Here is a 71,867-nt window from a genome sequence, read left to right on the forward strand (position 1 = left end):
GAGAGATGGATTTAAAAACAAGAGTATGTTCTTTTCTAGAAACAAGACTTTCTGCATTGCTGCTCTCACTCTGAGCCTGGGAGGAGCAGACACAAAGAACTTCTCTACAATAGATTATCATTTCATTTTTTGATGCAAGAGTGCACTCTGTTGGTTTGGATAAGCCTTGCCTCCTGTTTGCGTCCTATTAAAACCTTGTCAGGTAGCACTCAGTATTTTTCCAGTAGCAGCAGGAGAGTGGTGCCACCGGCAAGGAGTTAAAAATCAGCTTATGATACAAATAATAGTTCATCCTGCAGCACAAGAAGGGCAGCATCCCTATATTTCCCTCAATAAGCAAAGCAGCTGTTCTGTCCAGCTCAAGCAAGGACTAGAAATAACTTTTCTAAATGTGAGGCTTCCATCCTCACCAAAGCTTCTTTCTTCAGCACGCATTGCTTTACACAAACTATACTAGTTCCAGCAAAGGGAAACACAACTTTATGAAGTAATAGTTCAGAGGAGTGCATGTCCTGCAGACACATCTCCACGCTGCAGGAAAAAAAGCTGTCCATTACACACATACACTGGGGCCATGAAGTTCCCAGTGCAGTAAAACAGCACTTTCTATCCAAGATCACTGGTATCCAGATCCAGTGGTTTCCATAACCAGAAGCTGGCTCTTGTACCCTCGGGGATGACTTTGTGGTCAAAGCCAGGCTCCTTGAGGCTGCTGGGATGTACAACACCTTGCTTAAAACAAACTCAGTGATTTCCCCAGGCTCCACCAGCTGAGTCCAGAGGCTTTGACACATCATAGAATCATAAAATCATACCATCATTAAGGTTGGAAAAGAATTCTCTGGCTATCCCGTGATTCTATGATGAGTCACACTGGAACATCAAGGTAAGCACGCGTATGAATTTCAGAGTAATTATAGCTACTTGATCTAACTTCAAAAATTATTGGAGTGAAACTCCAGCAATGCAGCCACTGGCTTAGAGGAGTTCAACGAGCTGGAAGATAAGTCACAGGGTACTGTCACAGTTCTTCTCTTACCTATTCCCTGGTCAGCTCGCACCCTCAGCACCTCTCATTTCTCCTGTTGCCATCAGGACAACCTGCTCTAGCTGTAGGTGTCCCATTCCATTGCAGAGAAGTTGGACTCGATGACCTATAAAGGTCCCCCCTCCAACTCCAATGATCTTGTGTGGTTTAACGAAATAATAAACAAATAAAAATTGTTCTGCCATATTGTTTACCTGCTGTAGAACCAGCTGCATGTTCTGCTCTATCAGGTACTCAACTCTGCCCTACTTAAAAGCTAGCGTATGAGATGGCTTCCTGTATTTTGTAATAGAGAACACAGAATAATGGAGGTTGAAAAGGACCTCAGGAGGGCTGTAGTCCAACCTTGTGCTCAGAACAGGGTCAGCCATGAGCTCAGGTAAAGTATGTCAGGGCTTCAACCTGCCTGCTTTTGAAATCCTCCACTAGCAGAAGCTGCACAATGCCCCTGTGATACTTGTTATGCATATCCCAGAATACATACCCAAATCAAGAAGAGCTTCCAGTGCAACATTGTTTGTGTCTGGTGTCATCCTGCTGAGAGTAAAGGGAATTGCTTTAAGCTGAAAACTGTCTTTAGTCAACAAAAATGGGTAAGACAATACCTGTGACTATGATTTAGAATATCAAAACACTGCAGGCTACGGCTGAAGGTGGAAACAGCTTTCATTACTTTTTACCATAGAATCATAGAATGGCTTGTGTTGGAAGGGACCTCAAGGATCACGAAGCTCCAACCCTCCTGCCACAGGCAGGGCCACCAACCTCCACATCTAATACCAGACCAGGCTTCCCAGGGCCCCATCCAACCTGGCCTTGAACACCTCCAGGGACGGGGCATCCATACTCTCTCGGGGCAGCCTGTGCCAGAATCTCACCTCTCTCTTGGTAAAGAACTTCCCCCTGACATCCAACCTAAATTCTTCCTTCAACATAAAACCAGTTCCCTTTGTCCTGCCACTGTCTACCCTTACAAAGCGCTATAGTTACCCTTCTAAAGGTTAAATACAGCACACAGAAGAAACTACATGAAAAAAGATTTTCCCTTGATAAAACGGTGTTTCTGCAGCAGTGCAAGTATATGGGAGAGATATTTTAATAACACTGGACAGTCTTGAGCACCACAATGATATGGTGATATTTTAGTGCTGTGCACAAGACAAAAGAACTACTGCACGTGAAGGATTCTGCACATGGTTTGACCTACGGCAGTTTATTTGTAAACAATTGTTACATGTGTCAATAATTTAATTGAACACAGACTTTGTACATTTCAATGTATAACGTTAAGAATGTCACACTAGGAGAATTCAACTGTATTCAGTTACAGCCATTCTTTAAAAACCTTCGAAATACAAACCATTAGGAATACTGTACAAGCAAAAGGAGGATCTGAGAACAATGGTGAGAAAGAGGGAAAAAGAAGTAATATATCATGATCGGAAATCTGAGAACCAGTAACACACGCTTTCCACTTGGCTCTTGAAGACGGCCGGGTACACGGATCTGGAATAACCACTACTTGGAGCCAACCTCTCCTTGACGGGTTAGGAACAGATCTTGCTGAAGACAAACTTAAAACAACTGACAACGTTACAATGCGTGAGATTTTCCCCCGACTTTCAATAAGACGACCTGAAGAAAAGAAACTGATTTCATTAGACTTTATTTGCAGAACAATATAAAATAGATTCTTTTGGTATGAAGATCTTGGAGACCTTATTTTTCTTTTTTTACACCACATTTAAAACAAAAGTCACATACATTGGGTCTCTGGACCATCCCAAGCACTGGAACCGTAGTCGAGTTTCAGGTATTTCACGGACTTCTTTGGTTGCAATCTATTCCGTAAACTTCAGATATGAAGACTTGAACATTCAAGCTCTAACGTAATGTTGAAGCACCTAAATTAGAGTAGTTTGATTTCTAAGAACTGCCAACATATCTGGAATTTTCACCATTAACAGCAAAATTTGTGGGTATTAAACAACTCTGAAGAGCAGACTACTTTTATTTAGAACCTAGTAACATCCTTCACTCAGTAACACTGAAGAGTACACAGTGAGGAGAACAGAAACTTTAATCCATTCTTAGACTTTCATACAGCAGATTTAACTTGTACTATCATCAATTCTGTGCTTGTATAGACATTGTGCATGGCAAAATTTAATACAATATGCCAAACTAGCTCATCTATTACAGTTCACTGTAGCACTGAAAGTATCACCTACGGTACTGAAAGCGTAAATCATCATCTACTGCTTAGTTTCCCTACAGCGCTCGATATTGAATTAATCTTCACATAACAACTCTCACAGTAAACCCATATTCTCTGCAATTTCTAGCAGACCGACATCCATTTCCTCTTCAATTCCTTTGAGGGAAATACGGCAACTTAAAAAAAAGACTATCAAAAAATAAGCACTTCCAGTCCAAAAGTAACTGTAGTGTACATAATTTTCTGTAATCTAGCTCTGTAACTTATGCAGAATACTACATTCAGTTGCTCTTGGTAAAATACGTAACACAACAGATGTAAAAATATATATAAAAAGAAAAGAGCAGCAATGAGCAAACTGTAGTACTACAGACTTCCAGTTCTTAAAGCACACGTCCCACACTTACACATCAGGAATGTATATAATGCCAAGGAGAAAATAAAGAAACTCTCACAGCTTCAGCTGAAGTTGCTGCATTATCCTATTGTGGTACATTTTCCCTTTTCAAACTTGTTGTGTTTTTTTCTTACAGCCATAAAGAACAGGATACAAACCCAAATGTTGTCATTTTTCTACTCGTTATTTTCCAGCATCATCAATGCCACAGATTCTTGGTCCGTTACATAACGTAGGCTAGTAAAGACAGGATGGTTGTCTTATTTTTACACTATTTATATCAAGGCAGTTCCAGCAAAGAAGAGAGCTGGCAGAGTACTTAGTCACCAGGATTAAAGGTCTTGGTATTCCACATCTCTTGTTTCCTTGTCTGCTAAAAGGGATAGACTTTTTTTTAAGCTGGAAAGAAGTTGTTAATGCCTAATATAAATGAAATGAAATCATGACACATAATATCATCCCCTACAAATAGAGCCAGAACATCATTTTAGATGATAACAGTACACTGTTAATGTTTGTCAGAATGAACAGCTAATGGTTAAAAGGAAAACAGATTCAGAGAAATCTCTGCCTACACAACTTCTGCTGCTATCTTCCTTCCTTAAGGACAGTCATGAAAAAATTAAGAGATCTTTCTTTTCAAACATTAACCAACAGAACGTATCTAGTTATCTACCTTGAAGTCAACTTATAACATCAAGAGTTTTCTCACAGCAATCATCAGCAACATCAAATAACAAAGTGGAACCAACTCACGGTGCGTCCCAAATCTCCAATTCCCGGTTTCGTACACAGAGCACAAATCCATTATTATAGAGAACTCTACAGAGAGGGCCAACCACTTCGGCCTTCCCATAATTCCACATCTCCACTGAATTTTACCAGAGATGAAAGAAAGCACACCGTCCATCTTCAGAATTACCTTAATCATCAAGAGGGCTTAAAGCCTGCCCTAACAGAGACCTTGAAAGCATCAAATTTCCTACTGTGCTGATCTGTCAAGGCCACCGTATTAGGGTGAACTACATAATTCAACACTTCTTAATGCCCCGTATCACCATGATACATTTTTTAAACAGTTGGTATCACTGAGCTTTTAGAGGAAGTGCCAAATCTCCTACCTTTATACAGAAAGGCTTTCAGTATTACAGTAGAAAACTGAACAGAATTTACGTCTGAGTAACGAACATAGAAAACTACTATTGCAATTTTGTGGTGACGGCATAGAAATTTAACAATCATCAGAAAGCCTACCAACAGCATGTTTAGTTATAAAAGAAAGATTGTCTCAAGGTAAAAATAGTGCTGACAGCTAAAAAGCTCCCTGTTGCAGCAAGATGAGCAGTAATGAGTAACAAGTTCTAGACAGTTTAAGCAATTCCCCAATACTGCAACACAGCACGCTTTTGTAACACTACATTTACACGGGTTATGCTGCAGCAACAGTACACTTCTTAGTGGTTGGCACTATAAATTAACCATAATAGAAGAAAGGCATTGAGTGATCAGTGTGTGAGAATCTCTATTTGACCTGTTCCTTAGGTGTGGTTGAAATAAAAACTGAGGAAGGGGATCGTCCATTCCATTCAGATAATACACCTTCTTTGAACATGAGATTCTTGGCAGGAAGTGGAACACCCATATCTGCAGAAGTTGGCTGCAAAAGTGAACTTGAACAACCGGCATCATGGAGCTGATCCAGCGTTGAAGTACCTTCCTAAAAACAAAAATTAGAAAACTGTCTTAAAAACAAGAGAAATAATGAAAGATTTAATAGGTAGAATATAGCAAGCTATATTCTAGCTACATTCGGGGTGGTCAGCAGGGATAGGGAGGTGATTGTCCCTCTCTACTCTGCTCTTGTGAGGCCCCATCTGGAGTACTGTGTCCAGGTGTGGAGCCCTCAGTACAAAAAAGATATGGAGATTTTGGGAAGGGTCCAGAGGAGGGCCACAAAGATGATCAGGGGGCTGGAGCACCTCCTCTATGAGGACAGGCTGAGGGAGTTGGGTTTGTTCAGCCTGAAAAAGAGAAGGTTGCGGGGTGACCTCATTGCAGCCTTTCAATACCTGAAGGGAACTTACTCCCAGGAGGGGAGCAAACTCTTCGAAAGGGCTGATAATAGCAGGACTAGGGGAAATGGTTTTAAGTTAAAAGAGGGAAGATTTAGGTTGGATGTTAGGGGGAAGTTCTTTACTAGGAGAGTGGTGAGGTCCTGGAACAGGCTGCCCAGGGAGGTTGTGGATGCCCCGTCCTTGGAGGTGTTCAAGACCAGGTTGGACAGGGCTCTGGGCAACCTGATCTAGTTAAGGCGTATGTTTGGTGGCCCTGCTAGGCAGGGGGGTTGGAACTACATGATCCTTGAGGTCCCTTCCAACCCGGGTCATTCTGTGATTCTGTGATTCTATTCCAATCAGTAAATTTAGTATTTCTGAAGTGTGCTTAATCCAAATGGCTATGAAAGTAAAAATAGAACAGCATGAAATGGGCACGCAGTTGCCTTGGCTACATCTGTGTATGTGTGTATATATGTAGGTTCTGAGAAGCCTTAATGGAAGGCTGAGACTTAAAAATTAAGGGAAGATCTAGTAAAGTAAACATGCAGCTATAAAATCATTAAGACAGCTATCACATCAGTCTGAGCGCGTTAAGCACTGCCACAATCTCATATTCTGCAAGGAGGTGCATCTGTATTTAGAAGTACTGACTTGACCATAGTACGAGTAGGCATATTTCCCATGAGTTCAGTTTCTCAGCTTAAAAATCAATCAATCAATAAATCACTTCAGCATTTTTCCCCTCCCTTTACAGATAATCATCTGTATAAAAAGCGCATCTCAGAGACAGCATCTAAAAGGTTAGGAAGAAGTCACTTGAGACTAATGGATGGTTTCAAGGCTTCAAACTTCTGGAAACCTCCAACGTTCTCCTGAAGAAATGGTTTCAGGCTCACACCACCCATAACACTACCTAGGGTAAGTAACCCTCAAGTTCCTTATCCTACTGAAAGGATAGGAATTTACACAAATGTATCAGACAACAAGCAACTAAGTAGATTCCATGTTACAGTGGACACATCTTGAAAGCATATATTTCCACGCAGAACTACAGGAGGCTGTGGAGCAGGCATTTCTCCTTTCTTGCTATACAAAGTCCCCCCTTCTGCCTTTGTCCTTAAAGACTCCCCCAGCATCTGTACTTTTACATACTTATGCTCATTCATCACCAGAGAACTCGCTTTTTGTCACCAGAAGGATTTGAATGTTACAGCACTTAATACAGTTGCCACTTACAGGAGGGTAAGAAAAGAAAAAAAACGACCACCACACACACATTTCTATTCAGCAAAGAGCAACAAAGAGGAGAGCAAAGACAATCACACAGCAAACAGAATTATTTACTTGTTGGTTACTCCTCCTTACCTGGAATGAATGAACAAAATTGAGGACCTGCAAGGACAGCTTTCTACTGGAATGTAACAGTTTTTGAAGGCTGTAAGAAGTGAAAGAGAAGAATCTATGTACAAATACAGAGAATCAAAATACATGCTGTAAATTCCCAACCTTCCAAGGTGCCCCAATTTAATCTAGTGAAGAAGTATCATGGTAAACTGCTCAAAAGTTACTTCTGTAGTACCAGACGTTACATGACAAAATGAAAAGCTTTCAGATAGCATTAGCACTGATGAGGTGCTCAAATCATCTCATGTACCTGTGAGTCCAGCCAGCTAAATACTATTTTCCTATTTTACTATTTTTATTGTGTTAAAAGGGAACTACTACAGTTGCACAATATTATTTTACATAAAATATATTAAGAAATTAAACTGTAACATGTTTTCTTATCATTGTTGTGCACTTCAGAAGCAGGTAAGTGGTACACTGTTAAAAGCAAGCCAGCTACTATGCTAAAATCCCTAAGCTGTGTTTTCAAGCAGCCTTTTATTTAGTTTCCAGAACCACATCCTAGGGGAAAAAACAAACAACCAAAACAAAACACATGCTGTTGGATGAGTAATCTTTCATTTCTGACATGCTATTGTCAGAATCAGAAGTTAGCTTGATCATAAGGCAGCACTAAACTTAGGAAACAAAATGCCAAATCCGAAGAAAATTTCCACCAAAACCAAATACATTTACATTCGATCACTATTAAGAATTTTTTGGAGGGTCATGTGGTGAAGAAAAGAAGTCTGTACTAGGCCAGGAAGGGGAGATCACCAGGAAGGCATTCTAAGCTTACCTAATGTTCAGATCGCTTTCTAGAAAGAATTTATTTTCTACCTTGCAAAAACAAACAAAAAAGGAAGACTGTTTTTTTTTAGTGGGTTAAGGTTCACTAGGCATTAACATTACAGTTGGTACCTTTGAGTCAAAAAGGGACACCATCGCCTCACACACTTAAGCTAGGAACTCTTAAACTGGTTCTAGTCCAATTGTTATCAAGCTGTAAATACCCAAATCATTTTGCAGGAACTCTGGACATAACACAACTGTTAAACCTGTAGCAGATAAAATAAAGCTCACCTTTCTTTTCTACATAATCCATGAGTGGCTATTTTTCTGCAGACTTTCTGATTCAACTCAGAGCTGAAGAGAGGAATGCCAAAGCATAATTCCAGAGGAACCCATTCCAGTTCTGATGTGGGAACTAAAAGGACAAACAAATTCTAAGAAAAAAGAAAGCAAATATTGATCCCAAAACCCATTCTGTCAAGTCAGATCTATTCTCTCAGATCTACAGGATAATTCATGCTTTTTCAAGGCAGTTTGTTTACTTAACTGCTCAAAGATTTAAGGGAATCTGAGTTTTAAGAAGTAAAAACACTTATAGTCTGAGATGACAAGTACAGCAGTATCAAACAATAACATGTGTTTAGACCCTCAAAAAGAAGTCATCTTACTAGACAGAGAATATTTGTCATGGTTTTACCTTCAAGGCTTTGCTTGATTGCAGAATCCATTGATGTTTCTTCTATTACCATCTCAAATGACTCTGTACTCCCATTTACATCAGATCCTGATGCTAGATCAGCATCTCCTAGAGGTAAAATAATCCTTACATAAACATTTAGATGAGTATATGTTTAAGTACCAATTGATGTAAGGAACTTGACACAAGTTTTGCCCAAATCCCATATACAAAAGCTGCTCTGAAAATAATACCTCCTATTTTACTATGTTGGCCCACAATGTCAAAGGCAGATGTCAGTGATACAGCAGAAGAGTTGACCCTTCTCACCCAATATTCAGTTAACTTTCTAGCCATACTATAGACGGCAGCAGAGGGACAGTCTGACAAAATGATGTCTGACATGGAAGTGGATGTGAAGCAATGGTGTGGGACTGAGCCCCTCCACAAGGAAAAGATGGCACTCATTGACATTCACAGACACCTTCTGAACATTTATGGAGACCAAACAGTGGATGTGAGTGTAATGAGGTGGTGGGTGGTGCATTACAGCAGTGACAACAGGAGGTTACATCCTCTGTTGGAGATTTTTACAAGGGTATCACGCAGGCTCTAGTTCATCACTGGTAAAAATACATAGCTAATGGTGATGACAACAGTGTTTTATAGCTAAAATCTGCTCTATCACATGGTGCTATGGTGTTCTTTGTTTCCATGGAAAAATATAGGAGGTACTACTTCCAGAGCAACCTACATAACTATTAAACTGGAAGAAATGTTACAGAGAAATATAAGGTCTTACTGATTTTAGGACTCTAGAGCTACTTAGGGATCTTCAACACACGTACAAAAGATTAAGTTCTGGCATATGAAAACGACACAATTTACATTTTAATGTTTTGAAATGATTTCTTCCCCCTTCTGCTGGTTGTTCTAGTCCAGTGATTTTCAGTTTGTATTTGCTAATTTAGACTCAAAGGGAAATTAGGAAGTGAGCCTACAGATAACAGACTCATGCTCAAAATATGAGATATCCAACATAGGCTGGGAGAGCTGGGTCTCTTCAGCCTGGAGAAGGCTCTGAGAAGACCTTATAGCAGCCTTCCAGTACCTGAAGGTTCCCGCCTATAGGAAAGCTGGGGAAGAACTATTTAAAACAGCAGTCAGCAACGGGACAAGAAAAAATGGTTTTAATCTGGAAGAGGGTAGATTTAGACTAGATAGTAGAAAGGAAGTCTTCACTCTGGGGATGGTGAGACACTGGAAAAGGTTGCCCAGAGAGGCTGTGGATGCCCACTCCCTGGAAACACTGAAGGCCATGCTGAATGGGGCTGTGAGCAACCTGGTCTAGAGGGAGGTGTCCCTGCCTATAGAAATGGGATGGAACTAGGTGATCTTAATGGTCCCTTCTGACCCAAACCATTCTATGATTCCATATCATGTAGAAAACCAAATCATTTGGGTGTAATCCTTTGCTCAACTTTGCTGAAGTAACTGTTTGCAAATTAACAGAACACACACACACACAAAATTACTGCTAACTAACCTCTTCCATCAGAAGCATCACTCAGCTTCCTGTTAGCTTGCCGACTTGTAGGATTCAGCATAGTGACATAGCCACAAAAATGCTGCAAGTCTACCTTGTTTCTCAATATCTTTAAAGCTGAATGGATGCCCATGTTCACACGAGAGAAGTCTAGAAGAAAGAAAACACATATCCCAGTTTACTTTAGTGAAAACCTCCTCCATAGCCATATAGTTCACATCTCAGCCAAACTGTTTTTTATCTGTATCTGTTTTTTTTTGTCTCCTTTAATGCTACAGTTTAGCAACTTATCTGCAAATCTGCACTTTGAAGAAGACTCTCAGCTAAAAAGCCTATGGCTAATTCACAGCCTCCCGTCACCAAGGAGTACATCAGAAAGTTAATTTCTGCTTTTTAAACTCAGTTGAATTAGGAAGACTTTGAAGGAGCAGAATTTGCTAACAAAGCTCTTCCCTTAGTGGGAAATCCCACATCATAGTTCCCAGTACTACTGTTTGCTTTTGGTCTCACCTCTCATAGTTAAGAGATGCCAAACAGAAGTAAGTTTTACTAAAGAATATACACAAATTAATAATAATGTACAAATAAAGATTTAGAAATGTTTGCTGAGGTTACTTCTCAATGCCTGCGCTGAGACAGAATACAGACCAGATAGAAGATTTTGAATACAACAGAACACAGAACAGAGTGAACCTTAACTACCAGCTTAGGACTGACTTGTCAATAATTTGCCCAGGGATGTGGTGGAGTTGCCACATCACTGGCAGTGTTCAAGAAGCATCTGGATAGGGAGCTAGGAGATAGGGTTTAGGGGTTTTCTATAGGCATGATAAAGGGAGGACGATTGGACTAGGTGATCTTATAGGTCCTTTCAACCTTGTGATTCTATGATTCTATGAATAATTTAAACGCACTTTCAATTTTTCAACTAACTTGGCTCATCATTACTAGAAAATATGTTTTACAAGAATTATTGCAAACCTACCACACAGGATATCATTCAATATGGTGGCACAGAGATTATGTTAAATAAAGTTACCTCCCTGCTGCTCAGCTTCATCAAATGGAAAAGGTATATGTACAGTTTCTCCCATTCCATGCATGCCATGCCCCTGCACATCAAGAAAACCACATTAGGAACAAAAGAAATAGCACTCATCAGCTTAGCTTAGTCCTAATCATGCTCGCTTTTAAAAGCTACCAGTCACACTGATGAAACATAAAAATATTTCTGTATTAAAACTCTTGAAATAAATAGATTGAATAAGATACTGCATCCTCTTCCCTGTAAAATGCACATGAATTGAGATAATTAGTTAAGCTTCATTGAAGAGAAGCAGTTTCTTGAATAATAGCTCATATTCTCAGTTACCTTATACACTACTATCATTCAAAAAGACATGTGGATTGTTCATTTTCATTTCAGTTTACTATATCCTCAATGCTCCTATAAATCCCTCTCTCATCCTCATTTAGCAAAACTCTCATATTTGTTCATAATGTAATAATGCGTACTATAAATGCACTGAGGTCTTTACCCCCTCTAAAACACACCAGCAAGGGCTGAAGTTAAACCTTTTTCAGCTCCCAACAGAAGCACAGGTCTCCTACATTCTTAATCTACATTTTGATTCAATAGTTTTACCCAAAATTACATGTTTTCATCTTTTATATAGTGTACTCCATACCTGAATTAGAACAGCTGAATGCGTTAAAGCATCATTCAACATTGTGAGCACATTTGAAGTAGGAACTACTCCTGGGTCGTGACCCCAAGATGTTATAAGTAAGCGATCATAACCCTAGAAGACAGGAAGTTATTTACAATAGTAATGGACTATTCAAGCACAAAGTGGAATGCTGCAGTTAGACTAATAGCATGTTGCTACAATTCGGAAGTTACTGCAGATTACAACTCCGTAGCATTATACTTTCTACCAAGGATCACTCATGCTTGTATTTCTGGTAAAGACAAGTTTGCCAATCTCAAAGTTAAGATGGTAGTTTGAGTAGGAATGCATCTATCAACCATCCCTGCAGAACTAGGTGGCCCTTGCAAGAATCTCCTAACAAATATGAGATGAAAATAAATCCAAATAAATCTAAATGCTAAATAAAAGCTAAGCTAATGCTGTCAAAAGAGAGCAATCATATATCAACTTCAAAACAGCCATCCAAAGGGAAGGGACAAGAAGGCAAAAACACTGACAAACTTTCCAGTACAACATTTTTCAAATTGGAAAGGACATGAAGAGGAAGAGAAGAGATATGAAAGTGGCTGGAGGAACAGAATATAAATCTACAAATTCAAGAGCCAGAAGGGACTGCTGATGTGGGTACATCTAAGAACATACATTCCTCTCTGAATGCCTCCATGCAGTATACTCAGCTCAAGTGTCAACTCTGAATTAAGAGGCACAAACTGTAGAGATCACCCTCCAATTATAAATATGAACAAGACTACTTTGTGATCCTTGCTGTAATCAGTGAGTCACAAACACTGCTACGCATCTGCTGCATGTCAATTACAGTTAATAGATACCACAATTTTTGGTTCCACCAAGTTTAAAAGTTGCCATTATCACTCCCCCAACTAGGCTTGCCAAGGCTACGAAATACCTCAAAACACTCTTTCATGGGACACAAGTCCCCCTGAGGGCCAGAACGTGAAAAAGCAGCATCTGAAGACTTTCAGATTGAATTGGACATACCAAGAATTTGGGGATGTTCAGCCTGGAGAAAAGAAGGCTCCACAGAGACCTGATAGCAGCCTTTCGGTATCTAATATCTCAAGGGAGGTTATAAGAAAGAAGAGGACAGACTCTTTTAGCAGAGCCCGTTGTGCTAGGACAATGGGAAATGGTTTCAAACTAAAAGAGGGGAGATTTAGATTGGATATAAGGAAAAAGGTTTTTACAGTAAAGTAGCAAAGCACTGGAATAGGCTATTCAGAGAGATGGGTGGATGTTCCTGAAGACATTTGAAGTCAGGCAGGACAGGGCTCTGAGCAACCTGCTGTAGCTGTAGGTGCCCCCTATCATAGCAGGGGAGATGGACTAGTTGACCTCCAAGAGTTCCTTCCAACTCAAACGACTATGATTTAATACCACACAAAACTTGTTTCTAAGAAAGCTACAATAGCAATTTGATTATATCTCAGATTACAACTGTGTGTGAACTCTTTAGTATACAGCACATCTCTGAAACATTAAGAGAAGGGAGAGAAAAAAAATCAAGCTCCACATACACTACCTGAAAAATATCTGGAAGTTTTCGAAGTCGTGTTCCTTTAGAGAGCAATAGAGAAGGTGGTCCTTGTCCAGTTATGTGGTAAATATACAGTTTGAACCAAACTGAACTGACTTCCGGTATCGCAGGTCCAATATGCTGAAGAGATGGTTCAGAAAAAAATAGAGCCTGTTATTGCAATTCTTACATGTACGGATATAATTTAATAACTGACAGCTTTAAAGAAACATAAAGCTAGGAAGGAGTACAAGTGTGTTAATTTACTAAGGAGAGACGATACTTGCAGGGGGGTTGGAACTACATGATCTTAAAAGTACCTTCCAATCCAAATCATGCTATGATTCTTTGATATTCTAGGTACTTACTCTCTTGATAGTATTTTATATCAGCACAAGATCAAGAAGAAAACATCTGTGATTAACCCAACTTGATAGGTAAAATGTTAATAAATTAAAATGTAATAAGTATTCACATTTTACTCAGTAAATATATATTTTTTAGAGTAATTGCAATACTATCCCATATGCCAACAATTATGGCTCTTTAGAAGAGACACATAGCAGACATACATAAAAACAAAGCTACAAAAGTATTTCTATTATTATATACTGTTTTTTCCCCCTAGTATTTTTTTTTACCTGGGGTGTACAGCTACTAATAGGTCGAATTTCATTGGTGAGTGGTGCCATGGAAACCAGTAAGGTATAATTTTTGTTGAGAACTCTACTGCAGGTAGCTGGATCCAAGCCAAGCAAACTCTCACATCGTAAGAGATCCAAGGGAAGTCCTATGATGAGAATATAAGATTCTTGATTAATTCAAATGGAACATAAAACCTAAAGCATGATCTAAGATTTTCCATTCTTCCCTCTAAGCCATTAATACAGTATTTTCCAAAACAAAGTCTTAAGTTACGTACAGACTTATTCAAGTTAATCCCAGTAATTTCAGTAGTTCAAGTAATACATGATTCCCTGGCAGAGGTATAACTTTGTCCTCGCTGATTAACTGATCCCAGAAAAGAGAAGCACATAGAATTACTAAAAGAAAAGTTAGGCGATTTTATAAATATCCATCTTCATTAGGAAGAATACACTTATTTTCCTAATCTAGAAAATGTTTTTCCTTTTAGATAGAAAATGCCACTTGAATAAAAGGATTACTTCCTTTATTACAGCCTTCAGAAGCACACAACATAAAACCAAACCCTGTCTTAAGTTCAGCTCATCTTGCCACCATTACCATTAAGCTTTAATCTGTTGCTTTGGACATTAAGCCCAAGCCTGTGCACCAAATCTGTCATTCAACATGACAACTCAGTACTGTACATTCAAAGGATGAAGCAACTTTTTTTGGGCTTCAAAATACTTTTAATCAAACAGGGTACTGACTGCTGTGAGCCCATTGCAGGTAAGTAAACACGCAGAAAATATTTCCTCAGAAGAGTTCACAGTACCGTTAGTTGGTTGGTCAGGCTGTATAGCTTGTGCCCCTAAGTCTTTATTGTGCCGCAAAAACAGTATTGTGTTTCTCAGTGTAAGTGCATGGTCAAAGTATCGCTGTGCTTCCCCTTCACCTGTGCTTTGAACCTAAACAAGAAGCAAAATAAAGGCATATAAATGGCATGTTGTTTGCATAAGCATTAATAATGCAACAGGAAAAAATCAACAAGCTAGCATTTGAAAGCTTTTTCATTGCGTAAGAACCCCAAAGGTTCTACACAGCAACTATTAAATGGAAAGTCTTGGTCATGTTAGTCAAGCTGTCAAAAAATACATAAGGGCATCTATAAATCTGAACCATGCCTCAGTCTTCAAGCAAAAAGACTGAAATTTCCAGCACTCCTGACAGGTGTAAAACAATACTGCAATTAACAGCACAGCCCTCCAATGCAATTCTGAAGTTGGCCTTCTAGAATTATCTTTAAAAGGTGGATTGGTTAAACATTCTAAAGTAATCCTACAAAAATGATATGCAGATTTTCAAAAATATTAACATCTTACTAAAAAAAGGCGATTTGCATTTAGCAGACAAGCCATAATGCTGGTATATGTACACACAGACATGGGCAAACGTAGTTCTTGAATTCCATTTGCCTACCAGACATTCTACACATTCACATACATCCACAGTGTGTTCCACAAAGTCACTTGCAGCATGGATATTGTTAATAATCAACACATTATCTGAACTACTTAGGTTCGGTGTGATGAGGAGTGCTCATATCACTCTATTGTTAATCGAGGCTCTTAGAGCAGTCGTACAAAGTGAAAATACTGAAGGCTTTTTGTCCCTTTACACTAGTGCTGAAAAAACATTTGGCCACACATGTAACAGATTACCTTCTCCAGCTCCACCAAGAAACTGTCAAGAGACTCATCTGACAGTTTCCCGACTTCAAACATAGTGACCGCATGACTTTTCAAGTTCTGAAATAATAAAACAAAACTGTCTTAGTTCTTTGAAAAGAGAAGGGGCAAGCAAAAATTTTATGACCAAGTGTTTCTTAGCCACAACAATTTAAAAGGTCTTAAAATAATCATAGTTACGTTTTATGGAAGTAAAAGCATTTTCAAACTCTATGTGTTGAGTCTTAATGTAATACACTGAACAATTTGGACATACTGGTGAAAGATTTCCCATCATTAGAAAGGCAGTGAGGGTAGAATCAAACAGGAAGGCAATACGCTTTGTGTGTCCGCTGGACAGATTCAGGCTGCTCACACTGGCTGTTTCAGCTAATAAAGAACAAGAAAAAGAAATACATGATCACATTTGATTTAAACATGAAAACATCAAGTCATACAACTATTTAAAACAATCAAAAAGCCCCAGTTAATGCCACGCCGAGTACAGCAGAATTGCCTTATCACTGCTGAATAAACAGTGCTGATCATGTACTGGTATCTTGGCATCAGCTAATATTGATAATGTACATGAGCAAAATACTTTATTTTCTAACAATGAGGCTGAATAAACCTAGATTTAGACATCACCTCCCCAATGTATAATTCATACAAAAAAAAATAAAAAAAAAAACAAAACAACAACAACAACAACAAAAGACTCACAGATTTTACATTTCATTTGTTTATAAATTCCTTTACAGCCTACAGTGCTATGAAGCAATTCTTCCTAATGTATCAGATACACTGGTCATGCTAACCTGGATCATCTTGACTGTTGGTGTCTGTATCTGTGGCTGATGACCCAGCCTCCTGCACAGGACTTCTGGTTTCCCCACTGTCCCATGAAAGCAGCATCTTTTGAGGATCCAGAGTACTCCTATTAACATGAATCAAAATCCACATCTATTAATTACTGCAGCACCAGAGAACTATTTCTGCCTTCCAGTGCTGGTAATCCACACACAGGCATGCCCAACACATGCTTTTCAATGTTTGTGAGCCCTAAATCAGTCCACCTTGACAGCTCTCAGAGTCCTGCTTTAGCTTCAGCAGAAGCTGAAGAACCTTTTGCTTTCTATTACAATTATCACTTTCCCAGGATTTTACATAGATAGATGTATATTAATAGAGTCTACAACTGAACTATAAAAGAGGACCTCACAGCAAATAAGCAAGCTTTATGTACACATTCACTGGCAACAGTAACAAGATACACTGTCTCTATACTGGCATAGTAAGAGCTGTGGTTTCCTCCCCAGCACTTCAGAACAAGCACACGCTTATCTGCTTCTTCAAAAGTAAGCAATGAAGCACTTTAAAGTCAAAAAGTCACCGCTGAGAAATGGCAATAGAAGTACTATTTCAAGGATGCATTACCACCCCTTATCCTAAGAAAGAGAATCAAGTATACATGTCGCTATGTATATATATGTATATTAGAAAACCAAGTGAAATTAGAAGTTAAACAGAGCTCTACTTCATATTATTTGGGTTCTAGCTCTCTCTTCAAAGAGAAATACACTTCATAGAAGAACAGACACACTTACTTCAGTCTGTTCACTGAAGGAACATTCTTCCACGATGGATGAAGATTATCCAGATTTATTACTTGGCCTTTTTTATGAGCAAAGCCTAATCGACAATACATGGACACGGCATTCTGAAGAAACACACAAAAATTGCACAAATGTAATAAGGAATTGCAATATGAAATCCCTCCATGAAGCCAACTTGCAAGACAGTGAGATTCTCACATCAAATAACAGATGAGCAATGCACGTACCTTTACTAAAGATAAGTCAATCTCTAGGACATTTGCAAGCTAAAAAGAAAAAAAAAAAAAAGTCAACAATGCAAAACTCATCATGCAGAGTAATCCACAATTTCTGGGCGTTGGCATTATTTGTTGTTTTTTTCTCTTTATTTTTTAGACACAGACCATAATGGTAGAAGCAATTTTGATTCAACCAAAAGCAATGGGGGAAAAAATGGGATGAAGTCTCATGATCACTTCACTTTAACGCATGCACAAGAAATAGGAGATTATCTCCTCCTGTGCCATTTTTAGGTTAATCATGTATCTTGTAAGTCATACAGAGAAGATAAAATCTCCATGTTCACTAGGTATTTTTTCAGGTTCTTTTTCCCACACGTTTGAGAATCAAACCTTATGAAAGAAAGCATTACAATTATAAATATTTATGCAAAAGTTACGTTCCTACTCTAAGCCAACACCCCGCATGTTTTCACAACCAGAAATTTGTATTTTTCTGAATTCACACTAGCAAAACAGAACCAATACGGCTGGGACAGTGGGAAAACAGACTCCAATTCTAGCCAGTACAGAACAAGCTGCATAAATTATTCCCATATAAATTCAGTCCAGCTGACAGAGTTGCTTCACTGAATGTGTATCTTGCCTGCAGAACTACTGAAATTATATTCAGTACTAAGGAAACCAATTTATTTCAAACTCCACAAGTCAGACAATAATTACAAAATCCCTCGATACCGATCCATACTCTTGCTTTAAGTATTTCACCAGTGTGCTCTGGTCCTTTCATGGTTTTCCCATTACCAAGACACAAGGTGAGTTTTACTTACCTCTGCCACATTAGTGTGTTCATCTATTGAAACAAATATCTTGTACAGGAGCGTTTCAAAGTAATCACCTTGCACTCTGTTCATCACAAAACCTTCCAGTGGTGGCACTGAAAAGAAATACTTGCATGATTACAATTTGGTCATTTTCTTTTTTAAACTGAAGCCCCATAAAACAGCATACAAAATTACACAGTGGTATCTGTCATACCAATTTACAACGGTATCTGTATTTCTTACGAATAAAAGCCTAAAGAGAGCTTATATGGTACTGAAATTTCTCCTAGCCCTTAAGAAAACAATGGTTGTCAAAATGTTTTCTAGTATTAAAAAAAAAAAACAAAACTCTCTACTTTTCATCACTGTCTTTCAGACTCCTGCTCATCCACTACAGATAATTCCTAATTTTCTAATGCCAATGGAGAGTAAATTGTTAAAGAATAAAGTGAGCGGTGGTTGAGGAATGACAAGAAGAACAAAAGAAGTCACCCTTCTTCCACCCCAGGCTGAGAAGCCCAAAGACAGTATTAAGTAGCCACTCTTGTATTTAGAGGACATTTGTTTAATTGATCTCTACTACAGTAATGACACAAAGTTCTGCATGGGCAGGTTTCAAAAGTGTGCGTCTTTACAAAACTCTGAAACCCTTGAGACTTAGCACAGCATGAGTTGTTCAAATACAGCCATACGCTGCACTAGTTTAAGCTTCTACCCAGTGCCCAGACACAGCACACTGCTATAACTGAAGTGACAAAACAAAAAGGATGGAACCGATATCTATTAAATATTGTTTTTTAAAAGCTAAATCTAACAATAATCTAATAAAAAGCTGCATAGGAATAAAACAAACTCAAGTCCTTTGAGCACGTCAGTTATGTTTCTTTGCATCGTGATTCCTTTTCATTGCAGATATACAGGAAGGTACTTAAATTGTGCCATGAATCTTTAGAACAATCTCAACTTACCTAGATATTTATATTAAAAGATATGAATTCAAGTCAAAAAAGTCCTACGTACAATAAAACCAATGTCTTTATAACAACTGAAATAAATCCAAGAAAATGCAGGCTTAGACTATAAAAATATTTACTTACCTGCTATACAGCTGTCATCAGATATTGGTACATCGAGGTAAATAAATCCCTTGTTATACAAGCCTGTATAAATTAAAGCAAATCATTGGAGAAAAAGCATTTTGCAGAGTCCTAATGATACATTTAGATTTTCCCCATCAGTCAGTTCAGAATGTAAAGTATTTCCTATTAGCTTATACTGTATAGTGTTATTTTGCAATACACAATCAAGAAACTACATCCAACATTCAGCAGGTATTACCCTAAAACAGAACTCTTTACCTGAATTTTAATGCAATATACCTGGAATTTTACAGCTACTTTCAGGAAACAGAGGACAACAGGAGGACTAGAAAATGAAGCAGCTATATTTGGTAGCCCCTATAGTCAGGCTCTGTATTTGGTAGCCCCTATAGTCAGGCTCTGGTCACCACTTGGTCCAATCAGAGCAATATATGGCGTTCTCCCAAGTGCTTTGCAGTTCTTGTGCCCAGCAGTGCAATGGGTGAAATGCAACCCTTCCACTGGTGACAGGAGGAGACTTCCTTGAACAGGGCCTGCAGAGCCACCACCTCCCTCAACACTTTCTGAGTCATCATGTGGTTTTCCAGAGGTCTCATCATTCTACCAATTGCTTGTAGTAGAGAGAGCTCAGGCTCTTCAGCCTGGAGAAGAGAAGGCTCTGAAGAGACCTTAGAGCAGCCTTCTAGTACCTGGAAGGGAACCTACAGGAAAGCTGGGGAGGGACTTTTTATAATGGCAGGCAGCAACAGGATGAGGGGAAATGGTTTTAAACTGGAAGAGGGCAGATTTAGACTAGATAGGAAAAAAAGTTTACTGTGAGTGTGGTGAGACACTGGAACAGGTTGTGTTCACAGCGAGGCTGTGGATGCCCCCTCCCTGGAAGCATTCAAGGACAGGCTGGATGGGGCTTTGAGCAACCTGGTCTAGAGGGAGATGTCCCTGCCTATAGCAGGGGGATGGAACTAGGTGATCTTAGAGGTCCCATCCAACCCAAACCATTCTATAATTCTGTGATTTACAGAGTTCTCAAGGATGATTTGTCAATGAATTTGTGCTCCCTCGATTACTACCATTTGTCTATAACACTGCAATAGGGAGAAGCACACAGTTTTTCATTAACATATGCAGACATCTGAGGTAGACGACCTCTTAAGCTCCATTTTTTGATGGTTCAAATAGTAAGAAATTTCAAAACCTTTTCTTTGAAAAACAACCAGTAAAGTTTTAGTTCCCAGCGATACCAGCTTTGTCTTTTAATTGTTTTTTTGGTTTCTCTCATTCTCATATACTCTCTGTTTCCACTCTGAGCCCTTACTATCAATTTCTAAGAAAGGAATGTCTTAAATTACTTGAAGTAATATCAGAGCAACACCTCCTAATGGCTCACCATTAAATCATTTACTTAGACTGTAGTCTGTACAAGCTCTTGAGTATTTCTCTCCACATTCTCCCAAACTTTAGCTTTCTTCAATCCTTTTATACCTGAGCTTTCAGACAATGCTCTCTGAATTTACTGAGCAAGACCTACACACAGAAAAGAAATGCCAGTTAAACACTTACTGTGAACTACATTGAAGTCTAATGAACCAGCAAGTTGAGGACCTGAATCAATTATCTTGTCAATAGCAGACTTTTCCGATGTAGTGCAAATCTAAGTAAATAAAATGGTGTTAGTGGGTTCCAAAAATGAGTCTACACAACTTGAATAACACCATTCAAAGAAAAAACAAAACAAAATGACCCACCATGAACATTTCACATTCAGATCAGTCACAGGTAATATGAAAATACAGAAAGCAAACATGTTCTTCAATAAAGTGCTTCCACTGAAGAATTCACTGTGCTTCTTACTGAAGTTTTTACTCTTGTTCCTATACGAAGTTATATGTGCTCTAGAAACAGTATTTAATTGCACAGGTGTTTTACAACAGGGTATAATAGCTGTCCTCTTTAAAACTTGTCAATTAAGTGGTCAGACATGCAACTGGAGCCATTCTAGAAAGAGGTCATTTTCAATACCAAAGGACTTTCCTTCAGATTAACTACTTTGGAATGTCCAAATGTATGTAACCACTGTCTGAGATATTCCCAGTAACAGCCAAAGGAAGGAAACTTGCTTTGACTACTACTACATCACTGCATTAACTATGCTCCAATCTAAGGTAAAAGGTACACCAAAAGAGAAGAAATTAAATACAGATCAGGAGACTATAGCTGACTGTAGAAAAACTGTAAGAATGAAATAGGATACTGTGAAAATGAAAGCAGAATGATGACAAAACATTAAGCCAGCTCACAAGTTTTTCAAATGTAATCAATGAAACAGAGATACAAGACAGAGATACAAGGAGCAGAAATGAAAATAAGTAACAAAGAAGGTCCACTAGCACTGAAGGTGAAGTCAAAACCAAGATGTCAGAGCTAAAACACATTTAAGAAGACATCTGTTAAAAAACAAATTTAAGAAGACACGTTTTGCTGCTTGTTCCCCATAAAGCACAGCAGCAGCATTCGCTTCAGTTCCCATTTTGCTGACACAAAGCAACCTCAGCACCGTATGTGACCAGAAGCACAAAGGAGGAAGAAAGCAACAAATACCAACAAAGAATGATACCACTTCTACCAGTTCCAATTCCTATTTCCATGACAGAGTTGTTATAAAGCTCCAGTCTCTGACCAGTTTTTGTGTAGAATACACAAAGGGAAGTCTGTTTTCAGGGACTGTGAGTATTCAACCACAACCAGAGCTGACAGCTGCACTGTAAGTACCTTGATATCATCCTCAGTGATGTAGCCAGACTGCACAACCCACCAAGCTTCTATGGTAATTTCCACGGGTTTCACAGGTAACAGATCACGTGCAGTTTTCCTTCTGAAAAATTTCTGCAGTGGTACAGTCCATTTGAGATAGAAATAAATAGCACTTCACACATGCAGGCAACCATCTACCTTTATATAACCTGACTTCTAAGTACATTGTATTTAGACTGGGCACACAAATACTATTAGCTTTGCCTTTTAGTAAAGGCCCACACTTGATCAGAAACAGATGTGCTTCCCTCCTCTCTCAAATTATGAGATTGGGATGGAAAAAAAGTATTTACACCTGATACCGTCAGATGTAATCCCCACATATATCTGTATTCTGTGTGTCACTAACTAGAAGTCATGCTACCTAAAGACATTAACAACAAGTCCAAGAACAGTAGACAAGCATACCATTGGTCTACTTTAAATAAATTCAGCGGTCTTATAATCCATTTTAAGAACACAGTTTATTTACTTTAGAAGACCAAACTCCATATTCTCAGTAAGTATGATGCCATAAAAGTACAATGCATTTCAGTACAAGAAAAAATACTAAAGGGTACTGTTCATTTACACACTTAAATAGCTCATTCTCCATTCTCTTCTACTGTATAGTTGTTAATTTTAGGTTCACTCTGCCTACTTTATATTTTGGTGGATACCCTTGTGTTTGTTGATTGTTTTTCTGTTTTTTGGTTTTTTTTCAAGTAATGCTGAATATCCTGTTCTTTAGTCTATTTTGGTTTTAGTACTTTTTTAAAGAAGCAGAAAATAATTAGCAATATGTTATGTTGTGCTCAATTACACGTAATATTAAACAAACAAGGCCCATGGAATTTTTCCACTATTTCCTTTCAAATCACACACAATGGGTGAGGGAAGAAAGAAGAAACTGAAGACAAACTTACCTTTGAAGATCTACATTGGTTCATTAGATCTATATATTGGTTTCTTCCTATACCAAGAAGTCTTAGACCTGGAAAATAATGAAGGTTTTATTTCTCTTGGAACGGTTTAAACTGAAGACACATAAAATATTCTTAAAAGAATCAAGCCTACCTGTTTGTTTTACTTACTCCTTCCCAAAATAAAAGGATACCTGGAGGAACTAAATTCAGTCCTAAATGAATTTGGCCAAGAACCATGTGCACCTGAGAAACAAAATCTATTCCTATACATTTACTTTACATAGGTTTCTTTTTAAAAGTATCCAGTTTCTATCAAGTCACAGAGTAGCAGGGAACAATCAAACTCTTATCTCTTCTGCCTTCACTTCAGCAGGTAATTACAATGCTTCAAATCAAGAGAACTATAGCTGTACCTGTTTCGATCAACAGGGTGTTTTTCTACCCTATTGCCACACCATGCACTCAATTAGAGCTCTGTACACTAAGAATTAGAGCACAAAAAGCCATGTAAGCCTTTAAGGAAGATGAATAAGATACTCTGCTCGAGTAAATCCGAAATTAATTCCATAACTGCCAACCTTGAACCATTAACAAATTACAAAAAGATATTGAAAAACTAATCAGGAGCTTTAACCCATATTCTGTCTCAGTTGTCACGGAGTAATCATTCTGTTCTCCTTCAGGTTCAACATGAGGTTACATGTTCACGTGCCTAATTTCCCCTTCTTGTGCCCACAACAATCTAACAGAAAAATAAGACAGCTGATCTGGCACGTCCAGGGGTATCACAAAGTGACATTCTCTTTTCTTGTACATCATTTCTCTTTGTCCACTGGTGCTAATTCATATCAGAGCCAACAACCTTTCAGAGTCTTCCCAAAGCCTTCTGCCCAACACACACACCAAAACACACAGAGGGAAAGTATCAGCTGCTCAGCTGGGTGACAAAACAGCCAGTAAGACTTTCCACCCAGAAGCTCATGCAAGGACAGAAGCTGGTGTTGTATCATGTCTAGTAGTACTCAAATCAGCCCAATTCCTGTGCTTATCGTACAGACAGAACAATGCATGGGGAGCACACCTTCCTGAATATCACTGTTCAAATGCTTCTACATCTTCATTCGCACATTTGTGTTCAAGCAAATAGATGCCCCACAAATTCATTTTCAGAAGGTCCTTAACTCCAATTCATTGAAAGCAGTATTGCAGCTGGATAATACTTACAGTCAGCAGCAGTAAAGTTGGGTAATGAATCATAACTTTTTTCACTATTCATTATATCCTGAAAAAAACAAGAAAATTTAATTGCAACAAGAATGTCATTGCTTCAGAGAAGCAAATGAAGAACTCATCCTTCAAAAACAAAAAATCCCTGAAATTAAATCAGAAATCCATTAAAGTCAGTACACTAATTCTGGCTAGGATAATGTTATTTTTATTCATCATAGAAGATGTTTTGGATTTGTGATCAAAACAATGCTGATAATACATGAGTGCCTTAGCTATTGCAGAACACTGTTCTTACACAGACTCAAGGACATCTCAGCTTCTCAGTCTGCCCAGCCAGAGAAGGGGCTGGGGAGGCACAAGAAGCTGGGAGGGGACAGACAACTGACCCAACTGTCCAAAGAGATGCTCCATATAGCATGACAATATCAGATGACATGGTATTCAACAACACAAGCTGAGGAAGAGAGGAGAGAGAATGTACCAAGCTACAGCATTTCTCTTCCCAAGTAACCATGACGTGTGATGAGCCCCAGGAAATGGCTGAACATCTGCCTGCTGATGGGAAGCTGCCAACGAATTCCTTATTTAGCTTTTGCTTGTGCATAGAGCTTCTGCTTAACCTACTGAACTGTCTTCATCTCAAACCACAAGTTTTCTCACCTTTACCCTCAACAATTCTCTCCTTCATCTCTCTGACATCCAAGGAAAACAAAAAGGTTGCCAGAGAGCTGACAGAAAACAGAACCATCTTAGTACTCATAGAAAAAAGCATTTGATATGGTCAAGTGCCATTTCTGAAGAAGAAAACAACTGTAGAAATGTGTTGTTCTTCCCTTGTTTAGTTGGGTGTTGTTTTTTTTAAAGCAAAATTCCCTTTGTTTTGTTAATCAAACAGAATGGGGTATTTATTTCACAAGCAGTTGGAAATGAAGAATCACAGATCTCAAGGATCAAAAGAGAGATGGGCCTAAACATGAGTTCCACCCAACTCCACATGACAAAGTCCAGTTCTTGAAAGGTTTATGGGGGTACAAGGGTGAAAAAACAGCAGACACAAGTAGTTATCTAAAAGCTGCAATTTGTTAGCAGTTCCTACCCAAAAACAAACAAGCCACCTGACTCTGCCTTGCATACAAGCCAAGCCGACACTGACATCTCTAGGACATAATACACCATTTCTCACCATAGTTTTGTACTCACCTCCATTATGCCTGTGTAATATGAAAACGGTGTTACCCTCAGCCCTTTCACCATTATGTCAGACAAATGGTATGGGTACAACATCAGATGGTCACGACTGTATTTTAACAGATCCTCGTAATATTTACGTTCATCTTTCTTGACGTGCTTAACTACAAGAAAAAAGGAGAAACAGTTGCATTACAAGGTCAAGTTCAGTCAAAAATAAAGACTAAGAAACAGTATAACAGAGATTGACAGAAAGCTAAAAACAAAATAAAGAAGGGCTATACAGCATTTAGCACACACAGATTCCTACATACAATATAATTACTTTCAGAGCCATTACACATTGAACAGAGCTGATCTACTTTGCAGGTTACCAGGATGTGGCCCATTGAGACAACACATGCAGGCTCTGGAAAATGATCTGTTCATTAGTGAAATTATTATCCGCTGTAAAAGAGGACTGGATGCAGCCAATGCAAAATAAAATGGAAGCCTGCAAACAAGCCTCAGATGTGAAGACTTCTTGTGATGTTTTATCATTTAGAATGATTTCAGGGATAGAGGGATCTTTAAACAGCACTAGTTCTTGCAGTTTTATAGTAAAGACAATCTTCCACAGAGAAGATCTGGGCAGCAATTAAAAGTTAACTTCTTTACTCACCTAAGTTATTCCTGTACCGTAACTGATTGCGGATACTGTAGAGTACAACCTGCCTTTCATATTCCCTCTGAGAGTTTCCAAGAGCCTTAAAAACAGAAAAGCCTTTTAGCTAATGTGCACACAACCTGTCTTAGTTAAACCAGCGCAAGGTGTGTCATAAGGAAGCACATGCAGGCATTTGGTCCCCCACTTCATTACAGTGATAGTATTTTCAGTTCCACTGTGAGGTCAAAAGTATCTTTAGTTAAATGGGTCCCTCTACACAAGACAGAGAATTAAATAGTGACCTCTAGATATTATTTCTTTTCCTAGAGCCATTGCTACCAAAAAGGGAGCCTGTCACCTTCAAATCAAAGGTTATAAATGTTCTTTCAGGTTACATGAAGCACTGAGCATTACACCAAGCATTCAGCATCTCGCAGCCTTGAAGAAGTGCCCAGAATTAGTGCAGCACAAATCACTAACTGTGAATGACACAAAGTTTCAGCTACGGCACCTAAGAAGCTTATAATGAAATAAATAATGAAACAGTTCAGCTGTAATTTCCCACAAGTAGGCAATCAAGTGATCTTTGGTCACAAGATTAAGGCATACAGGGCTTCACTATCCCAAAGCAAGATAAAAAGAGAACTTTGGTTAATGTTTTAAATGCCTTACTTTGAAAACCGTCCTGCAAAATACTTAACATTATTCTTCCGCTCTACTAAAAAGTGAGCAGGTTTTCTTCTCCTGGTTTATTAAAGACTTGATGTTCATGTTACAAAAGATACGTAGATTGAAAAGTACTTTACTGAATATAAGGGAGGCTCTCCCCTTCTACCCTGCCCTGATGATGTCACATCTGGAATACTGAGACCAGTTCAAGATAGGGAACCACTGAAGAGAGTCCAGCAGAGGGCCATAAAGATTATTAGAAGCCTGGAGCATCTCCCATTTGAGGAGAGGCTGAGACCTGGATCTGTTCAGCCTGAAGAGAAGACTGAGAAGGAATCCTATCACTGCTAATAAATATCTCAAGTGTGGGAATCAAGTAGATGGAACCAGGCTCTTTCCAGTGGTTTGCAGTGACAGAATAAGGGGCAACGGTCAAAAACTGCAACGCAGGAAGTTCCATATAAATATGAGGAAGAACTTCTTTATTGCAAGGGTACAGAGCACTGGAACAAGCTGCTGAGAGGGGCTGTGGAGTCTCCTTCCATGGAGAAATTCAAGACCCATCTGGATGCTTTTCTGTGTAACCACTGTACAGAACCTGCTGTAGCAGGGGGGCTGGACAAGGAGACCTCCAGAACTACGTTCCAAACTCTGCAATTCTGTGAATACAGAGAACAAACAAGCACAGTCCCCATGCACTGCAGAACCCAGCATTAGAGAAAAGAAATACACTCACAGGCAAGATCCACATCTGATTTAACTCAGAAGTATTTTCTCCAAGTATAAAAATATTAAAGACTATTCTAAAACCAAATACAACAGAATTCCAGAAGCTACATTAAATAAAATAACACATTGTACAGTGCTGTGTTTTCCACCTTAATCGCACAGCATGGCATTCCGCTGGACAAGTCAATGTAAATCACCATTCACATTCCTCCGTAAGAGGAACTACCTCAAACTCAACAGAGTTAACTGTTCAGGGCCTGCAGTCACTACTCTTCCTCTCCATCCTTTGCACAAGAGAAGGAGTTGTTTTCCACCACCTGCTTCAAACAGCACTTAGCTTTGGAGCGGAGATGGAAGCCTTCCTGCTGGCCTGACACACTACCTGAGTGCTGCTGTCAGGGCCCCGTGAAACCCGGCACATCAAACTTGCATGAGTTGTTTTTTCCCCAGCCCGCAGCAGGGCACAGTTCCCTGACCACAGAGCTGCACCGCGCTCTGATACACCAGGCCGGGTACAGCTTGCCCACAAGAAAGGATGTCAAGACCTTCACATCTTTCTGTTTCCACACAGACACAAATATCGGGGCCACACCACTCCTATGTGCCCCTTTCCACAGATACACACCCCTACGCCCCGCTGTCTCCACATAAACATCCCAACTCGCAAGCAGAGCCCCACATCCCCTTCTCCACCAGCCGCCACTTCTCTCCACACATCGCTGCCCGCGGCCAGGAGCCGGGGCCGCCCGCCCGGCGTTACCTGCTTGACGCTGGCCGGCAGCCGGGCCCAAAGGTAGTTGTGGCGGATGTGGAACTCCACGTCGATGTTCATGGCGAGGGGAGCAGAGCGCGCCGCACGGCCCCACCGCCGGGGGGCGCTCCAGCCCCGGGGCCGCTCCGCTCTTAACCCTCACCGCCTCCGCCTCCTCCTGCTCGCCCGCTGCCGCTGCTGCTTCCGCGTCACGGCCCAGGAAGTGAACGCGCGTCACGTCCGGTGGGACGGGAAGGAGCTGCGCATGTCCTGAGGAGCGGAGCGGTGTTGGTTGGGCTGCCGGGCTGACCGCTTTCGGTTCTTCCTTCCTCCTGTCCCTCCTGCCCTCTATTGGCAGCCACCTTGCTGCGCCGGTGCTGGTGGCCGCTTACCGTGAGGGCGGAATTTGGAGCAGAAAGAAGCGTTTCAGCGCATGGAACAAGCAGGAATCCGTCACACGTCCCCGGTGTGCGGCCTGCTAAAGCATGGGGATGGAAACGTGCGGACCTGAACGCAGCGTATCGTCCCGCTGGACCAGGGCGTGGAGCCAGCGGTTGGTGCGGTCAGGGAGCGCCCGCTCTTCGGAATTGGGTTTTTATGAGTCATGCGAAATGTTATCAGTCAAATCAGTGCCAGCTTCCCGTGCAAAAGCCTTTTCTTACTGTGTCAGCAAATTGCAGATGGGGAAGAACTGTTTTTAAGACGTGCCGTGCTCTGCCCAGAGGGATCTCAGCAGCTAAGGGGGCGATGAGATGAGCTGTGCAATAAGTTCAGTGCAGGAGCGCAGCCGTGGCCTGTGGAAGAGACCTCATCCTTCACGGTTCTCAGCTCTCACACCAGCCCTTCTCTGTCACACCTAACGTCACCTAGTTGATAAATGAACTACAAAGAGATACTAACACAAAGCCACTTCTCCTTGCTCACTGCTACGTAAACCAGGCGGTGCAGGTCTTTGGCTGGTACTGTCTGTTTGCTTTGCTATCAGTAATGAGGCACACCCTACAGAAGGGCAGGACGGTTTTTCCATGGATGATTCTGAAGTAAATCCTCTTGTTGGTGGCACCAGGACACAGTAACTATTTTGTTAAATCAGGTACAAAAAATTCACAAGCTAAAAATTCTGGTGGTCAGAACAACATCAGCGTATGCAATAAAAAGGGTGGTAGATTCCATTATATTCCTATCAGCTAAGATAGCTCTGACTTTTCAATGGTAGCACTGGCAAAAGGGAAGCAAAACTAAGATAATTAGGAAGAAACTTTTGGTAGTTGTAATCTTCCTTTGTGAGAAAAAGCAGAAGAGAAATCTAATCCTTCAGCCTGGAGTGCATCATCCTTTTGTTTCTCCTTCCATGTTGTGTAATCTACACTTACCTTTGACTCCTACGCCTTCAGTTTGTTTAGACCATCTTCTTTTTGCCTTTGATGTCTGACTGTTCATAATCCATTCTGCCTGTTTGCTTTCTAAATTGATCCCTGTGTTCTTGTTCTCTGCATCTATGTGCAGCCTCTGTTATGGTTTGGTGTTTGTTGGAGTTCAATTTGGTTAAAAGTACCTGTCCCAGCATTACTGGTACACGTATGTTTTCTTACTGTACATTTAACTTAGTCTTTCACAGTTTTACACAGTAGTTATACACAGTAAGTCTTGAGATTTACCTTCTCAGTTCACTGTTTTTTCCAAAATTATCTGCTTATTTTCCTTATTACAGATCTTTTGTGCTTTTTCTGTCTGTGCTTTTTCCTGTCTCAGTGCCTACCTGTGCAACCTACTGTGTAACCTGCTTTAGCAGGGAGTTGGACTGTGTGATCTCTCAAGGTCCCTTCCAACCCCTGCAATTCTGTGATCCCTTGCAATAAATTAGCTCCACATTTCATTACTGATGCCCTAATTTACGTATGCAGATAGACCACACACATGCACATGCACAGCATAGCATATTATGTATTACTCAATCTACTGATAGTTTTAAATCCTTAATGAGCTGCCCTCTATTTTACCTGCTGTGCTGCTGTATTTCTCTCACAGTCAGTAAGAACAGTAGGATTACCAGATTGTATTGGACTCTATGGGTACCCACCAACCTAACATATTCCATGGAAACCCTACAGCTGTTTTCTCTCCAACTTCAGCATTTCCTTTAATGCCTGTTGGGTCAGCTTTATTCCCAAAATAATCATGGAAGAAGTGGATAGTTCCCAGTTCAGTAATAGTATTGAAGATGTCTGAGACAGGATGTCACCACAAGGCATTGAATTCTGAAGAAAATCCCTCATTCTTACATTGGATTTTTACATCTTATGTTAGAACACTACAGTCAAACCCAATCATTCAGTTTTAAGTGTTTGACCCCACAGGCAGCCTCCTTCAGGTTACATCCACTGCCTCACGGCAGGCTCCTCCATGGCTGCATGTGGAGATGTGCTCCATGTGGTGCCCATGGGCTTCAGGGGACAGCCTGCTGCATCGTGGGACTCTTCTGGGTTCCAGGGGACTTCTCCAAACACCTGCCCTCTGTCTGCACTGACCTTTTGGCTGCAGGGCTGTTTCTCACACGTTTTTCTCTCACACAGCTGCTGCATGGTTTTTTTTTTGCTTTCTTAAATACATGTCACAGAGATGCCATCAGCTTCATGGACTGGCTCAGATTTGGCCAGAGCAAACTGGAACTGGCTCTGCCTAGTACAAGGACGATCACTGGTCTCTTCTCCACAGGCCATCCCTGCAGCCCCTTCTCCCCACTGCCAAAACCTTGCCACATAAACCTAGTGCTGTGTGATTCTGTTTGACATATTCTATGGGAGCTGTGAGTCTTCAATGACATATTAAATACCACCAAGTCCCATAAAATCAAATATTAACTTTTCCAAAACAGGCATCCTTCCTTCTAAAATGACTGGAAATTGTATGTTAGGCACTACTGTATTTAGGTGTTTTAAATCATTGTAATAATAATTAGATAAAAGGTTGTATGTGTAACCTTAGGGCTTATATTATGAAATCCTTATTTTCTCTGGCGAAACCAGCCAACTCCATGACCCAACAGGATATGCTATTAGATTGCAGGGATAATAAAGCCACCGTGTAATGATGAATACACCCCACCTTGAAATGACTAGGATTTAAATAAGACCAAAGTTATTGATTAACCCAGGGCTGGGTAGAACTTAGCAACTGCATGAAAAGTTGACTATTTCATCTGAATGCTTGTTTTATTGAAGAGCAGAAGAATTGTGTCTTCCACAGTCAGGCTAAGCAAAAATGGGCAGTTCACATGTAAGTACTTCTTTAATTTGGATAGTCAAGAGTACAAAAATTTCCTGTTTTTTGTTGTTTTGGTTTTTTTGTCCCCTTTCACTCTGAATTACATTAATACAGCTGCAAATGAAGATTTAAAATCAAAGTCTACTTAAAGTGTGGGCGTAAAAATTGTATATATATAGCTGGTAGCATCCACTTCTTTGCAATATGTGGGTTATAAAATGGTTGCAGTAAGAAGCAGGTTCTGCTTCTTTTAACACCGTTAATGGCATAGTTAGAAAGGGAAGCATTTTGAGAAAAAGAAGTGATGCATAGGATGTCATGGGACATCTAAATTGAGTTAGATTAGCAAATTTGTGCTGGAACCTTCTAAACACAATTCCCTAAAGATCTATGAAAAGCTTTCCATTCCAGAGGCCAAATTCAGCCAATTTTATCTCCTGTGGAGACAGGAGTAATCTCAAAGTGTGATGCTTGCAGACAGATCTGACAGAAATCCATGTTGCTGCACTGCATCATATCATATGGGGCTGAGACAATTTTGGCCAATGTTTTGGTGCTTAATAGTAAATATCTAAGTCTGCATAATGACATTTAACCTCAAAATAGCCTGAGTGATAGTTGCGTGTTTGGGTGGATGCGTTGAATGACCAGCACTTCTGAAAATGAAGAAGCTTGTACTGATGAAGCTGGGGGGCTTTCAGCTCCGCTTAAAAATCATGGATGAACTACAGTTTATTCAGCTGTGCGTCAATTTCTTTGATTGCCCCAAATCTGCAATCAATGTATCAATAGAAGATATCCTGTTTCTTCCCTCCTCATCATTTGTCCCCATGAAATTGCAGGTTGTCTTGGAGAAGTACCTGCAGAACTGCATCTGGAACAGCCTGAAAACATTCGGTTTTTAATAGAGGCTTTCAACTCGTATTTTGCAATCATAGGTTCATGAGTGTCTCATGTATTGTGTTTTTTAAACCTCCAGAGCAAGTCTTACAACCTCCCAGAGGATAAACGGGAACCAACCATAGGGACAACAAGTTTGTCAACAGATCAACCAGTAAGCACTCTTTTCACGAGGGATGAAAGGGGCACTGTGGTGTCACAGCACACGTTGCAGCGGTTTATGGTGGCTTTGGGAGGCACTGCAGTGCACAAAGGCAGCTCCTCTTCTGTGATCAAGATCAGCACTAGTAAAGCTGGGTTGTTTCGTTCTGTTGAATACTGCATCATTCCAACATTTTATCCCCCTTGAAAATTCAGAAAGTGAAATTTCTTTGGCTAACCCAAATTTTGCAGGGAGAATTAGTAGCTGAATCAGCACTGTCAGCTGAGGTATTTTGTTCTGATGGGGTGGATTTATAGTTCAAAACTTAACAAAGGAAAATGTTACTGTCAAATTAAATTTTCACTGAAAACTAAGCATTGTTCAAAGGAACGATGTTTGTAGGAAAGGAAAGATGCCATTGTTTGGAAGTTAAAATTGGACTTTTCAGCTATATCGGAGCGTATGATACTTAAAATGAAGCCTTCATCAAAATTAGTATCTTTCCTAAGCATGCTAATTTGCTAATTTGAACAAAAGTAACAAACATTACTGAAAAATATGCTTCCAACAGCAAAAAAATAAAAATAAAAATAAATCCAACCAATTCCAAGAAGTAACATTCTGTTAGAATATGAGCTTCTGATTGAGCTGCACCTGACACAATATTAGAGCTCCAAATCTGCACGCTTCCACATGCTTCTCACTATCTAAGTTCAGTCCAGATTCTTTCTACAATCAACCAAAGGTCTTGACTGCTCATCCCTGGAGATTTAAAGTCATTTAAACTTATTTTCTCCGTTTGCATTCTTGCATCTTTAAGCTTATCTGTACATCTGCTCTTCTTCAAAATCACTGCAGGTGGAATCAATCCAAGTGAAAATCTGAGCGGCTGTTCTGCTGTAAGCAAAGTGCTTTGGGGAGCATTCAGGGAATAGCAGCAATGGTTTTTGTGTTATGATGGCTTGAAAACTTTGATCGATTTTAACATTTGTGAAATTGTTTAACTGTTTAAAACTTCTGTCACTAAATAATCCAAGGCCCGGTACTCATTATTCTGTTGTTCTCAAGCTACTCCAGGGGATGGAATAATGCTTTGTTACTAATTTAAGCCATTTTTTGCAATTCTCTGAAAGTCCCTTGCGTTTCATCTTCCCATTGTAAAGCAGCCCAAACCTCCTGCCAGGCAGGACACTATTAACATAAGAAGGAGGTGGCAGGAGGTGGGCCGGATGGTTTGAGAACTTGAAGGTAAAAATGTAAGTATAACCTTAAGAGCACCTCCGCCCGATGGATTCCTTGGGAACAAGCTCACAAACATTGCAAGGGCCTTTGTGTTGCTTACAAGGACCGAAGTACCTCATCAGTACAAGCACTACCAACTACAGTGTAGTTTTATCATCTCATTGCGAACTCAACAAAAGCTATTTGTTGCTTCCCCTGGCAGACTGGCATTCAGTATCAGTAGATTCTTGTTCATTCTCTGGCCATAAGCCCACAGTCAGCAGAAGACAGAAATACCTTCACACAACACTGGGGGAGAACCATGACATATTCTTTTTGTTTCTATGACCCCCATTTATCCAGAACATTTGCTGCTCCTTTTAGGTCTGAGGTCCTGTGAATACAGCTGATAAAGGTGTTAGCAAGCATATACCCATTAAATATATATATATATATACACATATATAATATATGTGTATTTTAATATATATATTATATATTATATATATAATATATATTATATTATATATATATAACATTATATAATATATATATTATATAATATATATATTATATTATATATACATATATTTGTTTATATTTGTGGCAAATCAAGCAAACAAAACAAAACTCACTGGGGTATCAAAGGGTTCTTAGTTTTGTTAAAATGTACAAAAACTAAAAATATCCAGACTCCAACACTTTTTTTATATGTATTTCTAATATAGTCTACCGGGTTCTGTCCTTACTAACCAGAAAAATTAGTCTAGCTGTGTTGCTAACTATGACTATTGCCCTGGGGGAGTCAGCCAACTTGGGAGCACTCTGAGACTTCCTCCACCCTGCGAGGTGGAAGGCAGTTAGACAAAGAAACCCCCAGGATTGCTAGATGCAGTTGGTTTGTCAGACACCAACGTGCAATATTTGCATATTAATTTCCTTTGTATGGATCTATGAATATGTAAACAGTGTTTAAATAATACATATTGCAGAGGGCCAAGGACAGATGCATGCAGTCTTGGTGTTTCCCTTTTAGGATGCTACCTCCCTCCAGTTCTTTTGTTTTTAAAAGTTTCAGATTTTGAAGGTGCAAATGGGTCAGTATGATGTTCCCAAAGATTACATCCATGTATTGCAGTCCTGTGTTGGTATGCTTAAGTATACCAATGCTTAAATATGCGCTTAAGTGATGCTAGCTTTTTTGCATGCATACAGAATACTTAGCTTCAGATCTGTCGATTACGAGAACTCATCACAAGTTTCAACTGAGGTAATGAGAAGAGTGACTAATTTTTAACAAGACATGGGAATGCTTGAGCTATATCTGTAGGCGCATGCAAGCCAGAGGTTTGGTATCTCAGTTGAAAAACAAGCATAATTTTCAGTTCCAGTCATTTTAGTTATCATTATCCATGTAATGGCTCAACATACAAAGTGTTTTCCAGCCAGGCATTATGGTCAGTGATATAAAAGCAGGCTCTACCCTTAGCACACTGGAAAATTATCCTAGACTTGGAATCTCAAATTTTCTCCTGGCAAGAAAAGCCATTTCTTAGCCACTTTTGTGGTTTCTGTTTTGAAGTCTTCAAAGAAAGTCATGTGGAGCCCAATTCATGCTCTGGCACATCTTACTTACAAAGATGTTTGCACTGAAGCAGATAGACTGAAGTCTCTAAGAAGAATAGCTGCAGTTTTGTGACTTTCACTTTTTCTCTATGTGGCACCCAGGAAATTGTAATCTGCTTTAAGGAGTTCCACCAGATAGACCAAAGTGGTTTGGGGCGCATTAAAACCAGACAGTGCAAAATTTAGCTGTAAGAAAAACTCACCAAAACATAATTTTCTTCTCTTAATTATGGATTCACTTGTCACAGTGATGAGGATGACTATATCAAGTTGATAAAAAAAACAGCCATAAGCGTTTTTGAGATGATACATTAACAACTGCTTAGAAACAAGAGAAACATTGTAGGAGGCGAATTGTTTTGCTTTCCCATTTAATTAGCTGTCCAGATAGCATCACCATTGCCAATTATTTATAGCAGGAAAAGGCAAATGCAGCTATTTCTATTAGGATATTGTTATCACTGCATCTTTAGTCTCAGATTTAGATTATTTGCACCTCTTATTTGGAAGGGAGTAACTGAGTCATAACAAAGGTTATTGAGTAAGGAAACCATGTCTACATGACTTATGTGCATTGTGTTGTCCAACATACACTTCATATTTGAACTGTTTGATTGCTGATAGCAGCAAACTTCAGCAGAAAGTTAGGCTGGGTGTGCGCTACTGTCATACAGCTGTTAGACCTAAAACAGTCACGAGGATTTTGGAGAGGAGCAGCATGCCTGGCAGGTGGCGAATGGCAAAGGTGCTTTTGTCTAAGCGGTCAGGAAGGCAGGTGGCAATTTTCCAGTTATATATTGTGGTTGGCTGAGAAAATTGCTCAAACAAACCAAAATGACAGGTGTGCATCGTGAAACAGCACAGGAAAAAAGGTGGTGGTCAAAAGGACACACGTAGTCCTGAAGTTGCCGTGGATCCATTTTGTCTAAGCCCATCCTTCCCTGTACTTGATCTCTTTACATTCCCTAAAACCAGGTCCTTTTGGCCAGTACTGCCAGACAGAAATATCCAAAATGGGGACCCAGAGCAGCAACCCTGCACCAGCAGGAGCCCTTCCTGTTATTACAGGTGTTATCAGCCCTACATTTTTATTACCACAGCACAAACCCCGGAGCTTGTTGATACTGCCCTGTTGCCAACATGCCACAGCTGTTGACTTGTGTTTGTTTTTAAATACTAGCTCCCATCTACTCTGACCTCTGTGTTAAAACTGTTGCTGTTTGCATGAATTCCTACCTGAGTAATGGAGCCCAGTTATTTGAATTTTACTGAAGACCTTGCAGAAGACCATCTTACATTGATAGGATAATAAGAGATGGGAAAGCAACCATGCAATAATGACTATCTTCACCCATGAACAGCCTTTCCCAATTAGATAAGGCACAACCTTGACTCCTAGTAACTCATCTTTGTTAGTTGTTGTTTTTTGGAGCAGAGACTGCGACCATTCCTATTGCACTCATTGCTTCTGCTGTGATCCAAAACATCACCCAGTTCCATGCAGCCTGAGGTAGCACTATGCTACGCTGAAAAATTATTTCTGACCAGAAACATGGCTCCATGTTTTGTCTCTCTTTTTAAGTAGATCAGAACCCAACACTGCAGCCTACTGCCACATTTGTTCTTGTGTTTTATTCTTAACACAAGGAAGGGGTTGGAAATGAATGATGAGAATTGGGCCATTTACCACTAAAACTGCCCTTTTAGATGTTAGCAGGAGGCACTGCTGGTAATATAGTGGAGAGCCACAACCCTAAGATCTAAGACAGTACGTCATTTTTTCCCTCAGTGTGTTAATCTAGTTAACCTCAAATTCCAATTGTGTTATAGCTCATTAAAAGCTTCTGCCAAGGTAAATAATTAATCTTAAGTACATGCATGCTGATAAAACATTTATCATGTATGTGGTGATTTGCTAAAAGTGATCTTCCATGTTCGTAAGATATTAGATATAATTTAACTAATAAGCACTCCATTCCTGTTACTTACCATGCTAACAAGGTGACTGAATGATTTGGGGCACATCTTAGTAGACACAGAAAAGAGGAAAACAAATTAATGGAGCATGGGATTGAAAGAGGCCTCAAGGTGCCAGCTAACTTACCCACTGCTGCAAGCTCTACCCAAACCACTCCTGGGATATCTCATGGTGCAGAGCTGGAAGAGAGCTAGTTGGTTGGAGATGAAGCTCTGCAAAGCTGGTGGAGCTGATGGATCAGGGATTGTGTGTTGTGAGAACTGAGAAATAGGCAAGTACCACTGTTTCCAATTTCTGTTGGGTTTACCATTGTTTTGACTTACCTGTTTGTCTTCCTGTCATTCACATCAGGCCTGGATTCCTGAAGGAGCACAGTGCAGGATACTGCAGTGTCATGTATCTGTGTATATTCCTCAGGGCTGGGACTAGCCCCAGCTCAGCCCCACACAGCCACTTACTCACCCTCCACGAGATGGAAGGAGAGAATAAGAAAGGCAAAAGTGAGAATTTTCATGGGCTTAGATTTAAAAGTAAAAGGGGGGGGGGGGGTTGGGGGGAGAACAAAACAAAATGAGAAATGAGTGATGCAAAAGGCAATTCACCATCAGCTGACCTATGCCCAGACACTCCTCAGATGGCAACCCCAGACGAATTCTCCCCAGATTTATTGCTGATCATGATGTCAGAAGGTGTGGAATGTGGTTGAAATCAGCTGTGCTGGCTGTGTCTCCTCCCAGCCTCCTCACTATGAGGGCTGAATGAGAAGCAGAAAAGTCCTTGAGTGTGGGTTAGTACTGCTCAGGTAATGCATCAGTGTTATCTGTGCTATGCTGGTCACAAATTCATACCATGGCTCTATCCAGACTGCTGGGAATAAAATCAACTCTATTCCAACCAAAACCAGGACAGCTAGCTAAAAATGATTGTACCTATTGGAATTTTTTAGCTAAATTTGCCAGCAAAGTTTTAGTCTCGAGGCTATTTGGTGCCTGGTTTGTTTCATGAGTATCGAAAGAAGAGAGAAACTGTATTAGAAATTCTTTCAGTAAAAGACTGATGTGTGACCTCAACCCGTGGCAGACATCAGAGAATCCTTATGGTGATGTGCAGGATAAGCACAGAAATCAGTCTGAAGCCAGGTGGGAATCTGTGGGAAACAAGACTTGGATAGCAAAGGAAGCTTGTATCATTCCATGTGGAACTGTTTTATGTAATTCTTGTTTAAACCTTGGTTCTCTCCAATGCATCTTTGTGATCATAATTAAATGCATGGGAAGAATAACAAAACCAGTAAATTAACTGGGACTTGATTTCGTACCAATTTCCACTAACCACTGCAGATGCCCTCAGACCCATCTGTAACAAGTTACTGGTGCGGGTCACACAGCAACCTACACATTTCCAGCTGGCATTGAGCTTACCCTGAGGCATCTCTAGTGGCACCAGACACCAACAACTGAGTACTGCCCTAAATTTTCTTCCAGACCACATTCATGTGCAGTAGTCAATGCTGCAAAGAGCCTGGCTAGGTCAGTCTGCCCTTTCTGCAGGATCTCATTTTAGATTTGATTTTTATTTTTGTTAAGCCAAAGAGCAATGGAGTACAGCAACCAAAGACCATCTTGAAATAGGACATCTGCTGAATAAATCATTTCAATGGAGCTGGCAAAAATCTCAACACCTCTGGGTCCATCCAGCCCATGTTAGAGCCGTGCTTGCAGCAATTCTGTATGTATTCCAATTATGTTGAGCAGCGGCCACATTCCTGCTGGCTCTTCCTAGTGATTAGCCTCTGGGATCTACATCTGCATTTATCTGTGCACAACTTTGCATTGATCCATGCTGGAGCTGCAGAGGAAGAGCGTGGTCAGCAGCATCCCTTGCAGCAACCCTTTCTGTTGTTTTGACATTACTCTTCCATAAATCTCTGCTCCCATGGTTGTGCATTTGCTTAAGTGGGTGGGGGTGGAAAAATACCAGTGGTTGCTCAGATATATTATCAGCTATTTTCAGGTAGAGTACTTTGTCTCTCTTGCAATACAGGAAGCTACCTGTGCTCATGGCAGCATTCCTTCTGTTCTTGTCTTCTGACAGCTTAGCAGTTTATATATATATGTGTTGTCTTTACCTCCAGGAAGCTATTAGCTGTGGTCTCCAGAAATCTCCACAATATACTACAACATCTCTCCAACTGTATTGCTTATTTGTGTAGCATAAGGGTTCCTCCATATGCTGACATCAAGAAAAGTCTCCATATGCTTCTCTAAGCATTGTGGACCATCTTCAGCTATAAATTTGTCCTCTCTACTCAGCTCATGTGAGGCCTCATCTGTAGTACCGTAACCAGGCCTGGGGCCCCGAGCACAAGAATGATGCGGAGCTTTTGGAACAGGTCCCAAGGAGGGCCACTAAGATGATCAGAAGACTGGAGCACCTCTCCTATGAGGAAAGGTTGAGGGAACTGGGCTTGTTTAGCTTGGAGAAGAAAAGGCTCTGGGGAAATCTCATTGTGGCCTTCCAATGTTTGAAGGGAGCGTATAAATAGGAGGGGAAATGGCTGTTTACAAAGGTGGATAGAGATAGAACAAGGGGGAATGGTCTTAAACTGAGACAAGGGAGGTTTAGGTTAGATATTAGGAGGAAGTTTTTCACTCAGAGGGTGGTGACGCACTGGAACAGGTTGCGCGAGGAGGTTGTGGATGCCCCATCCCTGGAGGCATTCAAGGCCGGGCTGGATGTGGCTCTGGGCAGCCTGGTCTGGTGGTTGGTGACCCTGCACACAGCAGGGGATTGGAACTGGATATCATCATGGTCCTTTTCAACCCAGACCATTCTATGATTCTATGATCTCCTTAAAGTAAAATGTTATTTACAGCAGGAAAAATGATTGGGTATGCTTTACATGTTAAAAGTGGTTGTATTAGAACTGTTGCAGCACCAACACTTGCAAGACATTGCCAGTCAAATCTAATCTGAGACCTTAATTCTAAAACAAGACCTATATTAAAGTGACTCTGCCTGTATAAATGCATATATAGTCACAAATTGTATGAAGCATCAATTTATTTTGCCATTTAACTCTTTAGGAGAATGTGCCATAGTTCTGCAGGGCAGGAGGAAGCCCAGGTCTGGAGCAGCTCTCTCCTCTGCATGGGAGGGCCGTGCCAGTGGGTGAGACCCAGCAGACAGTGAGATTTAACCAGGGCGTTCTGAGTGACTCAGGAATTGGCCTTGACAGTTTCCTACCCAGCGTATCAGCTTTCCAATCTACAAAGCTTTAATGCTAGTGTTACTCACAGTACTACACAAGTGATATCCTCAGAGTCACCAGTTAACGTTTGACAGTTGTTTATTTGAAGACGGTGGCTTCAACACAGCTCATTCTTGTAGTGCTTTAAAACAAACATATCCTGAACATCATTGAGAAACCAGCCTTCATCATACTTGACCCTTGTAAATAAATACTTTTCTTTATGCCTTTATGAATTGTCATAAATCCACTATGTCATTTCACTTGATGGTGCTACCATTCTCCTACCTGTAGCAACTGTGCTACACACACCCAACAGCTACACCAACAAGTAGGGGTTAGGGACTAGCTATAGTCTGATTACAGATGAAAACCATTGAGGCATACAGTAACAAACCAGCTTGCAGTGCCCACTGGGATTGTTCCAGAATGCATGATACTAATGGAAGAAATTATCAGTGCATTACCAAGCAGAGGAGGAACTCTGACAACCCTAACAAGCCTATGTCAAAGTTTGGACTGAAGTGCTGAAATGCTTTGCGTTACCAAATTGGTGTTAGGGAGAGAGGACACCTCTCTGCAGGGCGTCCTCAACTGATGGGCTGTATGTCCAGAATGGATTCCCGTTGTTTTGTGGAATACCTTTATTCTGCTCCCTAAGGCTGGTTAGCCTCTACTGTTTGCTTTGGGGTTGCAGAGAATAAAGTTGAACTTTATTCTGTTGAGTCTTTCTGTTGCCAAGATAGAAAGGAAAATGAAGGTGTAACATGACCATTGGAAAAGGAGAAATAAGTCAGAGTTGTTGAGTTTTCAGCTCTCATCGTGCCAAACAAACAAACAAAAAACTCCAACATGATTTCATGCAAGAAGAAGCACAACTGCCCCGTGAACAATAGGAGAACAGGAAAGCAATTAATATGATTTGGTTTGGACAGATAATGGTTTCTAACTCATTTTTGTTTTCTAACACTGTGCTTTTCCCTTTCATTTTCAACAAGGTTCTTGAGAAGCTGGAAGATCATTAAACAAAATCTTTCACTAGAAAATATTATTTATATGTACCTAATTTCACCTAGCTGGAAAGGTTTGGGAAAGTGTGTATGTGCTTTGCCAGTCATTGGGAGCATACAGGAGGGTGCACATTCACAAGCAATAGTGGGCTGGTGAAGGTGTTACCTTGTGAGGCTGCAGTGCCATAAGTCTGAGAACCTTATGCATTGATCCTGTACCTTAATAACTGCTGTTGAAATAATAACTTCCAATTAAGATAATTTGAGTGAGAAAGCTGCATTACAGCCACTGCCATTAGCGGTAAGTTGTATTCTAGCTATTGACTGCATTAGAAAAGTCAGGATGCTTAAATTGTGTTTAGTTTATTACAATGGAAAAGTAGCATAGGGACTGTATTTAAAGTTCATCCATGAGATAAAGCCCTTTGCCTTGTGACAGAGAACAACTTAATGCAGAGCTATATCTCTTCTACCAGAACTGGTAGTGCAGAGTGTGAAACTTTGGAGGGATGCCAACAGGCTATACCAGTGCATTGCAGAGCATGTTCAAAGTCCATATGGTAAATCGTCCTCAGGCCAACAGAGTGACCTTGTCTGTGGCATTTTTCAGGAGTAATCTCTGCCCTGTGCTCTTCCCTAGGGCAAGGAGAAAACATAGCCATGTAGCTCTTCTACTGAGAGGCATTTTTGGAAGGGCTTAGTGCCATGTCCCAGGGTGTCCTCACCCTTAACTGTCCCTAATGGAGAGCAGAGTGCTTTGCCTTTGGGTGTCATCACCCTTCAGTAACAGCAGTGGAGAGCCAGTGCCTGGCAGCCCTGCAAAACCGCCAGATCAACCTGCTGCCATTTGAATGGAAATACCAAAGCACTTATATCCTCACACTTGTATCCTCAGAGCAGATGGTGTCCATATAGTTCAAATTGATTTAGGAGCCTAGGAGCTATTTTCCAGTATTATTTAAGCTCTTAGGCATTTAAATGATCTGATTCATGATACTACAGGGGCTGAAAATGTTGCTGGCCTGCTCCCAGATACTTCTATGCTTGTCTGAGAAATAGCAGAGCAGGGGACTACCAGAACTGCAGCCCCTCTGGTTCACACCCTGTCAAATTAGTACAAATTAGCGTGGTTTTCTGTTTACATTTATATGTCAGGCTATAAGCTGCTGCTGTAGTGGTGGACTTTGAGTTATTATTCCTGATAGATCTAGCTCAAAGTAACCATATGTACAGTACACACACAGACATGTACAACCACCATCTTTATGACGTTATATATCTTCATTTACTTTGTTTGTGTAAGGACATCAATTGAAAAAAGGTATGCAGGACCCATTTTTATTCAATCCATAGAGACTGCCAGCTTGTAACAGTTAAATATGCACAGGATTCTGCGTGCATCTGATAAGTCATTTATATTGGCCTGTTGTTAATGTGGTACAAACAAACAGTATTTGATCTGACATGAAGTTGTCCAATATAAAGTTATTACATTCAGATTATTTGAACAAGCCTGAACCGTCAGAGCAAAGTTACATAGGATCAGTGTCACGTGTCATGTGGAAACAGCTATTTTTGCTCCAATTCCAGGAGACCTTGCGATAGACAGAGCTTTTCAGCAAAGCCCAATCTGAAGTTCGAAGTTTAGATGCTGTGACTAAAGATCAGGCAAGAACCTGGCCCAGACTTCTGTGGTTCAAAGGGAATAATGCAAAGTCATTTCCCATTTGTCTGTTGTGTCTCTGTTTTCCCAGTCAACCGACAAACGCCGTCATCATGGGTTTGATGCAGACCGAGATGCCAAGAAATTACACAGCGCCTGCAAAGGAGCAGGTAAGAAAGCTCTTTGCTTTTGTGCAAAGGGCAAGTCAAGATTATAAAGAGCATGTCCGTATTCAAGAACAGTATTTAAACCATTTTCAGTTAATCTTTATGCTTTCTGTCACTGACTCAAAAAGCGTGCACACACATGGAGTTAAGGTAAATGGGAAAGGCATCCAGTTTGCTCAAAGACTGGTAGGATCTGTTTTGTTAACTGCTTGACTCCAGAGGATCAGGCTAAACTTGCTATTTGCTGATGTGACAGGACCACGAAGCTGTCAGTGCTGATATGACATTCATGGAGTCCAGCCAGTAAGGCTGCCACTTAAACTCTTTATATGTTATGGACATTGTGGCAGTGCCCACCTCAGTCAGGGCCAGAGGTATCCTCTGACAGATGTTCATTTCAATACCTGTTTTGAGTAAATGCCTGAGGCAAGTCACTGGCCCCACAGATGGAAGTGCACCAGGACAGAGGCTAATGCAATAGCTGCTCTGTTGTGTCATTCGGGCATCCAAATAGCACTGCTGTAGTCCTGTCCCATTAGCCACAAACACTGACTGATGCCTTCCAGCTGCCTTGTTTAGAGAAAGCATCTGTTTATATTGGCTTAGGGAAGGAAAAGTGCAAGAACAAGGTCACTGCCTTCAGCAAGCATCTATCTATTGCGTAAGTTACAGGTCAAGGCTTCCTCAGGACTTTCCCATGGCAGGACGTTGTGTGGTCAGTTCCCCTGTGGGCTCCCCAGAGAAACGGCCCCTGCAGTGCCCATCATTGGGACTTCCCAGCAGCTGCATTCTCCCACTTATTTATGCCAAACAAAACAGCATCAGCAGAGAGATTCAGATCATGAAGCCTAATTCCCTCTCCTCTTTCTGACTCCATCTAGCACAGAGAACAACCTGTTTTGTACAGTCCACCATTAAGGCAGTGAGTAAACAAGACTGATTTGAACACATCCTCACCTACCCAGCCACTTGCCCCATGCTGTTGCCACAGCTGAAAAGCACTGCAGGGGTGGAAAATAGGGGCAAGGACTGCTTCAACAACTGCCACTCTAAACATGGACATCAGTCCATGGGCATTGGCACGTCAGAACTCTGATCAGAAACAGAAGACTCAGATCCTCTGATAACATATCAGCAGCATAAGGCAGTGATCTTCTATTTTACGTTCTGAACACTGCAGCTGACTACAGATTAATATATTCTCGTCAGATTCTCAGATTCTACAAATCCCAAAGTTTTCCCGAGTTGATGTATGTATCTTGATTTGTTTCTCTTTAGAGAGGAAAGCACTCAGTCCTCTTTTCTTTCCTCGGCATTGGATTCTTGATTAAACCCTGTCTATGTACAACCTTCTTTTTCAGGAACTGATGAAAAAAAAGTTATTGAAGTCTTGTCAAGTCGAACATCAGAGCAGAGACAACAAATTAAACAGAAGTACAAAGCTCTCTATGGCAAGGTATGTCAGAATAATTGGCCCCTCTCTTTTGAACAGCATGCATGCTGGAAATGGAGCTCTCAGACCTCTGAGATACCAAGGGCCCAATGAATTGAAGGTTTCTGATTCAGCATTTTTTTTTTAGCTCCAAAATACTGTTATATTAACAACATCAGGATTCAGAATATTTGTTTTTAATTCAGCCTTAAACAGATCAGAGCATTTTATTCAATGTTGGGACAGCTAAAAAAAAACATTCATAACCAAAATCAAATATTTTCTCAAAAAGAGTAGCAAGAAGTTGGCACAGGCTGCCTAGAGAGGTGGTCAAGGAACACGGAGATGTGGCCCTGGGGGACATGGCTTAGTGGGCATGGTGGTGATGGGTTGATGGTTGGACTAGATGACTAGGACAAGGTCAAGGGGAAACGGTTTTAAGTTGAAGGAGGGAAGATTTAAGTTGGATGTCAGGGAGAAGTTCTTTACTAAGAGTGTGGTGAGGTCCTGGAAATAGACTGTCCAGAGAGGTTGTGGATGCCCCAGGTGTGATGCCTGGAGGTGTTCAAGGCCAGGTTGGATGGGGTTCTGGGCAGCCTGGTCTGGTATTAAATGTGGAGGTTGGTAGCCCTGCCTGCTGCAGTAAGGTTGGAGCTTCATGATCCTTGAGGTCCCTTCCAACCCAAGCCATTCTATGATTCTATCATTCTATGGTCTTTCAGTGCTATTTCCAGTCTTAATAACTGTATGACTCTGTATTTCAGCTTGTGTTTATCTTTAGTGCATTCAGAAAAAAAAAAAAAAAAAAAAAAGAAAGAAAAAGAAAAAGAAACCCGAAACCAAGGCAATTGCAATTAATTGCAAGACAAATGCAATTAAAGTAACAGGGAAATTCCAGATTGAAATCCCCCTTAGACCAGGTACAAATTCAGAGGAACATTTTGGTCTTACATAATTATATTTTTGTGAGTCAAATAGATTTAATATTGATTTATGCTCATGATGAGATAGACCCCACATGGAAAAAATGAGAAATCTCCAAGGGTGCCTGGTTTCTGGGGGGAGGACACAAAGGCTGCCTTTATGATTTAGATTGTAAGAAAAATAAAAGCTTTCAAATCATTTTTTAGGTAAATAACTGTTTGTTTTTATTATTAAATCACTATTTTCTTAAGGTCTACTTGCTCTTCAGTCTTTAATCAATGTTAATATGACAGGCAGCACTTAAGCAGAAAGCCTGTCATATGTAAACCAGACAGCAAGCATGATTCTGAGTGCATGCACACCACTGAGTGCATTCCTTAAGGAGGATTAAGAAAAACAGGCATTGGAAATGGACAAATTCCAGGGGTTATCCCAGTGACATGGGCATGTCACAACCCTTCCAACCCGGATCTTTGTGAGAGCAGAGCTGCACACTGCTAGAGGAAGTGCGGTCTGCCAGTGCCCTGGGACTGGTCCAGCACTGGTGGGAGCTGCTGGATCGAGGGATGGAGCTCATCTGCGGTTGGGCAAGAGCACACTTCAGAACAATAGATGTAGAACTGGCCTTCTTCACTGCTGTTCTGTAGCTGTCAAATACTTCCTGGACTGCAGGAAATGTCAGCTGAAGAAAGAGCTTGAATAAATCATTGGTAGATGTTATTCTCCAACGTGAGTGCTCAGCTGACACATAAACACCAGCCAGCTCTTCTCCATTACTAATTTTTTAATTAAAAAGATCAGAAAGGATCTTTGTGGTTGTTTTTTTTTTTACTTTTCTTTTTCTTTTTATCTTTGTTTTTGGTGGGGAAAAAAATGCAAAGCACTTTATAGAAACATGTTGCTTCTTGTGGTAAGTCCATTTTAACCAAAAGCGGAAAAGAATTTGGGGGAAGTTGGATCCCTTTTATTGCACCTCTTTGAAAACAGAAGGTTTCTGTGTTGTGTTTTGGGGCAAATTCTCCTGGTAAGGGATTTTAAATACTAGTGCACAAGTATTTAAACAAGGAAGAGTCCAAACTGGACCACGAGCAGCTAATATTTGAAGACAGGAGAAAAAGATCATTCAGTATTTTGGGGGAATTTAATATGCAAAGAGATTCCCACATGCCTTTTCTTTTTTCCCCATATTTTTGTCCCTTTTTGGTACAGAAAAAGCTTTGAAATCGTGGAATTCTCTAATTCCACTTGGACTTTTGCACTAACCCTTCCTGCCCTCACAGGATTTGGAGGAAGTCCTGAAGGGAGAACTGAGTGGCAATTTTGAAAAGGCTGTGCTGGCTCTGCTGGACCTTCCCTGTGAGTATAAGGCCCGAGAGCTTCACAAGGCCATGAAGGGTGCCGGGACTGACGAGTCGCTGCTGATTGAGATCCTCTGCACACAAAACAATAAGGTTGGGACATTCTGGTAGATTTTACATGTGATGTACCTTAGGTAGCAGCGCAGAAAGCTGACTTGCTTTGTCTGCTTGTTTGCTTGTTGATTTACGTTCTTATATCCCTAGGAAATTATAAGCATAAAGGAGGCATACAAGCGGCGTAAGTAGTGTTGCTTTTCACATACCTTCATTTGAGGCCTTCATCACTGAGTGAACCCTCACAGATCTGTTTTTTTCCTGCACAGTCTTTGATAAAGATCTGGAGTCTGATGTGAAAGGTGACACGAGTGGTTCCCTGAGGAAGATATTGGTCACTGTGCTGGAGGTGAGGCTGTGAACTTTACTATTATGCACCAACCTGGAAGAGAGATTTTCTTTTATTTATCGTGATAAGCATTAGCTGCTATTTAGAATGACCGCAATTAGTAATATAATAACAAAGTAATTATAATAAGCAAAAGACATTTTTAAAGGCATTCTTCCGGACAAGAACATTCTAAGTTTCCAGCTGTTTAATGTCACAATGGGGATTATACAAATTCAGAAGCGATTTTAAAAACTCTGATAATTGGAAGGCATCAGTGTAACCTTATGATTTTTATCACAGTAATGGTATCATAGAATCACAGAATCACTAAGGTAGCAAAAGAGCACTAAGATCATTTAGGCCAACCATCAACACATCACCACCATGCCCACTAAACCATGTCCCTTAGTACCACATCTACACCTTTCTTGAAAACCCTGAGGGCAGAATGGTAGAATACCTATGAAAGGTCGTGAGTACATTATGCTGATTTCTGTCTAAAGCCTGTGACACCTGGTTTCAATCTCAACTTACAATTCATATAGATACAGAAGAAGTAAGAAAGAGGTTGCTGTTATGTTAGCTTTCCATTCACAAAAAGAAAGCGTATTTTCCATTACAACATGCTTTATTTTAAACCAGCTACATGAAATAAAAAACGAATAACATTTCTATAAAGACATAGTATAGCTAAATATCTGGACATTAGGAAATATTACTTCTCGGAAAGGGTAGTCAGGCATTGGAATGCACTGCCCAGGGAGGTGGTAGAGTCACCGACCATGGGAGTGTTCAAGAAACGTTTGGATGTTGCGTTGAGGAATATGGTTTAGCTGGGAAGTATTGGTAATGGTTGGACTAGATGATCTTCTAGGTCTTTTCCAACCTTGATAATTCTGTGATTCTGTAAATAGAGTAAGATCACAAGTAGGAATGCAACAGACAGCCCATGGAAATGAAAAGATTTGATACATTTTAAAGTCTTAACAGTCCCACTGCTAAGTACACGAGTCTGGAAAGCACTGCTCCAACCTCTTGGGGTATATTTTCAGGAGACATAAGTGTGTATTATCCATATATCTTTTTCATAGATAATTTGTTTGTAATTTCAGTTAGAAAACAAACAAACAAACAAAAACAGTGCTAGTGAATGCTCAGAGCATGCATTATATTGATTTATTGAGGAATATTTCACAGCTCTCAGGGAGTACACAGCACTGATTAGTGTTCAGGCTTCACCTCAAATCCATGCTGAACTTGGACAGCTCTATCCCATGCTGTACAGTGGCCCATTACTAAGCAGTTGTCAGCAGGTGGCAGCAAAACTATAACCAAATGTTTGCAAAGGCCACTAAATGACCTTCCCCTCCACCACAAACTAACCAGCACTTGAGTCTCTTTTTTCACTGTAATGTCCTTTTCTGTAGGCAACCCGAGATGAGAACCAGCAGGTCAACATGGAGCTCGCTGAGCAGGATGCCTCAGATCTGTATAAAGTAAGTGAAACTACAGGAAGAAAGAAAAACAACAATTATCTGGTGCTGCTCAGCAATGAGATGGTGACAAAATGCACTGAGCATGTGGCAATACACAAGTGCATCAAAAATTAACATGCAATATCTAAGGCAGGAGAAGGCCGCTGGGGAACAGAGGAGCTGGCTTTCAATGTTGTCTTAGCAAAGAGAAGCTACAGTCAGCTGAGAGCAACTTTTCAGGCCTACGAAAAGGTGAGTTATTCCCTTCTGTGACGTGGGTTGCACAGGATGTAATGTGTAGCTTGCAGACCCTGCAACAACATGTAGAGATGGTGATCCTTTATTGAACATTTTAAAGAAATTTGGAAATTATTTCTGTATGACTAGATCCTGACCTTACAGAGGGAAAAAGCTGTATCGTATGCCAGTTAAGCAGAGGATATTCCCTTTCATAACCCACACAGCATCCAACCAAACAAAAGCTGTGGTGTCCCACAATTGCATGATGATGCGTGTGCTGGTTCCTGCAGCAGGAGGGCTGACCATTCTGGGGCTTTGAGGTGGCACACAGCTGGGTGAATGCATGCTGGATCTATCCCTGGCTTACTCATGAGACCTTGCTGGTCTGGGGGTGCCTATTCCCATCCTCTCCATTGCACTCATCCACAGCCCTTCTGTTAGGGCAGAGGTGCATCTCTGGCCTCTTCTGAGCAGACAACAGGTGCAAGGACTTTGCTGTGCTCTCCCCACAAGCAAAAGACAAAGTAAGCAGCAGAACCTTGGCTGTTTACTTGACCTGTGAAAGTTCAAGCAAAGTAAAATGCAAAGTTTTTCTCCCAGCAGCTAGGTGGAAGCCCAGCAGTGATGTTTGTTTCCTGGAGAGGGGTCCTCTCCAGCCTCTGGCTCAGAAACCTGAAATCCCCTAGGATGGAGAATCATAGAATCATAGAATTACTCAGGTTGGAAAAGACCTCAAAGATCATCAAGTCCAACCACAGCCTAACCATAGTAACCTAACTCTAACAACCCTCTGCTAAATCATATCTCTGAGCACCACATTCAAACAGCTCTTAAACACATCCAGGGATGGTGACTCGATCACCTCCCTGGGGAGCCTATTCCAGTGTTTAACTACCCTTTCTGTAAAGAAGTGTTTCCTAATGTCCAACCTAAACTTACCTCGGTGCAACTTGAGGCCATTTCCCCTCGTCCTGTCACCTGTCAGTGAGAAGAGACCTGCCTCTCTCTCGCTGTAAGCACCTTTCAGATACCTTTCAGATACTGGAAGAGAGCAATGTCTCTGAGTTCATAGAAAACTGTGACCCTAAGCACTGAAGACAGAAACCTTCAGTCACAGTCTTCTTTCAACGTCATCATAATAAGGAACTCTTTTTTGGAAAAATGTTTGAAGCTTAATCCAGCTTTTGGTTTGTTGTTGGCAGGAGAACAAAACCAGACACTAATTGATACTCCCTCAGAGTTGCCCATACCCTGGGGGTTCCAAGCTACCTTCACTGTTTGATTCCAAAAGCCAAGATCATATTGCCCAAACCAATCTACCACATCCTCTCTGCTGTATGTGAGGAAGGGAGCCCAGATTAGAGCCATGCAAACATCAATCCTTCACTTTTGGAAAGATAAATAGAGACAGGTCAATGTGAAATTGGATTTGCAGAATCTCACAAGGTATCCAATGTATCCAATGCTGCCTTGTATTTGTGCTCTCCTAGGTCTGAGCTAAAGTCCACTGGATTATTGAAACATGCAGAGCCATCCAAATAGCAAAACAGAGCAAAGTAAAAGGCTTTGAGGTTCAGAAAATTCACTAGGTCAAAATGAACTGTTTTGAAGTGGCAGTCTCTTTTTCCCTTTTTTCTACAGAATAATACAAAAACTTGGGAACAACTGAAGTGCTTGTAAACTTTCCGTGGGAAGCCAAAGACAATAAGTAACAAAACTTCACAGAGCTGGTAAAGCTCCAAAATTTATCTTCTTTGTGTGGAAACTATCCAGAGCCTTGATAAAAGGATTAGAAGGAACTCAGAGAGTTTTTCCTAGACTCGGGGTCACTCAAGAAGAAGCTGAAGCTTCTTTGTTCTAGAAGCCCTCTGATATGAGTACAACTGCCTGATTGATGTTATCCATCTCCTAGCTGCTGTGCTTTACCAGGCCTTGTAGCCTCTGTTTTCTTGGTGACAGTGGATCTGTGAGCACTTAAACCAGAGAAAGGCTTCATTTGTCCATGAATTACTCTCTTGTAAAGAGCTAAAAGGACGTGAATTGGGCTTTTGCCATTGCACCCTTAATATGAAGTGGGTTTTATGGCAGTGCTATGATGTGTGCAGAGAGCAATTCTTATAGCTACATTTTGTTGTCCTTGTAGGTGTGTGGAAAAGACATAGAAGAATCCATTAAAAGTGAAACATCAGGAGATCTGGAGAAAGCTTATCTCACTCTTGGTAAAAGAAAAATAAAAGCATTGAGACCTTTCTTTTCTAGTTCTTGCCCTCCTCTGACATCAGTTCTTGGGGGTTCTGCCTGGTGACAGTTATTGAGGTAACCCTAAACTGAAACTGACTTATCCGCTAGGAAAAGGATAGACAGGTTTCAGTAGTGATGTGGATCCCCCAATTTGAAAAATAAATCTTTCCAGATACAGCTCCTCCTTAAGGCTGGGTTATTTGCTCTCTAAACTGCCCCTGAGGCTGTGGTTGTGAATAACTTCTAGTCTGGACATCATCAGCAGTGTGCATTACTGCAAAAACATACAGGCTCCTTATTGGCCATTTAGCACTAGGGATGACTGTGACCAGTTTTTACACCTGAACCCTGGATCTTGTTAGCTTACTGGTATTGATTTTATCTGTGTGGATCTAGGATCTCCCAGATCTTGCCCCTCTAAGCTGCAGGTGAGCAAGTACCATAAGAATATATCACAGAGTCATAAAATCATTGAATGGCTTGTGTTTGAAAGAACTTCCAAGAACATCCAGGCCCAACCCCCTGCTGTGGGCAGGGTTGCCCCCCACCAGGTCAGGCTGCCTAGGGCCCCATCCAACCTGGTCTTGAACACCTCCAGGGATGGGGCACCCACAGCTTCTGTGGGCAGCCTGTGCCAGTGCCTCACTACCCTCTGAGTAAAAAATTTCTTACTAAAATCTAACTTAAACCTCATCTCTTTCAGTTTAAAGCTATTCCCCTTGTCCTATTGCTATCAGATCATGTAAGCATTGGTCTCTCTCCTTTTTATGTGCTCCCCCCAAGTACTGGAAATCTGTAATGAGGTCTCCCTGGAGCCTTCTCTTCTCCAAGCTAAACAAGTCCGTCTCTCTCTACCTTTCTTCATAAGTGAGGTGCTCCAGCCACATCTTCATTGCCTCCTCTGGACCCACACCAATAGTTGCATGTTTTTCTTGTGTCTGGTGTCCCAGGCCTGGACACAGTAAATATATCATCAAGGAGAACTCCCAATGGACAAATGTTCATCCCCATTCATTTCATTTTCACTGTGGAATAGCAGTGGAGTCACTGTTTATCATTTCACTGTGTAATAAACTTTCCCTCTGGATAAATGTGTGACTCCATTCAGATTCCAAACTTGTTCCTTATATGTGGATAGAGAACTAGTTATAAAATAAAAACCCTCCCAGCTCATATGTCCCTAGAGAGTTTTCTGTATTTCTTCCTTACTTATTTCCTTCTGATTGAAAATGTAATACAAAGTGTAAATATTTAAGTGTAATGAAGTCTTTTACTGTTCTTCAGTCAGCTGTGCCAAAGACTGTCCGGGTTACTTTGCTACGCTTCTGCACAAGTCAATGAAAGGAGCTGGGACTGATGAAGATACCTTGATTCGCATCCTTGTGACCAGGGCTGAGGTAGGGTATCCTGCAATCTGCAATACTACTGTACCATCAGCTCTGTGAGAAATACAAATGTAGAGAGTACAGAGTGAGCTCTGGTGGATCACGTGCTGAGCCAACCCCATACAGCCCAGTGACATCAGAGGCCACACTCTGCTTTTATACCTAGGCGATGCTAATTTTGGTATGGCATCTATTTCTGGTTTTGAAAGGATGAGCAAGCATACAGACAGCCTATAGTAGAGTCAACTGTACCTGGATAAAAATGGCCTGTGGGGAGGCCCAATAAGATGCGTAAAAGTAAATTCCTAGTGAAGTAATTGTAAAGCAGCAGTTCTCAAATTAATAATTGCTTATAAATATACGTTGCCAATTCTCTCCGATTCCATCTAGGAAAAGCAGATGGGAAGGAGGGAAGAGAAATAAAGAGCTAAAGGAGATAACTGTAATTTTAAAGAGCACAAAGTTGAAAAAGACGTTTGATATCCTAAACATAGTCTTTAATTCTGCCTACCTTATATGCTGTTGAGATTATAACCTCAGGGCGGTTTCAGTCTTGACGCAGAAAAGGAATTGTTCACATGGACATGGAGAGCATATTTCTCAGTAATCAGAAGCATGAGAAATCAGCCCCCAATATAGTCTCTTCATTAAGATGCAGCTGAATCAAGAGAACACTTAAAGACCCCAGTAATAAAGATCACAACTGTGCAGTGGGTTTCTTTTCACCAGAAAGCTTGAGACAAGGCATTTCATTCTCCCCTCATAGTAACCAGAAAATTACTTCTGTGAGTGGAACAAAAACAACAAAACTGTCTTTTATACTCCATCTTTTATACATGGAAGTGCTCCTTTTCTTTCTTGACACCACGGAGTGCATCCACACAGCACCACTGAACACTAGGTAGAGATGCCCCTGGCCACCCCAGCATGGCGCTCCACTCATGTCCATCCCCCTTTTCACAGCTAGTGTCCCCTCACCACACCATCTCACATGGGCTTACCTCAAGTCCTAACAAGAACTCCAGGGTTCTCCAAGGTGTTTGGACTTCCTGCTTTCTTCTCTTCTCCCACTGGCTGCAGTGGACCTCAGGGGTCCTGGTATGAGCAGGGCACATGGTACAAAACACGACCCACTCTTCTAAAGAGGCTCTTGGTGTCTTCTCAGAGTGACCTTCCAGCAATAAAGGGGAAGTTCCAGGAAATGTACAAGAAGTCGTTAACTGAAGCTGTCCGATCTGATACCTCTGGGGACTTCAGAAAGTTGCTTCTGGCTATTTTGCACTAAATAACCATCAAGAATGAAGAGGCATGCTGAGCAGCCACCTCTTGATTAGCTTCCAAAATAGCATTCAAAAAATGTGGCATTAGCACAAAGAAAAAAATCCAATTTATTTTCTTTCCAGCTGGGAAACACATTGCCAAGTAAAGCTGGACATGAGGTTTATGTTATGGCTGTCTCACCAAATGTCCTCAAGCAATAAAGATGTGTTAAAATACTAAGTCTAAATTGGCCTCTTTATGTCTGCATGTGTGGAAGAATCTTTATTTTCTGTCATCATTTCTTCTGTGTAGACTTCCTGCCTTTCTTAAGACTTAGTGGTATTCATAAGATTGTCCTTGTTCTTTCTCCATGTTTCTTCCCCAGTGTGAGGGATGCAGTGTCATGCCATCACAGTCCTGCCCAGAGAAAATAGGTAGTAATTTCTTCTCAACCCATTATTACAGCTCTTTAAACAACTGGTAGGCTGTGAATCAATGATTTAAGTGAGGCTCTGAGTAAAATCCTCCTATCAGCAGGAGAGGTTGGAATGATTTCCCTGTCTGTGAGTTTCCCTCTCAATCCTACTCATCTCCCAAGTTATCCCGTACTGGAGATAACAAATTGCAGTCTACATTGGCACTACCGCCTGAGATATGGCACAGGAAAATGTCCATGGAAGAGATGGGATTTCATGAGGTGGATCTGCTCATCATGGACATACTTCTACAGTGGTAGACATGGACCTCAGGGCAGTTCACAGTCTCCATCCTTGGAGGTTTCAGAGACCCAACTGTATAAAACTCTTGAGCAGTGTGTTTTGATCTCATGGCTAGCCCTGCTTTTGATTGGACAAGAGACCACTTGAGGTCCCTTCCATCCTGGATTATCCTAAAATTCTGGGACAGAAGATAGAGATAAAAAATAACATGAGAGAGTCTGGTAAATAAGAAGAAAAGAGAGGAAAGTCTGGGTGAAGAAGATGGGCATGTGAGCTTTTCTTTGTGTCTGGTCGCTTCCTGCCTCTGAGTGCAGTACACTATGAAAGGATCCTTCAGACCCACATGCTCTGAGGTATTTTGTCATCTATATTCCACTGAAAATAGTATTTCTGAAGAACTGGACTTGTTTCTCTTTGCTTGTATCAATGTCACAGTGGTAGTATTCAGACATCTAGTTACAGTCTGAAAAGGTGGGGGGCACAATAAACGGACAGTGAGAAAGATGGGAGGCTTTAGGATCTGTGTATATCACAGGTGTGACAGGATGTCGCAGCACTTTAGGGGTATGATCCACCTTTGACAACATTTCTATCAACCTAAAAATATCAGAGGAATCTGAAATGAGCCATATGATTCTGGATTTGACTTTGTCTTTAATTTTCAGACCCAGAAAGTGGGGTAGTGCAGGATATGGGATAAGTGTATCTCCTTGATATTGTTGCCATGAGTCTCTTGTAACCAGAGAGCCTAGAAAGGATACATGAATAATCTACTTAGGTGTCCAATGTTCCTGGTGATATTTTATACCTCAGAGGTCACACTATGTTCTGTCCAAGATAAGCTGGCAGGTACCAGTTCTCAAATGATGTACTTGGAAGAAAAGCCAGCAGTTGCCTGAAATGTGCATGAAGGAGCTGGTTTAGGCAAAGGATTTGTTTTAAAATATTCAAGGAAGAGTGCCCAAAGCCATATGATTGATTTCTGTGAAACCTCTAGCACCCTTTAAACCCAGCTATGTACTTATTTAATGTGAGGCACGTAACTTTGGCAGCCAAATTTATTTTTGCCTGAAGACTGTTCTAATTAATGCTAGCAAGTCATTCTAACTACAGAGGGAAGAGCACAATCACTTTCATCTTAATCTTTCTCTCTTTAATTAGAGATTGGCCTGAAACCAAGCCGGGAGCCCACATATCTTCACACCCACACATACTGGGGCAAAGTCATTACTGAATTATATGCTATATTTATCTATCTGCCTGTACACAATGCATACAGTGGTGGCAGTGACACTTGTGAAGCTGCTCTGTGTCTTCAAAGCTGTAAAACTTGTTCCCATGCCTCTCTACCAGAAGTTCAGGTCACAGGTTCAAAATTTGAGTTCAGATTCCAAGACCAGTATCTACAGATACTTACTCAGCCTATAAAGCCTTACTCAGCCTATAAACCAGAACTGAATTCAGACCCAATTAAGCCTTAAACTAAGCCTTAGCTCAGGTCCAAGTATCATACCAATGGGAATGACAGCACTGGTGGTTGGGTACTTGGTACTTAGCTGAAAAGCTAAACAGAAAATGAGTAATGCAATAGTTAATAGAGAAATGAGGGAAGAGTCACAAAGGTGTCTGGACTTACAGAACTGGAAAAAGACCAGATAGTTGAAAACTAGTGCTGGCAAATGGAAGTTAGCAGATTTCTTTCTGATCAGGAGGTAGCTGTCACAAATCACAACAAAATAATTTCTTATCTGAGAGACACCAAATAGAACTTCTCCAGGAAAGTGGTTCAGCATTGGAACTCATTGCTCAGAGAGGTAGTATGTCTGTCTTTCAGGATTTCCAAAATCCAACAGGATTCTCTGAGCAACTTGATCTAATGTGGAGGGTAGCCCTGCTAGCTGGTCTCCCAGGGTCCCTCTAACTCACATTTTCCAGCAACTCTAGGAGAATTCAGTAGTTTGTGAGCAGGAGACCACACCTGGTAGTACCATGTGAAATAGCCATTGTATTTCTCTCAGGATTCTGTTCTCTTTTCAGTGTCTTCTCTGCTATTTACTGGCTTGGGGTGTCTTGTTGCTTTCAGTGAACCTAAGCCGTTAACCAGCGAGCTAGAGGAGGAGAGGGTCAAAGGTCTACTTTCTCAATTTAGCGAGCCAAGTCGTGAATCTACACTCAGCTCAGGCTGAACAGGGACAAGACATGGGGAGGATGCTTCAATGGGGGGTAACAGAATGCATCCAAAATCAGCTGTTGGGCATGAGGAAACATTTCCTTGATGGGTCTGGCCCAGGCATCACATGTGGAGTTAGGTATCCTTGTGCTATCAATTTCAGAAACGTGTTGAGCAGAAGGGTCCTTATCCCTTTCTATCTCCTGATACTAATTTGCTTGTGTAGCTATATTTTTGTTCTTTCTTTCACTGTGTGTATAAACTATATATATTTCCATGCAAGAAATATGTAATGCGTAAATATAATAATTCTCCATGTAGCTAGCCTTCCTTTCTGCTCACATATTTCTCTCCCCTCCAGCTTGTAAGAAGCCAAATGTCATCAGGTGCCCACTGACCAAGCTCCATGCTGCCCGTGCAGGCAGTATCTGAGCAGTGCCAGCTGCTTTCCCAAATGGGGCTGGATGCTGTAAACACAGCCAGCTGCCACTGTTGCCTGGGGCATCTCCCTGTGCTCTCCAACTCATGGCATCTGATTAATTGTGATCCCTCTAATTATCTCTTTTTACAATGAGGAATGATAATCTTTGGCTTTGTTATGTCTTCCAGTTTTAATAAGACCATAATAAGGAATATTATTTTTCGTGTCCTCCTGCCTATTTAAACTACAAATTTTGGTCAAGGAGTTGTACCTGGGACTGGTGGTCATCAGGGCAGCATGTAGCACTGAATAAGCTCAGTGAACTCTCTGTTTTGAGCTGTTCTTTCTCCATATTTGTTCATTTTCACCTGAGTTGTAATAGGATCAGCATATGGGTTTTAGAAGTTGTCTGACATCACCAGCCCTCTCCGTGCACCTGCCTGCTGGCTGATTAGATTACAGCTCTTTTCCACTCTGCTGCTTAGTGCATGATAATAGGCATTTCATCATCCCATTACACTAAAACATAAGAAGATGTGCTCTGGGTCAGATCAAAGATTCAGCCATCCTAATCCCAAAATGGAGCAATTCTAAACATTTGAGAGAGAGCAGAAGAAACAGGGCGAGTGTTCAAAAGCAGTAGAGTGGTCATTCCTTGCTAGACATTTCCATGTTCTGGACATTTCCCTCTCATTAACCAGAGGCTGCAGAGAGTTGGTGTTTTTATCATCTCTTTCAGGGGCATGGGGGACCTGTGGCACTGAGTTTCACAGTGCCAGCAGGTGAGATAACCTGCAAACGAGCCCACTTTTCCATTTGCACTCAGTGTTCAGACCACTCTCCATTATCTTTGTAATATCCTGCTCTGTGGTTAATGCAATATCCCATCGCCCAAAAAAAGAACCACTGAAGCCTTTGTGGACCTGGCTCAGTGACTAGCACACTCGCCCAGGGAACCTGCCTCAAGGATTCACTCAGAAGCACGCTTTCTTAGACAAGCTCCATGGTCTCACAGAAGAAATTGCTCTTCCCTCTCTTACCAGAGGTAATGAGGACAAATGCACTAAATTCTGAGGTATGCTGCAGCAGCAGGGGTCATACAGGTCCTGCCATTATAGGATGTGCCATGTAAAGGTATTTTTTATTTTATTTAGAAAGGAAATCTTAGCTCAACTTGATTGGAGGAAACCATAAGCTCTGAGAAGGAAAGGAGAGTTGTACAGCGGGCAGTGGCAGCCTCACTGCTGGGGAGCCTCAGCCCAGAGCTGGCAGGGACCTGTGTGGGGACTGAGTGGGGAGCAGCACCCCCCCCAAGAGCAGAAAGCTTGTTAAACAGCACATGCTGTGCTCCAGGCTAGCAGGAGTTTGCATAACCCTGCAAAACTCTCAAGCCTGGGATCTTCTAAATAAATGCCACATTTATCTGTATCTAAAGTATACGAACATGCCACCTACCCTTCCACGACCCCATAAAGTAGTGTCAACAGTGAAGTCAGAGAGCTTTGTTTGTTTCTTTAAGGGTTAAAAAAATAATCCACAGTCTCTGCCAAGAAGAGGCAGAACTAAACAGGCAGCAAAGAGCCTGAGCCAGAAGCATAAAGCAGCATCCATCATCAAAACGGGCTGTGATGAGAGCGTATGCATACAGAAAGAAAGAGAGAGGGCGTTTTGTTTGGGTAGTTAATGTTCTCTGGATGAGGAGGGAGAAATACTCCTTTGCTTTCTTAATGCCGCTCTAAATATTTACAGCAAGCTCCTGGCCAGCTGGGGAGGCAGCAATGGCAGTGAGCAAGGATGGGAGGGCGTTATGCACAGCACCATCCTCCAGCTCAGCCTCTGCTCAAGGAGAAAGAAGAGGCTGCACAGTGCCTGACAGTGACCCGTCGAGGTAATCCCGTGCTCCTTCCCTTCTCCTCCCTCACCTCACCAGATGGATCACACTGGGAGAGATGCCGCAGCCTCCAGGAAGGCCTGCTCCAGCCTGATGCTGACACAGGGCCTTCTGGGCTCAACAGCCTTTGGGGCTCAACAGGCCTTTGGCTTCACTGGGCCATCAGTAGGCTCCTTAATGAACCCTCTGGGAAAGGACACGTATGGCACAGCCTGTGATGAAAGCTGCTGTTTTTAGAGGACCAGCCCCTCTGTCCCTGCAGTCTGTTGTGGCAGCAGCGCATTCAGGGCTGAGGAGGCAAACGCTGCATGGTGGTTGACACAAGGACACTGCAGCTCCCAGCATTTTCACCTGTCTGACCCAGTGATCAGACACAGACATGACTCACTAGTGAGCCTTGACTTTGAGAACATGAGGAGTTTTGCTTTAACCTTGTTTTTCCCTGTAGTAGCAGCATTTAGAAATAGCATTTTGGATTCAGCCCCACCTCAGAACAAAGGCAGGAACTTCATTACAGACCAGGGGCCCCAGGTCAATTACCCTGGGGCAGCCAGAACTGTATTTCCAGAAATGTCCACAATATGGGCACAGAGCTGGGACACATCACACCTGCTGGAGCCCCAGCCCTTCTGTGTGGGCATCTGGGGTTGTAGAGGATCCTCTGGGACACATGGTGCTCAACTGATCCAAGCCTATGGGATGGATTTAGGCTCAGCATCTCAGATACCTAACAAGAGTGTACAAGACACCTACACATGACCAAGACAAATGAACACCTACAGCCCAGCAAGATTGAGTCAGAGCTGCCTGGAGGTCCATCCATCTGCCCCAAAACAGGTGATACTTGCTGGTGACCAGGATAACTCCATGGTTGTACTGACCAGAGTTCACCAGCTGCTAGGGGAGCTCAGACACCCTGTTCACCTGCAGACATCTGCAGTTAGAGGGGTCTGCAATGAGAAGCCTAGGGCTCTCAGTGCAGTGATTTTTCCAGTCTGCTACCCTCACTTCAGCAAACTGCTCCAGTTTCCACTCGCCTCTTTCAAAGCACTTGCCATGTTTCTTTGCTAGGAATTTCAGAGAGATGAAATTCTTGCAGAAGAAGCCATAACCTGCTCTTATTTGTATGATTCAGAATCATAGAATCATTAAGGCTGAAAAGACCACTAAGATCATCTGGTCCAACCATCAACCCATCACCACCATGTCCACTAAACCATCTCCCTCAGTGCCACATCTACACATTCCTTGAAAACCTCTAGGCATTGAGACTCCACCACCTCCCCAGACAGACTGTTCCAGTCAGTACCTCACTGCTGCTTCTGAGATGATGCTTCAGAGTCTTTCTTCTAGTGAAGGGCCCAAAACTGAACATGGTATTCAAGATGTGGCCTTGCCAGATCTGAGTTCAGGGAGATTATCACCTTCCTGCTCCTGCTGGCTGTGCTATTTCTGCTACAAGCCAGGATGCCACTGGTCTTCTTGGCTACCTGGGCACACTGCTGGCTCATGTTAAGCTGAACATGGATCAATACCACCAGATCTATTTCCTCCAGCCACTCTGCCCCAAGCCAGTATAACTGACAGGGCTTGTTGTGACCAAAGTGCAGGACTTGGCACTTAGTCTTGTTGAACTTAATCCTTATGTTGCCCCTTGATACTTTCAATGGGTGAGGAGTCTGAAGAGCAAATCATAAGAGGTAACTGGGATTGTTCAGTCTGGGGAAGAGGAGTTGTAGCTGCCTGAAAAGATGGTATCATGAGGGTAAGACTCTTCTCCTAGGTAACAGTGAAAGTACTACAGAGAATGGCCTCAGGTTACACCACGCAAGGTTCAGGTTGGATATTAGGGGAAATTTCTTCTCCAAAAGAGTGTTCATGTGCTGGAACAGGGTGCCCAGGGATGTGGTGGGGTCACTGTCCCCAGAGGTGTTCAAGAAACATTTAGGTATTGTACTGAAGGATGTGGTCTAGTGGGGAAATATTGATGGTAAGTGCATGGTTGGACTGGATGATCTTGGAGGTCTTTTCCAACCTTGATGATTCCATGATTCTAAGATTCTACAATACATCTGTATATTTCTCCCTATCCACTCTAGGTGCCATGGTCATGAGAGTCCCAGTGCATCAGGATCACCTACCCAGCCACCACTGCAGACCACAACAGCAGGTGCACCCAAAACCTCTCCATCAGGTGGAGACATGGTCCATCCCTCTGGGATCCCAGCAGGCTCTGCCTTCCCCTTGCTCCACAAAAATAGAGCATCACCTAGCGCGAGGCGCTGCAGACTGTTTACAGGCTTCTCAAGTTCCCAGGCAATTTAGGACAGGGTCCTGTTGCTGTTTCCAAACGGACAGCCAGGACTTTTATAAGTGAACTTTCCTCTCCGTGTCTATTTATTATATGTAAACATTTGCCAGAAAAACACCACCCGGGCATGCTCAGTACCAGCCAGGTCATTGCAAAAGGCAACGGCGGTGTCACATGTGATAACTGTGAGAAGTCCATATGTGCCTATTCTTAGCGCTGGAATGTATACAATGCCCCACCGCCTCGCGCTCCTGCACAAAGCTCCTGAAAGCGGCAAAAGTGACTTCAGAATAAACACGTCCAGAAATCACCTTCTATGAATCACTCACCTACTGAAAGAAACGTCCTGTGGGTTTATAGTTTTTATCCAGGCTCTAGCTATGGAAAATCTCAGCAGAGAATAAGCGGCAGAGAGTAAGTGCATGCAGGGAAGGACATCAGAAGGTAAACATTTCTACCGTACGATTTCACTGCAGATTAAGCGGTTAGGCATGAAATAAATACTCATCAGATTGTTCTGCCTGGCACTTAATTTAGTCATTGTGTGTCTGATTAACATAAAAAAACCACAGCTAAGCAGAGTTAATAAATAACTGTTTTAATGCAGATTCCCAGTCTCTAGGGTTTAGTTAGTCCTGCTGCAGAGTTCAGCTCTGCCAGATTTACATTCTTTGGGAATGACTAACTCTAGGGAAAAGAGACGCTAGTTACTAAACTGCTAATACTTTAAAATAGTGAATAAATGTCCAAACGCATTTATTCGACATGATTAAAACGAACCTCCCCATTGCTTTGGCCGTTCAGCTTTCATCCCAAATCAGTGAGATAACTTCAGTGCTTTTGCTTCTTGCCAGAGACACAGGCAATGCTGACCCCAGAGCTGCAATCTATCTGATAAATTTATAAAAATTTTAAAGGGTCTTTGTGACCTTTTAGCTTCTTTATTACTTTCCCACTGCGCTTAACCCATGTTCCATTTTTATGCATAACAGCGAATGAATATTTAGAGCAACATCAAAGTCCTGATTTGTTCCCTTGGAGCTGGATACTTCTTTAAAAGCTGCTAAGAATTTGGTTTTTTCTGCCAAGTCCAGACTTCATCTCTCTCTTTGCTATGGAGGAGAGATCTGCTGAGGAGTTTCTCTTCAAAGACCAGGACTTCTCCTCTGAACTGCTGAGGCAGCTGAATGCGCTGCGGCAGAGCGGGATGCTGACTGATGTTACCCTCTGCTCTGGGGGCTCTGAAGTTCCCTGCCACAGAAACGTGCTGGCTGCCAGCAGCCCGTACTTCAAGGCGATGTTCTGTAATAACTTCAAAGAGAGTCACCAAGCTAAAGTCACCTTGAAGGGCATTGATGCTGATATTTTGGACCAGATTATCCTTTACATTTACACAGGGGAGATTCTCATATCTGCTGAGAATGTCTTGTACCTGTTGGAGACAGCATCCATGCTGCAGTACTCTAAGCTGTTTGAGGCCTGCTCTGCCTACCTCCAAGATAAAATGACTCCCGACAACTGTCTAAGCATGATCAGACTGGCAAAAATCTTGAACTGCCAAAGCCTGAATAAGAAAGCCAAGGCTATGGCTTTGAAATGCTTTCCTGAAGTGGCCTCTTCTGAGGACCTCAAGGATCTCTGTCCTTTGGAGCTCCTCGATTACCTTGGGGATGATGAGCTCTGTGGGGAGGAGGAGCAGGTCTTCGAGACACTGATGGTCTGGATCCGGCATGACCTCCAGGCAAGACAACGCTACATCCAAGACTTGTTCAAGAAGGTCCGGCTTCAGTACGTCCATCCAACTTTCCTTTTCCATTTCATTGCCAATGACTCTCTTGTTCAGTCTTCACCCACTTGCAGGAGCATTCTCGAGTCAGCTCGGAGACAGATGTTTTCCCTGTACAGCACCAATGCACCTGACATCAAGCCGATGGTACATGTTCCTCGCAGATACTCCAACCAAGAGTTCCTCATCATCATTGGTGGCAGGAAGGACAACCAGCAGACCACAAGGGATGTCCTACTGTATGATGACAAGACCAACCAATGGCTAAGCCTGGCCAAACTTCCTGTACGCCTGTACAAAGCATCTGCAGTGAGCTTACACAGTAATATTTATGTGCTTGGAGGGATGCCTGTTAGCAATAAGAAAAGTCCAGTCAGCGATAATATTTACATTTACTCCCTCAAACTCAATCAGTGGAGGTTGGTTGAGCCTATGCTAGTTCCACGTTATTCCCACAGAAGCCTGGCATATAAAAATTATATTTTATCATTTGGTGGAATTGGTGAAAACCAAGAAATCCTGAATTCTGTGGAAAGATATGACAGCATCTACAACACCTGCGAGAGCATGGCAAACATGCCTGTTGCTGTCCTTCACCCTGCTGTTGCTGCCAAAGACCAGAGGGTGTACCTCTTTGGGGGAGAAGACATTATGCAAAACCCTGTCCGGCTTATCCAGGTAACAGTCAGTCCTCCTTGACATAGGCAGTTTTACCTAAATTAGTCCGTGGTTCATCATCACCTTGATGAGGAAGTCAGTTCCAAAACAAAACTTCATGGTGAGTTGCAGCAACAGGCAAGATGAGTTGAGACATTGCTTCAGATAAGTCTTGTCTCCAAGGAGCACTGTAGTTCTTTCGTTTTCTCCACTGAATAGTTTTCAGACATAACGCCTGAGGCCCCCTCTGTTCGTATAGAGGTCTTGGGAGCTCCCATGGATGCTGCTATGGCAGGCAGTAACTGACCCCATGGCCACCTCCACATCTGCAATGGGAGCTCCCATGGATGCTGCTATGGCAGGCAGTAACTGACCCCATGGCCACCTCCACATCTGCAACCACTCACCCAAATCAGTGCTTGCTGTTTGGCCAGCCTGCAGCTAAGCTGGGGTCTCAGCTGTGCATCTGTTCCCTTGCAATGATAGCAAAGATGTCAGTTTGAGATCATTAGAGCAATTAGACTCTCACTCATCAAAAGGCCAAAGCTTAAACTGACAGTTATTTCACATAAACAGTTGTGTTAAAAGTCTGCCACATGTTGCTGGCTCTCTGCCTGCTTTTGGTAGTTAAGCTATATTAGGATAGTAAAAGAGATTAAATCCTTCCTTATCTGATTTGATGCTTTAGTGATGTAATGTTACTTTCCACTTGAGTGTTTTTCACTGCTTTAGGTAGTTTAATTAAGAAGCATCATTAAAGTCCAAGACGGCAGCCAGCACTTGAGCAATACTTAGTTAGAATGATTATGCTACTTAATTATCAAGGCAAAGGAAATGTGATTATCAATGTGGGGAGATGTCCTGAAGATATTTGCTATGCTGAGAAGCGAATGACGTGACATAAAAGTTTATGTCACCCATATACAGATGACTGACTGATCATCATCTGGCAGCAGTTATTTTTCTCACATAAATTGATGACTTAGATATCACACTCTAAGTCCCATCAACAAGTCTCTTTGCCAACCTGAGTGCATACCATCCAACAGCACAAATATAGCAGCAGGGCAAACACAGGCTGCCAGAAGAGCTAGGTGAAATTGCATTTGGTTTGCCCAGGAAATAGTGACGGAAGGAAGGAAGAACTACACAGAAAAATTGGAAAATGAAGGGATGTGATCTGAGTTTTGGGAGAGTGTTAGCCAGCAGTTACAGGAATTCAGTGGCCATAGGAAGACATTCAGTGAAGAATCAAGCACACGACAAATTCTCTGCCTTAGTGTGCGTGCTGAGCAGACCATCCAAGGGAACACAAATGCTTTCCAAGGGGAAAAAGGAGTGGGTAAAAATTCCCAGCAGTTCAAGCCAGTGGATTGTATTCATTAAGACAAAATAAAAACCTTAAGTTTCTCTGTAATTATAATTGCCAGTCAAAAAGCAACATAAACAGCTGTGTGTGCATCTTTATTTATTTGTCAGGTTTACCATGTCTCCAGGAATATGTGGTTTCGGATGGAGACCAGAGTGGTGAAGAACGTCTGTGCACCAGCTGTTGTGATTGGAGACCAGATTATCATCGTGGGAGGTAAGGGCTCCTTTTCACCCACCCTCCTGCCTGCCCCTGTACAGCTCCTGCAGGATTTTGCATGCTTCCTGCTTAGGATGACCCTGCTTTGGCCAGGGGTTGTCAGAGTGGCAGCCAGCTATGTCAGCAGTGAGAAGCACTGATGCTGAGCATGGCTACCATGCTGCAGGAGCAAAAGTCATGTATGAGCTGCAACAGCATATGGCACTTGTGAGGGAGAGGTGAATTATGCCCAGTCTCCATACACATCTCTCATGGGCTCTCAGGGCCATGGAGGTGGTGGGGACAGGCACCTTCTCATTCTGTTAGCAGGACCTAAGTGGGGGAAAATGGGGAAAAGCCAATATGAGTTACTTATCTGCAGAGGAAAAGAGGAGGAAAAAAGGCATGGGACTCTGCTCCTCATACTCACAGCTTGTTCCTTTCTGATGGCTTTTCTTGGAATGGCAAAGAGCATGTTTACCACATGGCTATGGACAGTTTGTTGGGATGGGTGGGCTAAGGGGCTCAGTGCTGGAGTTGAAAGGCCCACTGTTCCTGCAGCTGCCTCCTAGGGGCAATGAAAAAATGTCCTTAGAGAGGCATGAGCCTCCTGGAGAGGAGAAACTTCTCTGTCTTATTCAACTCAAGAATCAGTCTCTTCCCATCGAAATCCAATAGATCACACCTCATTGATAGTTGAGCACTCCACTGTCCTTAATGCAGAGTCTGGCAAGAGAAGGCATGGGTCAGATTATTTAAGATAGAATGAGACATAGAGAAGCATTAGCAGAGGAGTGAACCTGTATGACATAGGACTCAAAAGCAGCGTGTTTCTCTGCCACCGTTGCTTTTGCAACATACCTTTTATCTGAAGAGCCTGTGTTGACACAATTCTTCTGCTGATGATATCAGGTTATGGAAGGTGGATTCAAGGCCTGCACAACAAGGCCCAGAGTAGTTTGTTTACCATGGACCTTCTTGATAATCTACATAGACAAGAAATACACAGACAAGCTACCGCTGGGGAACAAACTTCATAACTCCATTGCTCATGACCTATACCAGCCCCTACCTCTCAGTGATGTGTGGTTGAACTACCCCTCAGTGGAATGGCCAACCACTGAACTGCCAGCATGGTGGGCAACACAGAAGCAACACAGAGGATATAGGAATGGAAAAAGCAGCAGTGGGACCACACTATCAAGTATGCAGCACCATTTTGGCTTCCCACATACCATTAGTTTCTGTATTTCTCAGTGAAGCTCTAGGAGCATTTTGGGCAAAGAGAAATGCTTGAAGATGTCTGAAAGTGCATATGGAAAACTGTAAGCACCAAGTGTGTTAGATAGGTTGACTGCCACCAGTCACCAATGCTGCCACCAGTGCTCACTGAGCTTTAGATGCCAAGGTGATAGGAGACAGGATGAAAACAAACAAGAAGGTAGACAGGCGACAGATCATTACTTCCCAAATTAGATATTTAGTTCTGCCAAATTACCTACCAGTATAAACCGAGCCACTAACCCTAATGTGTGTCTGTCTCTTCTACCTCCGTCTTTGCATTTAGGGTACACTCGGAGAATAATTGCTTATGATACAAAAGGCAACAAGTTTGTCAAATGTGCAGACATGAGGGACAGGCGAATGCATCACGGGGCCACTGTCATCAAGAACAAGCTGTATGTTACAGGAGGACGATGTCTCACTGTGGACAATGTCATTGAAGACTCAGATTCCTTGGACTGCTATGACCCAGAGACTGACACATGGACACCAAAAGGAAATCTGCCACACAAACTGTTTGACCACGGGTGCCTTACACTCCAGTGTGTACCCTGTTCTAACCTTCTCTGAATGACATTTGGTACCTCCCAGGATGTTTGTTGTTTTCCTCCTCCTTGCTCTGCACAGAGCACAGGGAATCCTTCTGGAGTCCCACCAACGCTTGTTCTTGAAGGTTCTAGTGGGGTTGTTTATTCCCCAAATACCCTTCCAGAAAGATCATGATCTTCATGCTTATGTCATATTCATCTGACCAATAATGCATGTGGTACTGCTGAAGTCCTGCCTTAAGGCCTTACCCAGAATCTCAAGAGAAAGCAGGAAAAATGACTGGGTAGGAGAAGGATTCAGCTTTGTGAAGAGCTTGAAATGAAAGGCAGATAGGAATGCTAGCACCTCCAGAGGAAGTAAAATCTGGGTAACCTGCATTTAGGTTAGTGTGCAAAGAAGCAGAATGACTAAGCTGCATGTATGGCCCTTTGCTGCTTGGAGCCGACCAAGTTTTCTATTTCCAGTGGCAGCAACATTTTGAATAGGAAGTCCCAAACTCTGAATGCATAGCCAGCCTGGAAGCAACTGTCTGCATTAGCAGTAAACACCTTATAAGATAGACATTTTTAATGTTTCTTATATCAATAGAAAACTGATATAAAAAATATTAAAAGTCTGACACTTTGATCTAAATGCTTACATTACAAGATGCAAATTTAATTTCCTTGAGCTACCTCTCTATTGTGTTGCAGTGAAGATTTTTGTTTATTTGCCTGCTCTCCAAAGGAGCAGGAGAAGGGACAATGGAAATAAAGATTATCTGTGGCTTCTTTTTGGAAGTATCTTGCTTTGAAGGAAGCTTCCCTTTTTCCTTTGCGCTGGGGATAGAAGTAGGGTTGGTTAGGAAGATCTTCAGCTGATGGTGTTCCTGAAATTAGTAATAACAAGAGAGCACATAGAGGAAAAGAGATGTAAAAGAGATGATGTATTTGGGTGGAACATTTTTTTTCCCTTTCTCCTCTTTCCAAACCACTGGAAAGCAGTGATGAGACATTGCCAGTGACAGGAAACCAGCTTTCCAAGAAGAGCAAATCTAAGTCTGCCACTTGGCAGAGCAGCTCTGGCTCCACCAATATTTTAATGGGGTTCTGCCAGTATTTTTATGGAAGGGGATCAATCATCGGATACTGAACAGGCTGTGAACTGCCATCCGGTTATCATGCTTGGTAAGATTGTTGAGATAGCAAGGAGCTTTTAAGATTGCTCTGGTGATCATCATCTAGAAAAAGAATGGCATAAAACACATACAGTTTTCCTCATATTTAGAAGAAAATGGGACTTTTCCAAGAGCACAGGGTGGCTTGAGGAAACTACACTCAACCCTCCTCTTCACAGAAGGCTGCACAGCCACGTGGTCATTACCATGCTGCAGGGCGCCAGCTCCAGCCTCTGTGATATCCTCTTGTAAATCTATATCCAGAAGCAGAAGGTCGACAGAAATAGTTAACAAAGCTGGGGGTTGGAAGGAGGACTTGCACATTGAATGCTATTTTAACAATGCAAAATAAAATGTTTATTCTTGTTTATATGGGCTTTGTGTTGAGGAGTTCCCATTGTCTCCTCTACATTTTGAGAAAGGGAACTGTTTTTGTATCAGTGGTTTTTGCTTCGGTTTCCTTCTAAGGATCTGAGTAAACCAACAAGAAATGACTGGGAACCCAAACTCATCTCCCAGCTCGGAAGCCTCTGGCTACAGTTCTCCTGCCTTTCAGTCTATATCATCATCTCCTCCCGTGCAAAGCAGGGCTAAATCACAGCGCTTGCCAGATTGGACCAGAGCAATGATTCATTCTGCTTCTCCACAGGCCAGCTCTAGATCTCTGGAGAAAGAAGCCTTGTCATGGCCAATTATGGACAGCCTGCCCATGGGAGTTGTTTATTCCTAAACTCTCAATGGCACTTTCCCAAACTTTTTCCTGTTGTGATCCCAGTCAGCTCAAAGACTCTGGGAGACGCCAGTCATTGCCACACATTGTAGCTTACACAGATTCCTGCCAGGCTCGTGACTGTACCCAGAACTGAGAAAAAAAAAAAGCCAACTTGGGGTCATAACCCCGTGTTTGCAAATCACTGTCACAGTCATTGGTTTATGCTTGGAAGCAGACAGATTTTCTTAATTCCCATATCATATAACTAACAATTTTCTCAGTATTTACACAAGGACCAAATAGTACCTCTCATAACTGAGACTGGGGAGGACACAGGGAGTGCAAAGAAAAGGAATAGTCACAGCAGCGTTGAGCACAGCATCCTTCTCTGGCCCTTGAGGAAGCTCACATCACCCTTAGTTCCTTCAGGGCAGGGATATATTGCCTCAGAGCCAGAGCTAAAGGGAGAAGGGATGCTGCTCTGGCCACCACCTAGTCCATTCAGATCAGCATCTACTACCTTACTAAGTGCTTTGCAGCCATGCTCAGTGGTGGTATGTGTGAAAGCTCTTCTAGCGGGAGTCAGCAAGGCAATCCTTCCTCCAGCATCAGGAAGAGACTTCTCTGAACTTGGTCTGCAGGGCTATCGCTACCCCCAACACTTCATGAATCATCATGTGCTTTTCCAGAGGTCTCATCATCCTGACATGTGAGCATTCAAGTGTTGGATTCAATGGGAATCCCTCATTGAAGGGAAGCAAGGTGCTTCACAAATATGGCCACAGCTCCATGCAGATGTGGGTGTTGCTCTTTATTTAATAACTGTGGAAACCAGTGGGTTTGCAGAAAGGATCCTTTATTTTGAGTGCAGAGCAGCTGCTGGCTTTTTCCCTAATCAAGGAGGGCTTTGAAGACTCATCACTTCTGAGGTCTCATATCTGAGCGTCCCACAACAGTCACTAAATCATGGAAACTGTAGGACTGAGTCTGAAAGCAGGCAGCTCTTTGGGACAGCAAGTTACCCAATCCCTCACCACACGTACATGTCCAGCACACTGAAAATCTCCCATGAGAGACACTCTGCTCCCTCCCCAGTGTACATCCTGGAGTGCTTTATTAACCTCTCAGCTTTCAACAACCTGAATCTTTTTTGCTCTACGTTCAGCTGTCCCCACATAGTTAAAGGGCAATTGATTACCCTTTGTGGTATCACATTATTCTTTACATTTTTAAAGTTTGTTAGCACTTTGAATTCAGTAGACTAAACAAACCCAGCCCTTTCAATCTTGCCTCATAAGTCATGTTTCTGGACCTCCGATCATTTCTGTTCCTCTCCCTTGGGCAATTTCCAGTTTGTCTGTATTGTTTTTTTTATTTTTTTATTTTAAGCACAGCACTATGGTGCCAAAGGAGTGCATTGAATCCCTCCTGCATCTTACCCACAGTACAGCCAGCCATGCAGCCCAGCAGGGTATTTGTGTTTTGCAGCAGCTTGGGGTTGGTTGTACTCAGGGCTAAGGAACGTGTGCAAGTTTGGACACAGTCACATGGAAAGTCTGTGGGGGATCCAAGCTGTCCCAGGGCTGTGTCTTAACTCCATCTTCACTTTGTCTCATTGGGGCTCTGAGCCAGATCCTGCTGAAAACAATGAGTTTCTCTATGGGCTTTGGACCAGGCCCTAATTATTGTGTTCTCAGCTGGAATCTTCACTAATTCTATTAATTTTAACAGCAAATATTTAATGTTTGAGTCATTTTTTAGACCGGGGCAAATGTTTTAGGCAAAAGAAAAAAGAAAGATGATAGCATTTTCTTTTTAACCTTCTTCCACTTCCCTCGCTGGAAGCCCACAGCTGAACCCCCCCACCCAGACAGCTTGTGGCAGTAGGCAGCACCGCTTTGATCTTAGCAAAGAGCTCCATAGGTTAAGCCTGTGTTTTTTCACTGTAACCGTTTCTCAAACAACGCAATCCTTTCCAAGGGCGGCCTTTTGCTTGTGCACTAATACGTGTTTATAGTTACAATGCATTTCCTGCTTCTTTTTGATTGAACGCACCTGACAAAGTCGAAAAGCTGTTGTTGCATAAATAAACGGGCACACCGAGTTCAGCCTCCATCGCTCTTTTTTTCCAACCGTTAAGGAGTTCATTGCGAGGTGAATCCTCTGGCTGAGAAGGAAACAGTCAAGGAGAGCATATCTGAATAGTACACGGGGTAACTTATCCCTGGCATTGTTCCTTAGCCTGACCTGAGAGACATTAATAATTGAGAGCGGCAAAAACAATCCCTTCTTTCAAAATATAAACATCCATACTTTCTT

At 41.7% G+C, this 71,867-nt stretch overlaps 3 protein-coding genes across 3 annotated transcripts; 2 read left to right on the forward strand and 1 right to left on the reverse strand.

Moving 5' to 3' along the window:
* Window positions 1–2,235: 2,235 nt before the first annotated feature.
* Window positions 2,236–28,612, reverse strand: FAM91A1 (family with sequence similarity 91 member A1). Its single transcript, XM_072328946.1, has 24 exons — window positions 28,414–28,612; window positions 26,271–26,355; window positions 25,622–25,773; window positions 24,416–24,473; window positions 23,192–23,259; window positions 22,245–22,358; window positions 21,036–21,126; window positions 19,473–19,535; window positions 18,382–18,488; window positions 17,561–17,599; window positions 17,325–17,437; window positions 16,536–16,654; window positions 15,995–16,107; window positions 15,712–15,798; window positions 14,826–14,958; window positions 14,008–14,156; window positions 13,373–13,507; window positions 11,809–11,922; window positions 11,160–11,232; window positions 10,121–10,270; window positions 8,596–8,703; window positions 8,190–8,313; window positions 7,086–7,155; window positions 2,236–5,380 (listed from the first exon to the last, which is right to left on the reverse strand). Exons 1-24 carry the CDS (start codon window positions 28,483–28,485, stop codon window positions 5,186–5,188), a joined length of 2,532 nt encoding a protein of 843 aa, XP_072185047.1. The 5' UTR covers window positions 28,486–28,612; the 3' UTR covers window positions 2,236–5,185.
* A 3,053-nt stretch (window positions 28,613–31,665) lies between these two features.
* ANXA13 (annexin A13) lies at window positions 31,666–54,350 on the forward strand. Its single transcript, XM_072328948.1, has 12 exons — window positions 31,666–31,680; window positions 32,648–32,722; window positions 43,550–43,628; window positions 44,987–45,081; window positions 47,262–47,432; window positions 47,544–47,577; window positions 47,663–47,742; window positions 49,152–49,220; window positions 49,350–49,451; window positions 51,583–51,658; window positions 52,965–53,077; window positions 54,231–54,350. The coding sequence occupies exons 1-12, from the start codon at window positions 31,666–31,668 to the stop codon at window positions 54,348–54,350; spliced, it is 1,029 nt and encodes a 342-aa protein (XP_072185049.1).
* Window positions 54,351–62,259: 7,909 nt separating this feature from the next.
* Window positions 62,260–67,701, forward strand: KLHL38 (kelch like family member 38). The gene is made up of 4 exons (XM_072328947.1): window positions 62,260–62,281; window positions 62,932–64,301; window positions 65,760–65,865; window positions 67,415–67,701. The coding sequence occupies exons 1-4, from the start codon at window positions 62,260–62,262 to the stop codon at window positions 67,699–67,701; spliced, it is 1,785 nt and encodes a 594-aa protein (XP_072185048.1).
* The last annotated feature ends 4,166 nt before the right edge of the window (window positions 67,702–71,867 follow it).

The sequence above is a fragment of the Excalfactoria chinensis genome, chromosome 2, assembly GCF_039878825.1.
Source record: "Excalfactoria chinensis isolate bCotChi1 chromosome 2, bCotChi1.hap2, whole genome shotgun sequence".
In the NCBI taxonomy this organism is placed as follows: domain Eukaryota; kingdom Metazoa; phylum Chordata; class Aves; order Galliformes; family Phasianidae; genus Excalfactoria; species Excalfactoria chinensis.

Excerpts from the sequence above, each read along its gene's own strand:
- FAM91A1 (XM_072328946.1), bottom strand. The coding sequence starts at position 28,485 with ATGAACATCGACGTGGAGTTCCACATCCGCCACAACTACCTTTGGGCC. Across the intron at positions 22,359-23,191 it reads ACCAATGTAGATCTTCAAAG|AAATTTTTCAGAAGGAAAAC; the intron begins GTAAGTTTGTCT and ends GTACCACTGCAG. Across the intron at positions 21,127-22,244 it reads TCACTGAGGATGATATCAAG|ATTTGCACTACATCGGAAAA; the intron begins GTACTTACAGTG and ends TTATTTACTTAG.
- ANXA13 (XM_072328948.1), top strand. Across the intron at positions 49,221-49,349 it reads ATGCCTCAGATCTGTATAAA|GCAGGAGAAGGCCGCTGGGG; the intron begins GTAAGTGAAACT and ends GCAATATCTAAG. Across the intron at positions 53,078-54,230 it reads TCCTTGTGACCAGGGCTGAG|AGTGACCTTCCAGCAATAAA; the intron begins GTAGGGTATCCT and ends GTGTCTTCTCAG.
- KLHL38 (XM_072328947.1), top strand. The coding sequence starts at position 62,260 with ATGCAGGGAAGGACATCAGAAG. Across the intron at positions 62,282-62,931 it reads GCAGGGAAGGACATCAGAAG|ACTTCATCTCTCTCTTTGCT; the intron begins GTAAACATTTCT and ends TGCCAAGTCCAG. Across the intron at positions 64,302-65,759 it reads ACCCTGTCCGGCTTATCCAG|GTTTACCATGTCTCCAGGAA; the intron begins GTAACAGTCAGT and ends TTTATTTGTCAG.